At 46.4% G+C, this 72,089-nt stretch overlaps 2 protein-coding genes and 2 pseudogenes across 2 annotated transcripts; 3 read left to right on the forward strand and 1 right to left on the reverse strand.

Moving 5' to 3' along the window:
* Nucleotides 1-21,442: 21,442 nt before the first annotated feature.
* Nucleotides 21,443-24,789, reverse strand: LOC136450938 (integrin-linked protein kinase 1-like; annotated as a pseudogene).
* Nucleotides 24,790-30,663: 5,874 nt separating this feature from the next.
* Nucleotides 30,664-35,362, forward strand: LOC136455455 (pectin acetylesterase 5-like; annotated as a pseudogene).
* Nucleotides 35,363-35,737: 375 nt separating this feature from the next.
* Nucleotides 35,738-39,102, forward strand: LOC136450940 (pectin acetylesterase 5-like). Its single transcript, XM_066451638.1, has 12 exons — nucleotides 35,738-36,058; nucleotides 36,164-36,246; nucleotides 36,990-37,116; nucleotides 37,371-37,450; nucleotides 37,525-37,614; nucleotides 37,691-37,815; nucleotides 37,888-37,948; nucleotides 38,067-38,120; nucleotides 38,200-38,277; nucleotides 38,347-38,452; nucleotides 38,547-38,692; nucleotides 38,798-39,102. Exons 1-12 carry the CDS (start codon nucleotides 35,863-35,865, stop codon nucleotides 38,909-38,911), a joined length of 1,260 nt encoding a protein of 419 aa, XP_066307735.1. The 5' UTR covers nucleotides 35,738-35,862; the 3' UTR covers nucleotides 38,912-39,102.
* A 7,361-nt stretch (nucleotides 39,103-46,463) lies between these two features.
* LOC136455456 (pectin acetylesterase 5-like) lies at nucleotides 46,464-49,464 on the forward strand. The gene is made up of 13 exons (XM_066455475.1): nucleotides 46,464-46,782; nucleotides 46,884-46,966; nucleotides 47,244-47,379; nucleotides 47,536-47,613; nucleotides 47,693-47,784; nucleotides 47,909-48,033; nucleotides 48,120-48,180; nucleotides 48,313-48,366; nucleotides 48,459-48,536; nucleotides 48,646-48,751; nucleotides 48,845-48,990; nucleotides 49,114-49,176; nucleotides 49,315-49,464. Exons 1-13 carry the CDS (start codon nucleotides 46,581-46,583, stop codon nucleotides 49,462-49,464), a joined length of 1,374 nt encoding a protein of 457 aa, XP_066311572.1. The 5' UTR covers nucleotides 46,464-46,580.
* Nucleotides 49,465-72,089: the final 22,625 nt, after the last annotated feature.

Consider the following 72,089-nt stretch of genomic DNA (forward strand, 5'->3'; position numbering starts at 1 on the left):
ATGGCGACTCACGCCAAGGCGCCTGACAAGTGTTCCCCTACAAAATGGACTGCCCCACATGACAGTGGCAAGGAGCACGGGGTGGGGCCCACGGCAGGCCCAACAAGGCCAGGCGGAGGCGTGGAGGCGAGACGAGGAGAGGAGGGAGACACCGAGACAGGCACGGAAAAGTGGCGGCCGTCACAGAAAACAGAATCGGCAGGTAGCCGGACGTCGCCGCCGACTCTCGTGTCCTCACGTAGAAAGAACACGACGCCGGGCCACTAGGAACGCGCCACGTGTCGAGGTGCCGGTGCCGGACAAGAGGGCACGGCGCCTGCACGGTGTGGTCCCAGGCTGAGGGAGAGCTTCCCCCGTTCGGAGCAGTGGAAGAGCCTGGACTTGGAGCCTTGGAGGTCTATGATCGGTGGGGTCACCTGCTCGTGTGCCCGTGGGCCCACTGGCCGAAAGGGTGTGGCCGTGGGCTCTCTGCCGCAGCGGATGAAGTGAACAGGAACCAATGAATTGACCGTCCTTGGATCTGCAGCTACAGGAGACAGTCAAAACTCGGAACAATAGGACCACCCACATTATCCCAATCCTGCCTAATATAGAAAAAAAAAGAGAGAATATTTTTTTCACATTTCCTATATTTCATCCGCCTGAATTTTGTGTTTAATGTTCGGGCGATGTTTTATTTTACGATGTTTACGTAGTATACATGTGATGTTCTATGATATATTTTGCAATGTTCACGTACATACGACAGTCGCCTGAATTTGTGTTTGTTGTTTGTGATGTTCACGTAGTGTTCTATGATATATTTTGTGATGTTCGTATAGTATACACGTGATGTTCTATGGCCGTCGCCTGAAGAAAAATCTATATTTCATACACCTGAAATATAGTAAATCCCTATTTTTTTTCCTAGAAAAATACTAGTACTCGTCCATGCCACAGAAATTACAGAATGAGAAAAAGTTTTTGGTCGCCAGCGGAACCTGGCTCTTCTTAGTTCCATTTTCTTCCTCACCTTTCCTTCCGTGCTCTGGAGATCTCTCTGTGTTTTGTTTCTTCCGTGCAAGAGGGTACCGACCTTTCTTGTCCTGTTCCCTTCCACGACAACAGCTGAACAGCAGCACCGCCCGGCACCGCCAATGTCATCCATGACACAGTCTTGGAGGAAGACTTGTCACGATTGGAGATGTCCACGTCGATTTTTTTTATTTTTAACACTTTTTGTAAATTAATTTTAAATCTAATGTTATTTTTTTTTCAAAACTAACATTTTTTGTCGCGCCTAGTGCCTGTGCTGCACCATGCATGGTGGCGCGGTAGGAGGATGACGTGGCGACGACCGGGGCTGCTGACCGGTGACATGGTAGAGTCTGCCGCGGCACCGATCTTAGCGCGGTAGTGACGCGCCACGGCACATGGCGCGGCAGGACCTGGACGCAGACAGAAGGTCGGTGTCGATGCGGGACCCACAGGATACCCCGCAAGGGAGAGAGAATATCTAGTCCAACTAGGATTCTCCCCATGTAATCTTAGTAATATAGCTATTAAGTAATCCTACTAGGAAATCTCATTGTAAACGGACTAGAACTCTGGCCTTCTGACTATATAAAGGAGGGCAGGACTCCTGGGATAAGGGACACGACCATTGTACAACACAACACTTGACAATCAATCCAACGCAAAGGCTAACGCCGACTGGACGTAAGGTTATTACTCGATCTACGATCGAGGGCCTGAACTAGGATAAATCGACTGTGTCTTGCGTTAACCATCGAGTTCGGCATATGCCGAAGCCCGAACATACTGCCCCGGGTACCCCCGTGGCAGGCTATCGGTGGTAAAACATCGACAGCTGGCGCGCCAGGTATGGGATTTCGGCGACTTTGCATCCGAGAACTAGATGGACCTCGACAACATAATCTTCCCGACGGGATCAACTTTCATCTTCGGCTCGTGGATCTGCGAGGCAGACAACAACGGCAAGCTTCAGGGCCATCTCCTCAAAGATCCAGATCATCATAAAGAATTTCATATTTCACCAACTACAACGGATCAGCTCACCAGAAGATTCGCACAGCTCACAGTATCCGATTCAAATCAGATTTCACGGCCACTCGTATCCGATTCGAATTCAAACATCAAGGCGAAGTTTTATCCGAGTGCTTTTAAAAAACCGAGTTCTTTTTTGGCTAGATTCCAGAGCACAACCCAAAACAACTCGGATTACCCTCAGAGTTCTTCCAAGAAGTCGAGTTCTTTTCCATTTGGGCTCGACAACATGGCAAAATCCTATCAGGGACAGTTCGAAAGATCTTTCAATCCAAGATGCGGGATACCACTGACAGGAGCTCAGGAGGGTCTTGTGCTAACAATAACATCCCAAGACTGCATCATCCACTGGCCAGGTTCTGTTCCTGAGGACAGCGGTACCCAACTAGTCGGCACGACGACGACAGCAATTCTACCCTACCAAGAAGGAGACTCGATCTACGACACCGAGGCATCCACTAAAGTTATTAGCAACTCCGACAGCATGAAAACTAACGCCAATAACAGAACGACTCATGCGCGAGAAGTACTCATGGTTCGACGACCGTGGTCACCATTAAATCCCCCAGAAGCACCCGATGTCAGATCATCAGATGAATCAGAATCCAACATATCACCTTTTGCCCAAGGCTACGACGGAGAAACAGATAGTCAGAAACAAGCTAGAGAAAGAAAAAACAAGTTGAAGCAAGGGCGTCAACACCGTGCTAGGCAGCACTGGGAAGCTTGGATCAGATACGAGTCAGAATTGGCTGAGTACGACAAAAGAAAATCGCAACGAGAAGTCGAGGGGAGACGCACGGCGAATACACCTTACGATAAGATTCGAGAAGCATTAGAAGAACTCAGAAAAACTTCACATCCTAGTGAGAAGTATGAACAACTCCAGGACTTGCTCCGATCGACGATCCCGAAAACGCATGAAGAGAGAGCTCGATCAAGACTACCCGCCAGATCAACAACCCACAGGCAAGAAGATCAAAATCAAAGGAAATCCGCTTTCGAAAGACTTGGGCCGGGTGGAAGCCATGACGAAGAAAGTAGGAAGGAACATAATCAAGGCCACCGATTTGAACAACCAAGGAAGACTAGGAGTAGGGTACCTACCCAGACAATCTCGCAAGATTATTCCCGTCAGAACGACAGTTGGCCAGAAGAAGGTGCCGAATCCGAATTCAAAGAAACCAAGACACACGACAGATTCCCCTATTTCGCGAACAGGCTTGCATTGGTACGATTACCTCACAAATTCAAACCGTCTAACCACTCCAAGTATGATGGCAAAACTGAACCAAGGCAATGGCTCAGAATATATTCACAATCAATTGAACTAGCCGGAGGAGACGACGATATCAAAACCCTGTTCTTTCCCATGGCACTGGAAGCCATGCCTCTCCAATGGTTCGACAAACTGAACCCAGGATCTATCAGAAATTGGGAGGATTTGCAAAGAGCTTTTTGTGAGAATTTTGCAGGAATCATTACACATCCAATCACCCATGCAGAATTAAAAGGACTCAAGCAAAAGGGAGGTGAAAGTCTTAGAAATTACTATCGACGATTCGGCGAACTACGAGCTCAAGTGCATGACATAACCGAACGAGAAGTAATTGAAGCTTTCTCTCACGGAATCATGGCTAGGTGGCAATTTCAAGACTTCTGCAAAGAAAATCCGAGAAACAATGAAGAATTCAGACGAACAGTAGAAAAGATGATTACTGTAGAAGAAAAAACACGAGAAAGGTTCCCGGACAGAAACAACCAGGACAACTCGGACAAGCAAAATTATCGAAATAGCAGACATCAAGAAAGAAAACGTAGACCAGACAATACTGTGGCAATGGCCGACAAATCAAAGAAGTTTACCAAACCCAGAAGATATGATGACATTGAAAACATACGTTGCCCATTGCACCCTAGTGGGAGGCACACCATCGGAAATTGCTATACTTTCAAAGATCGATACACAAGAAAAGATAGTAAGGAAGACACCAAAGAGGACAATCAGAAAAGAGAAGAAGACAACCACGAGGACAAAGGATTCCAAAAACCTAGGGGAACGGTAGCAGTGATTTTCTCAGGGGCTCTAGATTGCAGAAGCAAACATCAAGAAAAACTAGCACCGCGGACCATTATGACAGCAGAACCGGCTACACCAAGATACCTCAATTGGTCACAGTATCCTATCCAATTCACCAGAGAAGACCAATGGACTAGCGTGGGAAACGCAGGCCATTATCCATTGGTTCTGGATCCGACTATAGCTGGTATGACCGTCACCAAGGTACTAATCGATGGAGGAGCTGGGCTTAACATCATCTTTTCAGAAACTCTAAGAAAAATGGGACTACAACTCGCCGGGATGATTACACCAACAAGCACACCTTTTTATGGAATAGTACCCGGCAAAGCAGCCATGCCACTCAGACAAATTACTTTACCTGTTACCTTTGGAACTCCTTCAAACTACCGAACAGAGTTTATCAAATTCGAAGTCGCCGACTTCGATTCATCATATCATGCAATCCTAGGACGTCCAGCACTGGCCAAATTCATGGCAATACCACATTATCCGTACTTACTGCTTAAGATGCCAGGACCCCACGGTATCTTTTCTCTTCGAAGCGATTTAAAGCGCGCTTTTGACTGCGACGTTCAGGCGATCCAAATTGCAGCTAAAGCACAAGCTGACAATGGAAGAAAAGAAATAGCCGCAATCGCTGCAGAAACAAGCCAAGAAGAATTAGAAATACCGGCTAAAAAACCCAGTATCATCGCACCACCAAAAGAAGCCGACGTCAAGCAAATCAACTTAGGCACAGGCGACACCTCCAAGACAGCAACTATCAGTGCTCACCTCTCGGCAAAATAGGAACTCGCGCTCACCAACTTTCTTCGGGATAACAAAGATATCTTCGCCTGGAAGCCAGCCGACATGCCAGGAGTCCCAAGGGAGTTGGCTGAGCACAAAATTGATGTTAACGAAGGCTCCAAACCTGTAAAACAACGGTTACGACGATTCTCACCCGACAAGAAGGCAGCAATTAAAAAGGAAATAACAAAACTGATGGCAGCCGGATTCATCAAGGAAATCCTTCATCTAGATTGGCTAGCCAACCCGGTCCTTGTACAGAAGAAAAACACGGACGAGTGGCGTATGTGCGTCGATTACACAGATCTCAACAAACATTGCCCAAAAGATCCGTTCGGGCTACCACGCATTGACCAGATAGTTGACTCGACAGCAGGATCTGCGTTATTATCTTTTCTCGATTGCTATTCAGGGTATCACCAGATCGCACTAAAAGAAGAAGACCAGAGCAAGACATCTTTCATCACCCCGTTTGGTGCCTACTGCTACAAGACCATGTCGTTTGGACTAAGGAACGCCGGCGCCACGTACCAAAGAGCTATCCAGACTTGCCTTGGGAATCAAATAGGTGAAAATGTGGAAGCATACGTGGACGATGTGGTGGTGAAAACAAAGAACCTAGACACTCTAATTGAAGATTTAAAGCAAACCTTCGAAAACTTGAAGAAATGGAGATAGAAATTAAACCCAAATAAATATGTATTTGGAGTTCCCTCAGGACAACTACTCGGATTTTTGGTTAGTCAGCGTGGGATCGAAGCCAGCACCAAGCAAATTCGAGCTATAACAGAAATGGGCCCACCTAGAAGTGTCAAAGATGTGCAGAAACTAACAGGATGCATGGCGGCCCTCAACCGTTTCATATCAAGACTCGGCGAAAAGGGGTTACCTTTCTTTAAACTACTAAAGAAGACAGACAAGTTCGAGTGGACAATAGAAGCCGACGAAGCTTTCAAAAAACTTAAAGAATACCTCACTTCATCGCCTATCCTGACACCTCCAAAGAAAGATGAAGATATGATGCTATATATCGCGGCAACTCCCACCGTAATCAGTACAGCAATAGTCATAGAAAGAGAAGAACAAGGGCGCGTGTATAAAGTGCAACGTCCAGTATACTACATCAGCGAAGTACTGTCAGAATCCAAAATCCGGTACCCACACGTACAAAAACTACTCTACGCTCTACTCATTACCTCACGGAAGCTTCGCCACTATTTCGAAAGCCACAAGATTACCGTAGTGATAGATTTTCCACTCGGAGACATCCTACACAATAAAGACACCACAGGGCGCATATCCAAATGGGCAGTTGAAATTGGAGCTCTTGATATCAATTTCACCCCACGGAAAGCAATCAAATCTCAAGCCCTCGCCGATTTCGTAGCCGAATGGACAGAGATTCAACAGCCCTTATCAGATACAATCCTCGACCACTGGAAAATGTACTTTGACGGATCACTCAAACTAGGCGGGGCCGGTGCAGGCGTTCTCCTCATTTCTCCAGAAGGAAAACAACTCAAGTACGTCCTTCAGATATTATGGCAAGCTACAAATAACGAAGCAGAATACGAAGCCCTCATCCACGGGCTACGAGTCACGATTACCCTTGGAATAAAAAGATTACTCGTATACGGCGATTCAGCAGTGGTCATCAACCAAGTCAACAAAGATTGGGACTGCACCAAAGAAAACATGGGTGCTTATTGTGCTGAAACACAGAAACTTGAAAAACACTTCCAAGGATTAGAAATTTTACACGTCCTACGCGATTCTAACATTGTAGCAGATGTCCTTGCCAAGCTCGGATCAGACAGAGCAAAGGTTCCACCCGGCGTATTCATAGAAGAGCTATCAGTTCCCTCTATCAAACAACCCGGTGAAACAACACATGAAATTCAGGCTAAAGGCGTTTAGATCTTGACAATCAACACTTCATGGACCCAAGATTTCATTGAATATATCAAAGAAAATAAACTGCCAGCAGATAAAGCAGAGGCCACACAAGTTGTTCGCAGAAGCAAAAACTACGTTTTAGTAGGGAATAAACTCTACAGAAGAGCAGCATCATCAGGAGTATTACTAAAATATGTCTCATTTGAAGAAGGCAAGGAAATCCTAAATGAAATACACTCAGGTTGCTGTGGAAATCATGCCGCCTCAAGGACACTGGTTGGCAAAGCATTTCGCACCGGATTCTACTGGCCAACCGCTTTGAAAGACGCCGAAGAGCTTGTCAGAAAATGCAAAGGTTGCCAAATGTTTGCAAGACAAGCCCATATACCAGCTCACAATCTTATCTGCATCCCACCCGCTTGGCCTTTTTCCTGCTGGGGGCTAGATCAAGTAGGACCCCTGAAAAAAGCAAAAGGCAGTTTCGAGTACATCTTCGTAGCAATCGACAAATTCACCAAGTGGATTGAATACAAACAACTCGCGAAGTACAGCACAACCAAAGCAGTTGAGTTCATCCAAGACATTATGCACCGCTTCGGCATGCCCAATCGAATCATCACAGATCTAGGCTCCCCCTTCACAGCTACGGAATTCAAGAGCTGGGCACAAGACTGTGGTTTTAGTATAGACTATGCGTCCGTTGCACATCCAGAAGCCAACGGACAAGTAGAAAGGGCTAACAGACTCATACTAGCCGGATTAAAACCAAGGTTATATGAAGAACTAGTGGACTATGGGTCCAAATGGATTGAAGAATTACCGAAAGTAGTATGGGGGCTACGAACTCAAATAAGCAGAGCAACAGGCCACTCACCCTTCTTCCTAGTTTATGGGTCAGAGGCCGTACTACCCGCCGACTTGATCTGGACTTCCCCCAAAATAGAATAATATGATGAAGGAGAAGCAGAACACACAAGAAGATTAGAACTCGACAGCTCAGAAGAAGTCAGAATAAACGCTACCCTCCAATCAGCCAGATACCTACAAGGCTTAAGATGGCACTACAACAAGAGTACCCAACCGCGATCACTACAAGTTGGAGACTTAGTACTAAGAAGGATACAAAAGACTGATGGACAACATAAGCTACTCAGTCCATGGGAAGGCCCGTTCATTGTCACAAAAGTCATCGGACCAGGCACATACAAGTTGATGACCGAAGATGAAAAAGAAGTCAGCAATACATGGCACATCAGCCAGCTAAGAAGATTCTACGTGTAAAAACAACTCAAGAAAAAATAGATATGCAAGCCACAAGGGACCTACAATCAACGAAAGACAATACTCTTCAACAACATATGTATTAGTTTATACTCATGATCAATAAAGATGATATTCATCCACAGCATGTCTTGTCATGAACTCCAACGAGTTGTTTTCACGAAAAAGCAAAATGGCTGAAAACATGCCTGAGCATCCCGGCCGAGAGCAAAATAGCTGAAAAGATGCTTGAGCCCGCCGATGAGGGTAGCTAAAAGCTAATACCCAAAACAAAAAGCAAAATGGCTGAAAACATGCCTGAGCATCCCGGCCAAGAGCAAAATAGCTAAAAAGATGCTTGAGCCTGTCGATGAGGGTAGCTAAAAGCTAACACCCAAAATAAAAAGCAAAATAGCTGAAAACATGCCTGAGCATCCCGGCTGAGAGCAAAATAGCTGAAAAGATGCTTGAGCCCGCCGATGAGGGTAGCTAAAAGCTAACACCCAAAACAAAAAGCAAAATGGCTGAAAACATGCCTGAGTATCCTAGCCGAGAGCAAAATAGCTGAAAAGATGCTTGAGCCCGCCGATGAGGGTAGCTAAAAGCTAACACCCGAAACAAAAAGCAAAATGGCTGAAAACATGCCTGAGCATCCCGGCCGAGAGCAAAATAGCTGAAAAGAGGCTTGAGCCCGCCGATGAGGGTAGCTAAAAGCTAACACCCGAAACAAAAAGCAAAATGGCTGAAAACATGCCTGAGCATCCCGACCAAGAGCAAAATAGCTGAAAAGATGCTTGAGCCCGCCGATGAGGGTAGCTAAAAGCTAACACCCGAAACAAAAAGCAAAATGGCTGAAAACATGCCTGAGCATCCCGGCCAAGAGCAAAATAGCTGAAAAAACGCTATAACTTGCTGATGAGGGTAGCTAAAAGCTAACAAAAAGCAAATTGGCTGAGTCGACCGAAATTTAACTTCAAAAGATCCTCCAGCACTTCGTTCCGAAAAGCAAGAGGCTCAGGGGCTACATCCAGATAGGAATACTTTTTCCTCACAAAAGCACAAGCGCCACTCAAGAAAGCACTCGGACACCGAAGTTTGTCGAGGCAACATTCTATACCGAGTCGTTTTACATAGCGCAGGCGAAAGGTTGTTAACACAAAGATCTACATCTAACAAGTCATAGCACGGACAAAGCACTCGACGAATCACAAAGGAAAGAAGAAAATAAAAGTACTCGACAAATCGAGGGGCCTCGTCAGAATAACGCACAGAGTTGTCTTACGGAGCAGAGACGGGAACAAGACAAGGTACTCAGCAAGTCAAGTAACTTCAACCGCACCCATGCAAAGAATACATCGACAAAGACAAAGAATCTTCATTTAAAAAGAAGTGTAATATTACAAGAGGACGCTCAACCGAGTCAGGCGTTGTCATCAGAAAGGGAAATATCAATATTTAGACTATCTACAACCCTACTGGCTAGATCTTCAACCTCGGGCTCCATCCTTTCAACGGCGTCAAGATATTCTTGGCTTTCAGCTTCTTCTGCTATTTTGGAGAGAGGCGCTTCTGGAGCAAGGACCCGGACCTGGGCCAGCACATTCTTGGTACATACTTGGGCACACCTCTTCGCGAACTCTTGGAAACGAGTCGGAATCCGGGGAATGGACTGCGCCCAAGATTGCCCGTCATCCGCTGGAGTCCGAAGGACATCGGCCATCGAACGAAAAGATTTCCACAAGGCATTCCAATTCTCGGTAGCCATCGCCAGCTTCCCGGACAAGCCTTCAATGGTTTTTTGGGCCTGCACAAGATCTCTGTCAGCTCCACGCCTAATCAGCCTAGCAAGGGCGAGCTCTTCCTCAGCATGAGTATTTACCTCCTCAGCTCTATTATGACTAGAACGGACAAGGGCCTTCATTTCATCAATACTCTCCGAGAGCTTTTGTTTCTCAACTCGGAGAGCTAGACAGAACACCAAAGAACAAGTCAGCGGAAAAAGAAGTCAAAATACAAGAAGAAATAGGCAGAACCCGTGGCACCTTTGCATTCATTCTTCGTAGACTCCACCGCAGCATCTCTCTGTTTCTCCGTCTCCACTACCCGGGCGCGAAGGGCTTTCTCCTCCTTTTGGTGCAATTGACGCTCCGTCTCCAACTCAACCCAGAGAAGGTCAAGATCGGCTTTCAGAGCGTCCACCTCCGAAGACAACTTCCTCTCATTTTCAGATAAGAAAAACAAGCCAGAATGATCACGAGAAAAAGACTGAGCAGAAAGAGGCAAAGAGAAACAAGGCGTAAGGATAGAAGAAAAACAAGCATGCAAAAGAGAAGTGGCAGTAAAACTTACCTGGAGCTTTTCACCAAAAGAAGTCGCGAGGGTCGACAAGCTCCCCCAGGCTGCGGTCAGCTCCGATAACCGATGAGTGGCATCGAACTATTGCACCACGTCATCGGACAGGGAGGGGCCGCCGGAGGCAAAAGAAGGGGAAAGAGAAGCCGGCTGGGGCGAAGGAGGAGCGACCAGAGCAACCTCCAGGGAAGCCAGAGCCAAACCCCCAGAAGAACCCAGCGCGACGGCCACAGTTACCTCCGGAGCGACCAAGTCCACGACTCCGCCAGGTAGCTCTAAAGCCCCTGCCACGACTTCATCAACAGAATGTTGTGAGTCTCGAGGCTCAGAACTCGTTGGCACGGCGGGAGGCAGAGAAGAAGTCGATGAAGAAATTAGAGAAGACGAAACACTGAAAAGTGATAAAAGGAAGCACCAATAAGAACCAGAGGAAGGAAGATAAAAGCCAAAAAGATAAAGCAAGAATCTACTCACCCGACTACTTTTTTCTTTGCGAAGCCAAGAGAAGGCCTCGCAGGGGGAACCACGACGGCAAAGACGTCCCCGCCACCCAGCGACGGGAGCGGGACAGCCAACAACGGAGCCGCGGAAGAAGCCGGAGCTGGAGCCGTGGAAGAACTCCGCACCGGAGGAGCAGTACAGCTCGGGGCAGAGGCAACCAAAGAACTCGACCCCGGAGCTTCGGAAGAAGTCGGCGCGAGAGCCTCGGAAGAACTCACACCCGACCTCCGATTACTTCAAAAAAGTTCAAGACTAAAATTAAAAACAAAGAGGAAAAATTCAATGCGACAAGAATATGAAAAACAACTCACCGCCGCATGATGAGGGGAACTTCATCATCCTCTTCTTCCTCAGCCAGCGAAACCAGAGCACCTGCTGAAAAAGAGATGAAAAGTACTCGGTTCAAGAGAAAAACATGAAAATAAAAGAACAAAGAGTACTAAATGTGCTCACCTAAGAGCATGCTAGCAACAACTGGAGTACCTGAGGGAGTACTTGGTTTGCGAGGCTTCTTGGAGATAGGCAAGCCAGATGAAGACCCGTCCATTCGCCCCCTCTTCGGGACACTGCGAGGACCGCGAGGGACTAGATGAGGAACATACTCTTCATATACATCAACAAATCTGAAAGAAACCCCAGGAAGGGCTGTAAAAGTTTGAGACTTACTGATTGCAGAAGTACCGGCTAGACGATCCCCAGTCTCCGCCACAGTAGGGAGAACATCAAGGGGGATCGGATCAACAAAGTTCCGCCCAAGCTCCTGCGAAAAAAGACAAAACACCAAGACAAGAAAAAGCTAAGCAAGAACAGACGCAGCAAGAGTACATAAAGAACTCAAATAAAAAAAAAGATAGACAACTCATAGCTGGGGGCGGGTTGTTGGCCGAGTACTCAGAGACGGCAGGAGGAATGACGCTCACTCCTTTCAGCATCTTCTAGAGATGCTCGAGTACCTCCTCACCGGTCAGCTCAAGAGCTGGGACCATGCGTGAAGGATCCTCGGCCCCAGAATACTCAAAGCCGAGATGTTCCCGCTCTTTCAAGGGCTGAACCCGGCGACGAAGAAAACTTGAGACAATACCAAAGCCGGTCAATCCCTGCTGTTTCAGCGTGCTAATCCTATCAAGGAGTGGCTGGATCGCTTGAATCTCAGCAGGAGACTCAAGCTTCTTGTCCCACCGGTCATTCGCCACAGGACCGGATCCGGAGTGAACAACAAGAGAAGGGATCAAATTGGCAGCGTAAACCACTCGGCATGCCAATCCTTGACAGAATCGACCAGGTCATAATCAAAAAACTTGATTTTGAGACCCTGGCGAAACTGAATCCCGCAACCGCCGAGGGCACTGGTTTCCTCGCGGCAGGGTTGAGGTTTCAGGCGAAAGAAAAAGCGAAAAAGAGATACAGAAGGAGGGATCCGAAGGAAGGCTTCGCAAAGGTGAACAAAAACAGAAAGATGGAGAACGGCATTGGGGGTTAGATGGTTCAGACTAACCCCGAAATACCCAAGAAACTGATGAAGGAAGACGGAAGCAGGAAGACAAAGTCCAGCGCGGACAAAAGAAACAAAAAGAACAATCTCACCAGGACCCGGGGCCGGAACCCGATGCTCGCCTGGAACTCTCCATTCAGCGATGACTTTGCTTTGGATCAAGCCATCACTAACGAGCTCGCGCAGCTGGTCTTCGCTGGTTGTTGGAGCCGGCCAAACCTTCTGAGCTGCCCTCATGGCCACAAACTCCTGGTTTTCAATCAAAGACAGGGATGACTCCTCATCCATGAAGGTCGCCTGAGATTTGCTTGCGATCTTCTTCTTTCCCATGAACTGGCGGAAGCAACAAAGGCGCTAAGGAGGATGAAGCTAGAATGATGGTGCTCGGGCGATGACGACAATGACAGCGGCGGGTTTCTGAGAACTAGGGTTTAAAGGCAAGAGCTGGGCGACAAGGGAAAGGAAGATAAAGGTCTTTAAATAGATTTCTCAGTGATACAAACGGCCCATAAGGCCCGTTAAAGCACAGCGTGGGAACGCAACGGTCCATTTACCGACGCAGCTAAAATGACGGAGGGCACGAATCCACACAACGGTACAAACCAACGGGCAGATTTCAGACTTATTCGCGCAGCACCACAACAGGGTTATCAGATAGCCACAAGAACAACTCGTTGAACCAAGAAGAAAAAAAGGGCTACCTCACGAGGAACAAAAGAACCCGGTTATGTAAGAAAGAACTCGGTAGTCTCATGAACGACAGGGATCACAACAGAAAAGTCAAAGACAACTTAGAAGACAAGATTCGTTACATTACAAGTGACTTCAAAAATAGAAGATTACAAATCATACAAGACCCAACGAACTCGGCACCACGAAAAGCAAAGTAGCAAAGAGGAACACGGACACGACTAGGCTCTGGAACGACTACGTGTCCCAAATTGCTACTCGGAAGGACAGACCGCCATCAGCTACACTATTTTCTTCAAAGGACGAACGCAGTGCATCCAAGGCGGAAATCGGCAGCACTGGCAGGGCAACATGGAGCAGAGAAGGCCAGCGGGCATCTGTCTACCCAAGACCGATGTGATGCTGGATATGGTGTTGATCTGCACCGGACGGTCTCAAGACAGGCGACGAGGATCAACCCAGAACTGCCGGATGAAGGAACGAAGCCCACATCACAAGACTTCCTCCAACTACCACCACGCTACATCCTGGCACAATGCTGTCGCGGGATTAGCCTACCTCTAATCCCTATCACAAGACTTCCTCCAGCTACGACAAGACACACAGAAACTACAAAACATGCCCGGGGGCTGCTCTACTTCACAAACTACCATGTTCATGACCACCAAGGCTTCAACAGAGTATCCAATGAATGAAAACAAGCACTCCGGGACAGTATTTATAGACCAAAGGATCGGTGCACATGGACTAAGAGTACCAACGAAATAAGCCTAACAAAGGACACAGTGAAAAGACAGGACACAATAATGGACGACTCAGGCGAGAAGAGGCAGTACTCGAAGACGGGCATATTCGGAAGAATATACCAGCACAGTACAACCCGCTGAACAAAAGGCATTTACACTCAACCACCACCATACAACTACATCTGACAACAGCAGACTATCAAAGAATACGCCAAGACCTCGCATCCGAGTTCTTCCCGAACAAAACAACACGGATATACGCTCGGGGCCTCGGCCAACATCATAGCTTAATCAACACTAAGCTAGGGAGCTTGGCCTTTCATTTCAACTACCCCCCGGAGGCTCGGAACCAAAGACAAAGGACCAAGAATACAAGAAGCTCAAGACTACAACGACGACAACACATCAAGACTCTTCATCCGACTTCTTTTCTAAAAGAGAAGAACTCGGAGAAAGCAGGATACATAGCCACAGAATTTTTTGAAGACAAGAATCAAGACCCTCCAACTTTTTGTTCCAAATAGCAAGAGGCTCGGGGGCTACACTCAGTGAGTGCACTTTTTCTTCGAAAAAGCGCACGTCACCAAAAGACTTCCTCAACGCAGATCACTTCAAGACACTACGACAAAAAGAACCCGGAACGAGCCATATTCGAGTTCTTTTTTCATAAAACTTCAACGAACAATCAGAGCAACTTCAAGACAAGATCCTCCAGCTCCTTGTTCCAAATAGCGAGAGGCTCGAGGGCTACAACCAGGTGGATGTACTTTTTCTTCAAAAAGCACTCACCACTCGAAGATCCCAAGAAGCGCTACAAGGTTTCACTCCAGAAAGTACTCGGATGACATTTTGTTCCTACTCAACAAGACTTGAAGAAGCAAAGCGAGACTTTCGGAGCTCAACCATGAAGTGCTCGGGGGCTTGTCGATGCGGGACCCACAGGATACCCCACAAGGGAGAGAGAATATCTAGTCCAACTAGGATTCTCCCCATGTAATCTTAGTAGTATAGCTATTAAGTAATCCTACTAGGAAATCTCATTGTAAACAGACTAGGACTCTGGCCTCCTGACTATATAAAGGAGGGCAGGACTCCTGGGATAAGGGACACGACCATTGTACAACACAACACTTGACAATCAATCCAACGCAAAGGCTAACGCCGACTGGACGTAAGGTTATTACTCGATCTACGATCGAGGGCCTGAACCAGGATAAATTGACTGTGTCTTACGTTAACCATCGAGTTTGGCATACGCCGAAGCCCGAACATACTGCCCCGGGTACCCCCGTGGCAGGCTATCGGTGGTAAAACATCGACAGTCGGCTACTGTCGGTGAGGATCGGCAGCAACGCGACCATGGACCTCGGCTTCCTCAACCCCTCGTCGGTGGGCTCCGACCAGGTGCTCTAGTCCGACATGAGGTCGCGCAGCACGGTCAACTACTGCGCGTCTAACCAGGGTACCTTCTTCGGCGATTTCGTGGCGACGATGACCAAGCTTGGGAGGATCGGGGTCAAGACGCCGGCCACCGATGGCGAGATACGCCAGGACTAACAGTTCCCGAACTAGTTCCTAGTTAATCTCGCCGGCAGTGCTACCGCGACGAATTGAAACGAATATGAAGCAAATAAATAAAGTCCGTGCGCAAGTTGACAAGCTGCCACATAACATTTTCATTGGTTCGACATAACATAACCAACTAAGCCTACAAGTTTTGGACGATAATATTCGTTCGACCTAACAAACTAAGACCCAGAAGTATAAGGATCCCTCGGATGCCTATGTCTCTTCGGATTTGTTGGCAACACATTAGGAGTGTAGTCAACGTCGATGTGGTCGCGTTGCCGGTGCGTACAGCTCGTACCCTACAAGTATATGATATGCATGATTACTTATAATCTTTATGATCGTTAGTTCATGGAGCCTATGTATTTAAAGAAACTACCTTTGCTAGTACCTGTAAGGCTCCTTAGGTACCAACGGGGCACCACCTAGCTGACACATGCCGATCTCGTCCTGCAGCCAATCGTTCCACTGGTCGTGCTGTCTGCGGAAGCCCAGGGGGTCATCGTCGTCGTTCTCGTCGTCCTCGGTTGCAGGGTCCTTCCCAGCGCTATGATGTGGTGGTGTACGCACTGCGAAAGCGGCACCTGTCACCAGCTGAGAAGAGCCGGCTAGTGTCCTCAAAGAGCTAGAAGACGTGCCACCCGACCGCGTCGGGTAATCGGGTTCCACCCAAGGAGTGTCCATGCATCTCAACTTATAAGCTAGCTTTCTGCAGCTCTTCTTCATCTTCTGCATAAATAGACGTTAAAGTTAGTGCATTTCCCAAACGCATATACACTAAAGAAATATTTTTAGAACGAACAAGTTTATATTTACCTCCACAAAAGCCTCAAGAACGCCTGACCCTGCCCTCTAGACTCGCGAAGCCGGAACGCTGCTTCGTTGGACATCCTTAACAATTGTGTTGCCTGGGGATAGAAACGTGATTGGACAGTTTTAGTACACATATTTAATACTAAATGGATAACAAATTATACCATTCAAGTATCTTACCATGTATCTTTGAAGCGGGGCTCTCTGTAGCTGTGTGTCCTCCCTAGTGGCAACATCGTACACATCTTCCTCCGAGTCCTCGTCAATCGCTTCCTCAGTGTATGGGTGCTTGATATGTGTCCTCATAGACCTGTGAAGCCACCACATGTACTCGTCGAAGGTGTGCTGGTCGTGTGGGGGACCCGCATGGACCGGCTGTCGTTCCCTGGTCTGCCATAAGTGGATGTACGCGTTGTGTGTCACGCGCCAATCCTTGGTCTTGTACCTCTTTCTGCGGTCATACCTACAACAAAACGATGTTAGTTGTACCACACATATCTCTGAATTGTAGCTTTGTTATTAATCGATAACGTACTCGTGCAAGTCTTGGTTGGTGGAGTAAAACGGTGGTGGGCAGCCTGTCATTCTTCCAAACTGTCAGCAGACCCTGATGGTCAAGTGAATCTCGACCACGTGGAAGAAAATTAGAGGGACGTTGCAGCGATACTTGTCTGACTCATCCACAGTGATAGGACTCAGATAGTACTTGAGCTCCGGAGCATCCCAATGACACCAATTCACCTGAACATTTTATAATTGAGTTAGGTTGTGATATAGTGTACATCGAACAAGGCACATGTATGACAGTAAAGAGAGTGTAACCTAGTGCTGTGTCAGAACGTCGAGATCGTCTGTGTACTCCCTGTACTTGCGCCTCACATTCCCTCTAACTAACTCTGCTTCCGTCCATATATACAGAGCTGTATGGAGTGTATCCTGCTCGTTCCATTGCTGCATTGAACACGATAATGAATTAACCATTAATAATTTAATCATATGTAACTGCCTCGAAGAATATAGTGAACCGAAGTACTTACCGGTAAACCAGTATTAAGGGGCCTCCCAACGGGCTATCGTTTCCAACACCAAACCTGGAGTAGGTAGGAGCAACCCACAAGGTTCGCATACCCTGAGGTGCGACGACAGGCAACGCACAGCTGTCGATACGTCCATGCCAGGACTGCACTGCCCCAGTTGTACGCCGCTATGTTCTTCCACGGCTGGCGTAGTATGTCAAGGAAGATCCAGCTGATGGTGTTGCCCGAGGCGTTTGGGAAGAGGAAAGCACCAAGGAAGTGCCAGAGTCACACTCTAGCGAACCTGTCGATCTGAGCCTCCTCGGTCTATGGGTCCAAGTAATCAAAGCGCTCTGTGATATAGGACGTCGAAACTCCGGAACTTTTCCTGAAATTCACCAAAGAAAATAAGACCCGATGGCTGCAGGAAAGCAATACAAGTATTAAATAGCCTTGAATTGCTCACTTATTTTTCTTTGAAACCTCGTCGTCCGGTGGAAGAAAGCCAGTGAACTGAGCCACCAGCTCTCTCCAGTGATCGTTGTCAACTATACCCATCACTGAAAATCCTCCCAACCGAAGGTTAAAGATAGCCTTCACGTCTTACATGGTCAAGGTCATCTCGCTGCAAGATAGGCGGAACGTGTGGGTCTTGGGCCTCCATCTATTATAAGAATAGAACGACTGTTAGTTCACTCAAATTTGTTATAAGAATGTTTACGTATAAAGAAGGCACTCACACCTATCTACAGCTGCAGTAAGTAGTGCTGGGTCAAGGGACAGAAGATCATAGTTGATAACACGGACAAGCTCGAGGAAGTTGGCACGCCGTATATACAGCGCGTAACGCTCGTCCCACTGTTGCATCCTGGTGTGCGTGCAGGGCCTCAAAGGAGGCAAGGCCATCTCTACGACGGTGTCACTCAAGATATATGCTCGGTGCTGGTCGTCGTACTCCGCCTTAAGAATAGGGTACAACGGGTGCTGCGTGGGAGGGGCCATCCTGTTATAAATTGATAAACAAAGGGTTAGAGTATTCAAATTAATATTATGTAGCATTGCAAAATTTGAACTAGTTGTTATGCAATACGAACACAATATGAAAGCACATGTATATATTCAAAGTAACATTAACAGACATATTAAACAACTTTACTAGAAAAATAAGCATTTGACGAAGCTTCATTAAGTCTTCCAAATCGACATATCACGCACTACTAAGTACCGACACTTGAAAACTAGTATCTATATCCAAAATCCCTAACTAAATAACTAACTATAAACTAAATAATAAATACCTAATCAATTCCTAAACCTAAAATCCTAACTAACGGGAACCTAAACCCTAACTACCTAACCAAACATTAACTATACTACAACACACAACCTCAAACCTAAAAACTACATACCTAAACAAACAAATCCACTAACCTAACTATCCTAAATCAATAACAATCATAAAACCCTAACTATCGTAAATCACTAACCTAACTATCCTAAATCAATAACAATCATAATAACATGAAATCGAGAGGGAGGTAACTTGATATGAGCGGACGACCGTGACGTGCCGACGTTCGTGGCGTGGCAGGTGCAGGCACTGTCGGGGGGCGCTGCGCGACGGCGGGCAGGCAGGCTGGCGTGCGTGCGGACGGGCTCGCTCGCGATATTTATCTGGTCCTGCCGCGCCAAGATCGGTGGCGCGGCAGACCCTGCCACGTCACCGGTCAGCAGCCCCGGTCGTCGCCACGTCGTCCTCCTGCCGCGCCAACATGCATGGCGCGGCACAGACGTTTCGCCGCGCCATGGCAATAGGGGCGGCCAAAAGTGTTAGTTTAAAAAAAACAATATTAAATTTAAAATTAGTTTATAGTGTCAAAAAATAAAAAAAAATCTCCACGTCGAGATCGGCTCGCCGGCAAGTGAAAAAACAGAGCAGTTTTCGGAAGAGTGCCTATAGTACATGAGGCCATTCCACCGCCGCATCGTCCGGCATTTTCCGAGCAATGGAACTCTCCCTGAGTTCCTGAGAATAGCCTGCAGGAATTCGTGTGCGCGGGAGCGACTTGATGGCGGACGAGTCGACGTCGTCTCATCTCGCGCCGCAAACCCAACAGCGTTGTACGCCAGCGGCTCGGTGCGACGAGGCAAAAGCAAACACGCAGATAGCGTCGTGTCTTTCCCTGCTGCGGTCGCTATTCCGTGTCAGGGCACCCTCAACGGTGCCGAGAGCACTCCACGTAGGAGTAGGATAGAGGAGAAAGTAGAGAGATCAAAACTGTCGCGAAGGTAACGAGAATGGCAATGCTCTTTACCGGACTGACGGACGCTTCCTCTAACCGTTTGACCGTATAAAATATATTGGCCTGCCTACAGAACAACACGGCCAGACACAATTTAGGCCCCGTCGCCCACGTGCTCACCCTTGCTCTCCGCCTTCTCACACGCGCTTCGCAAGTCTTTGTCTATCCTCTGCTCCTTTCTCCCCATCTCTGTTCGTCGTTTCTGGCTCCAGTGCCACCATCCCATGCCGCGCCATGCCACTGTCCCGCGCCACGCCGCCATCCATCTTGCTCGCCATGGAAGGGGAGGCAGGAGGCCTGCGCCCCCATCCACCTCGCTCGTCACAGAAGGGGATGGCTTCTCCTGGGTGTATGGGTTGTTGCTCTCGACGTCCCTCTAACTCGAGTTTGTTGGTTACCGGAGTTCCCCACTAGGGAGGCCGTGGCCGCCGGCGACATTGTGTTTCAAGTGTTTCAGGCGTTTCAGATTTATGTTTCACGTGTTTCATCTGGATGTTGCAAAAGTAGATCTGGGACGTTGCATATGTTGCAATGACAATATACGCATGTTGCAAGTATATGTTTCAAGTGTTTCATCTGGATGTTGCATAAGTATATCTCAATGTTGCAAATGTTGCTATAGCTATATACGCATATTTCAAGCGTATGTTTCAAGTGTTTCATCTGTTTTCAGTCGTATATTGCAAATGTTTCAACTGGATGTTTCAAAAGTAGATCAGGGGGCACACGTTGCAATGGGCCCGGTGGTGGGGCGCCGCCGTGGGTCACCCTGCGGGTGCTTGAGGCTGGCAGACGCCTCCACGGCGTGCATCCGTAGACAGGGTAAGGCAGGCATGGCGGGCGTGCTCCTGTTTGTCATGGCACGCTGGGGGTACGGTGGACATGCTTCTTTTACACGGGGATGGGCGGGGGCGCGGTAGATGCGTTTGAACGGGAGCAGCGTCCGGACGCCTCCTGTGGCCGGAAGTCTAGGTGCTAGCCCTTCCGTATAGAGAAAGGACAGGTAGGGAGCACAGAACTTGGGGCAAGAGCGCGGAGATTACGCTATGCGCTACATGATGATGACCCCTCTTTCTCTCTTTTAGGGAATTCACAATAGGTAGAAAAGAAGTTACCAAGTTTATAAGAAAAATTGGATCTGAAAATATCATGGACGTACGGTTTTATTAACGTGAAATGGTGAAAAAACTAAAACAGTCCACGACTAGCCCTAATAAACCCTTTTACACCCAAAGGTAACACACAACTGACAGAGTCCCTCACACGTTATCGTTGTTGAGTTTATCACAAGTTCACAACAACGATAAGCAACTTCAACTTCCCACGATGAAGACCAACCAAAATCCCTATCACGCCGCCACCTAATCACAGCAAGCCCTAGCCTCCAAACAAAGTGAACACAGTGTTTCATCGTTGGTGAGCTTTGTTGCCACTCCAACAACTCTGACTTCGGCATTGCAGATCCACTCTAGGAGAGCCAGAGACGTGCCATAAGCAAGTAGCGAACCCGAAAGAGTCTGACCTCGTCGAAAACCCAAGACTTGCGGATAAACATTAAGCATACCATTTAGATTAACATCTACGAGGAGGTGCAGGATCTTCAAGGCAACGCCTTCAAGAAGGATATGACGTCGAGCTCCGTTGTCACCTACCTATGGACTTTAGTTATGCAGATTCACGAGCCAGTCTGCTTGCATCTCTATTTGCTGTGGAGGGAAGGGTGACAATTTTGGGCCGGCCACTCATCCCACACTGATGGGCTGCTGTGCCCAATCCCTTTCGAGGCCCCACCTCCCACAATGATTTGGCCCACCGGAAAGCACTAGTGCGGACGTGCCGATTATCATTTTCAGGCTCCTATGTACGTATGTATATCATGTTGTTTGTAAAGGGGTACCCAAATTTCATGGATCTTACTTAATGTACTACGACAACAGTAGAAAACCAACAACACATGTGCATTCTATTTCACACTGCAGGGGGAAAAAAGGACGTATACGTGTTGTTCTGTCCACTTTTACTCACAATCCGTACAAAAAAACAATCAACATGCCGTGTGATCCTCCACCTTATAACAGCACTCAAGCTTCCCCGGAAAGAGACGTGTTTGCAGCGATATGTACACATTGAAGAAGGCGAGCAGGCGATGTCATTTCCTGTAAAACACGGGAATTCTCAGTGTGTTTAATTTCGAAGAGGGAATAAAATAGAATATTCAGTCACCGAATGCAAAGATCTTTTTTTTTCTGAACATTTTTGTTCACGGCTCAGTGTGGACTCTGCTCTTCACGGAGCGACACTTATTAATTCGCTTAAAACTCCGGGAGGATACACACCAAAGCTTGAGCGACTCCTTCCAGCCCCCTTGCCTGTCGCAGTTGTTATCGATCTTGTCGAGCCGGATGATGATCTCCGAGAATGTCGGCCGAGCCATGGCCTGCGGGTGCCAGCATTCCTCCACCAGCCTGCACGCACACAACCGGGGAAGAAGAAAGGGGGGTTGGAAAAGACAAGCTACTTTTTTTTAGGGAAAGACAAGCTACTTTTGAACTGAAATGTGGCACTCATGAGGTGTCATGAAAGGGCCCTTGTTGTTTCAGTTCAGTACTCACGCTTTGAAGTCTAGAGGATAGCCCTTGAGCTTGCCCTTGAGTGACGGCCGCATCCCCTCGAACCGGATCGTGTGTCCTGAATCCTCTGGCGTTCTCACCGATCCTTCAACCATCTGATGATTACACACACCACAAAGGATGAATGGACAGGAATGCTACGATCTGAAACTGAAACGTCCCCATCCTCCTTGCTGTTTCTGCATCTGGAAAGAACAGAAATTTACTGACCTCATACAGGATGAAGCCGAATGAGTAGGCATCCACGCTCGAGTCGAACGCGTCGTTTCTGTACAGCTCAGGTGCAGTGTGGTAACCTAAACAATAGGAAGGTTTTTTAATTTGGATGGATCATGGAGAAGTACAGAATGGATCAGAAATGCCATGATCTCATACTTACTGAAGCTGTCAACGAGAGCACCATGATTGATCAGTCTCACTTTGTCGGGCCCTGATCTTCGACACCCTTGTCACTCCGAACCCCGCGATTTTCAGTTGGCCTCCACTATCCAGGAAGATATGTCTGGCACCTTACCAAGATTCAAATAGTAAAGTACGGGACAACCGTGAAAGACAACAGCAATTTGTGTGCCACTGCCAAGAATGCAACAAGAGGAACAGCATGTCTCGGGCTGCTTCATTTCCTCATCTTACTTTGGCTTTAGATCGCAGTGGATGATGGGGTCCGGTTTGCACTGATGGAGATAGGTCATGCCCCTACACTGTACACACGGTGAAGGCAACAGCAAGAAACATTGTTAGCAAGCATACATGCGCGTTGTTATCTTTTTTTTCCTGAATGAAAATGTAAAAGAGCTACTCGTATAGACTATATGGTGTATATTAATTTGGATTCTTCAGCTCTTGTTGGCATCAGAACTTAGGAGTACCTGGCAATATCAAGGCCATATCTTAGCACCTTGTGAGCATTTAACTTTCCCTTTTTCTGGATACAGACTGATAAGTCTTTCTGAGTTTCACAAAAAAAAAAAAGAATTAAGTCAACCCATCAGAGAACAAGTTTCATATAGACATATACACTTATAAACAGTGGTATACTCAAATTACTTTTGGTGGGAAGATTAGAGTAACTTTGTTTTCCATGGGAAATAAAAAAGACATGGTGCTATTACCTCCTCATGGAGTTCAGAAACAATCATCATAGGTATACTCTGAGTGACGGCTCCGACGAACTGAACTACATTAGGGTGTCGGACCTTCTCCAGTACAGTCAGTTCATGCCTGAAAGAGTTTCTGAAACAAAAGAAGAGACGTTTTTTATATACATGAAAAAATCTTCATTGGTAACTGAGCACAGGTATTTCTTTAAGAAAAACTGAGCACAGATACTATTTGCATCTTACGCGGCTTCTTGATCGGAGCAACCGTCTCTGTCAAGTATTTTTACGGAAACCTTGGTGCCATTCCATTTCGCGATGTGGTACATGCCCTGTTCGATTTGCCGTACCAACATTAGCCCCATTTTCCGTATCTCACTGGCATTCATTTCTTGAACAAATGTTTGTGAATGAAACAAATAAAGTTGGATATTGGAAAGAAAATCGCACCGGTGTAACATCACAGCCTCGCCGGAATTGGACCTCTCCGGGGTTCAACTCGTACTCTGGTATCTCGCCTGGGACCGATACCATCATCGGTGTCCTCTTGGTTCTCTGCAGAAACGATCACGGATCAGTCAACAAACAAGATAAAAGTTTCAGTTCAAGTGCCTAGAAATTAAACATACCGGAATCTTTGCACCATGAATTTTCAAGAGATCGTAGACCTTGGAGTGGCCAGTAAAACTTGGCATCAGCTACTGCCTACTGATCGGAGAAGCGAATGAATGAGATCAGTCATCTGACTGATGACGCAGGCAGAATCGCTGGCAAACAAAACTCTGATGCAGGCGTGACGTGAGAATGGCAATGGCCGGTTAACCGGCCGCGCGGCTCACCGTGCTTCCCCAGCGGTCGCGCGCGTCGATGTTGGCCTTCCAGCTGAGCAGAATCCTGACGACGTCGCGGTGGCCCTCGCAGGCGGCGATGTGCAGCGCGGTGCGGCCGTCGAGGTTGATGCTGTTGACGTCGACGCCGCTCCGCAGCAGGCCCTCGACGCCCAGCGCGTCGCCCTGGCACGCGAAGAAGAGCAGCTGCATGGTGGTGTCCAGGTTCTCCGGCACGCTCAGGTCCTCGGCCGCCGTGCCCGACCCCACGGGGCTCTGGCTCCGGCCGCGACGCCGGTTCGGGTCCATGGACGACTGCCGCCCGAACAGGAACCGGTTGGTGGCCCGCCCCGTCCGCGGGGACTCGAGCGACGCCTGGCGCCGGAGCTCCGAGTTGTGCTTCATCGAGCCCCCGAGACCTGCCGGTGCAGCGCCACCTTCATGCCGTTCGCCGCCATGTCCGATCGAAGCAGTCTATTCAGGTACGGTTGGTCAGTGCATCCGGGAACGGGCCGGGATCTCGATGGCGGATCGGGGTCCCCGAGGCACGAGAGAGTGCGACGGAGAGCCCCGCGGAGATCGAGACATTGGCGGTAAGCTTGGGCCTCGTGAGCGAGGAGAGGAGAAGAGAAGAAAGAGGAGACGGCGAACGGAGGAGAGTGAAGAGCGGAAAGGCCACGCTTCCCGGGCGGCGAAGGAAAGCTGAAGTTAGTTAGGCTTATAACGCGGGTAACTTGAGGTCTTTTGGCGCGTTTTATTTGAAAAATACCGTTGGGAATAATTGTAACGGTCACAGTCAGGAAAGGTAGCCGAAATGGAGTAGGGAAACGAGGGAGCACATGATTGTCACCAGCTTGGATGGCTGACAGAAGAAAGTTCGTCAGATATTAGGATTAGTGATCTTTGAGCTGATTTTTCTGGTATGTTTGGCAGCTTGAAAAAGCCTCTTAATTGTACCCGAACTATTTAAAAAAAAAATCACTCCTCAATTAAAAGAAAAAATGTACCGTGTTTTGATCGTGTCCTAAATTAAAATTTTAAATTTTAATCAAAATATATAAAAATACACATACGTTTGTTTGGTATAAAAATACACATACATTTATATTGTAGCTGTTAATTAATTTCTATATAATTTGTCAGTTAGATAAAACTTTGACGTAGAGAGCAAAACAAAAACTCCTTACATTTTGTTGAACGGGAGTAAAAGGGGAAAATGAGATATATCAGATGACTCGTTTGAGTGTCTTTTATCATAAAAAAATGAGAAGAGGTTCTCATTTCTTATAAATGGCAATTCCCTTTCCTTTCTCGGCTCAAAAAATATCTTTTCTCTGACAACGGAATCTCTGTTCTCATGAATTATTTTGAAGTCCGAAACGCTAACGAACCGGCAACTTGAAGATTGAGGTAGCAAATCTTTTTCACGTAATATTTGCTAGACAATGATCCTTGCACGTCCTCATAGAAAAAAAATGATCCTTGCACGAAATTTTTGAAACAGCGTAAGCCGGCGATGCATACGTCCCAACGTTTTTTTTAAGGAAAATAAGTCCATTTTCGGTTTAAGTAGAAACCTTGATCCATAACAAAATGCCAAATTCCTCCCTCGAACCTCGATCATGTTTTAATTTTGGGTTTGCAGGCATCTGGATGCTCGTGCAGAGTCATTTTTCTGTGACGTTTCGAGCGCTCACGTGGGGTCTGTGTCGTCCCAAACGTCACCAGCATCGAGGACAAGGAGGAGACACCGAGGCGAGGCAGCAAAAGACGAGGTAGTAAAAGGCGAGGAGATGCAACACCCGATCTACTTTTGAAACATTCAGATGCAACAACATACGTCTGAAGAAAATAAAACACTTGAAACATGCATATGAAACACTTGCAAAAACACTTGAAATCATTACAAAAACATACGCAAACACACTTGCAACATACGTCTGGAAAAACAGATAAAACATTAGGAACAAAAGCTTGCAACATACGTGTACAATCATTGTAACATATATAACACTTCGGTCTACTTTTACAACATCCATATAAAACAATTGCAACATACCTCTAAAACATCTAAAACACTTGAAACAGACGCTTGCAACATGTGTTTTCAAGCGCAACATCTACTTGCCACTTTGACGAAAATGAAGGCTCGTCGACGCAGAGCTCGACGTCGACATGGAGCTCGATGCTACGGAGTGGTGCAAAGATTGTCGGTGTACAGCTTAGCGGCGACATGGACCTCGACAGGGACCACGGCAGGCGGATGGAGTGTGGCCGCAACGGGAGGTGCAAATACGGGAGGGGGCGGCGCGGGGAGGGCGAGATCCGTCCCGCGAGTAGGGGCGTGCAGTGCGCAGACGCCGCAGAGCGAGCGGCGATGTGGACAGGGGCGGCGTGAGCGGACAACATGGGCGGGGTTCGTCCAGACGAACGAACGACTGAATAGGAACATTACCGTTTAATTTAAGGACCGAGCTGGGATCTTAATTAGATTTCTTGTGGTCACAATAAAGTGTTAGAATTTTTCTTGATTTATTTAGGAGGAACGACGATGATTCATTTTAATTCTAAAGTATAGATGGTTTGGAGGAAAAAAAATGTTTCCAAGGGCAAGGCAAAACTCCACCCCCCCCCCCCCCCCCCCCCCCCCCCCCCCCCTTGCACTCTCGATTTCCGAAACAATTTACAATTCGACGCTGACACCAGGAGCAAGAGCGCAAAGTAGGGGTCGAACGAATCTAGTCCGCAACCAGGCAACGCATCGCTGTTGCCTCTCAGGCTCACGCGGACAGCGACGGCTATCTACGCCTCTCCAGTTGTCCACCACACGTACGTCGGCACGTCGACGCGTTTAGCTATGGGCACGAGCGCGACGTCCCCGCCCCGCGTGCGTTCCGTTTCTGGTTACAGGGGGCGCGCAAATGATGCCACGTCGCAGTCGGTGTGTCCAGATGGCCCTGCTTTTGAGCGCTCCAACTGGTCTTCGTCGACGACCAACTGACCAGGTCATGGCATGGCCGTGGCCACGGCGCCACCAGTCAATCCGTCCTAGTGTTGGACGCCCGTGCTCTACACGCTGGACAGCTCAAAAGTGGTTCTCGTGCTCGTGCTCCAAGGGAAGCCGTCGTGCCTGACACAGCATTTAGAGACTTGTCCATGTTTAAATCCGGACATAAAGTTTTGGAACATGCTGTTCGAATACTAATAAAAAATAAATTAAAAAATCTGTTGATAATTTACGAGATGAATTTCTTAAATTTAATTAATTTGTTATTAACACATATGTTACTGTAGCACCACATTACCAAATCATAAACTTATTAGGTTTAAAAGATTTGTCTTACAAATTAGTCACAGACTGTACAATTAATTATTTTTTAGTTTATATTTAATACTTTATGTATGCGTCCAAACGTAACTTTTGGAGTGGAGCTCAACAAGGCCTTAGGTCATACTGGAACCCTGTTTCTATCTTCAAGTTTCAACTGTGTTGCTTGTCCTCGATTCCAGGGATGTGCAACTGCAATGCAACGAGGGTTCGTTCGCCGGGAAATGTGCAGAGATCAAGTGACGTGACATCATGAATTCATGATAGCGTGGCAATTTCTTTTCTTTTTTCCCCCTTATTACACTTTGGTGGCAATAACAATGGTCACGCCCGGCGCAGGCGCGTGGACGCGCTCCTAACGGCGCCGCCGACGCACACCAGCAGGCGCCCGCTGGCGGATTCAACGGCACTGGCACGTCATCCGTCAGGAACAGAGAGATCCGGAAGCCGACATGGGCACACGGCGACACGGTCACGCCGGCGGCGGCGGCGGCGGGGCCGTCCATCTTTGCAACAGCCGCAAGAAAGGGCGGCCCCACACAGCTTGAGCGGCCGATCAATCTGCGGTGGGCCGAACGGTAACGTGCTACGGTTCACGGCCCACGGACCGCCTCCTATTCGGTATTCGCCTCAATTTTGGACCAGGCGCTAGTTTGAGCCTTTGAGGATAGTCCTGTCGTTTTGTTTAGTTGAGCAGAATTCTTCAGTGACTTGCCGCATTGTGATGTCGGACAGATTCAGATATGGCACCTGACGAGCGATGCCGGCCCTTTTTGAGTATATGGCCCCGTTCGCGAGTCTGAAACGGGCTGAAAACACGGTTCCGGGTGAATTGTTGTGAGAGAAAAATACTATTCCGGCTAAAAAAAGAAGCCGAACAAGCCGAATATGGGATAAGCTGAACATTACTTCTATGGCATTCATTCTGTCATTCAAGCACGTTGTGTAACACATTTTGAGTATATAAAAAGCTTTTTATGCGTTTATTTAGATCGCTTGGAAGTGAGCCTGGCTCAACAGGTTGTGTGAGAGGTGTGACAATGCACCTAACCACCCATGTTTAAGTTCCGTCTTGGACTGAATTTGGATGCCTATCTCTCTTCTTAACGAAAACCACCGAGTTACTCCTAGGTTGGATATCATTTTTTTGTTTATTTAGATCGCTTTGAATCACCTTTGGACTATTACAATCTTAATTGTAAATGGGAATAGGAAATGCTAGCGCATGGACATCTGATGGGGATGAATTCCGTCGGACGCCTACCCGCATGCCTGACAAGCCCGCCTTGACACCTGACCTTCCCCATCCGCGCACCTCGCCCCCATCCCTATCCGTTCGCCCTACCCACGCAGGCGCAGCCTGCCCCATCCCCATCTACTCACCCAACCCCCGCAGGCGCACCCCCGCCCCACGGTGCCCCAACCGCCGGGCCTCAGCATGCCGCACGCCACATTCATCGGCCATCGGGTCGCCGCACCCCATTTCCCGGCGCCCCTAACTCTCCGAACAGTAGGAAACACGTGCAACATGAAACACTTGAATGCAACGTACGTCTAAAACCGAATATACATTTGCAACATATGTGTGAAAACATATGCAACATCCAGATAAAACACTTACAACTTGCAACATGAAAACACTTGCTGCAATTTGTAAGTTTGTTTACTTTCTAATAAATCACAGTAGGGGCGCCCCCACTTGTTTTCCTAAAACAAACACTTGCTGCAACAGAAGACTGAAACAGATGAAACATTTTAAAACATGTTGTTGCAAGATATGTGTGAAAACATATGTAATATTCAGATCAAAACACTTGCAACATACGTCGGGAAACAGATGAATAAGTTTGAACAAACTCTTGCAACATGTCTCTGAAATACTTGCAACATATGTAACATGTCCAATATCCCCCGATCTACTTTTGTAACATCCATATGAAACAATTGCAACATACCTTTGAAATGTATGAAACATAGAGGGAGAAAGGCCTGGGCATGTCGATTTTTGGCCGATGGAGTTGGAGCCAGCGGTGGCCGGTGCACACGAGCACCATCCAGCACCAGCACCAGTGGCGTGCGAGAGCACCACCACCACAAGCGCCACTGGCACCGGGCTTGGCTTGACGGTGACAGTGGGGGATGGGGCGCGGTGAGCGCCATGGCCCACCCGGGTAGGGGGAGCTCGGTCACCGGGGTGAGAGAGAGCGTCCCTGGGTGGGGAGGGTGCCGCACCGGGGTGGGAGAGAGACACCCACTCCCCTGCAACACCGTCGCGCCACCTCTATGGATCTCGCCGGAGACGAGTGGATCTCGCTCATGCTCCATGGATCTCGTCGGGTGGGGGGAGAGGGCTGCCGGATCTACTGGCATTGAGGGCTCCTGGTGAGGACACCAGGGTGGGGGAGGACGCCGTGCGTTGGTGCGCTACGGCAGGGGATGAGGAGCGCGGAAGGGATAAGGATAAGGAGGAGGAAGCGAAGGGATAAGTTTTTTTAATATACTTGCTGGCGGGAGAAAGCGGCGGGATGAAAAAGCCGTCCGATATTTTTACGGTCCATCGAATAAACAACACGTAGCATTTTCGAATGAGAATATAATAATCTAAATTATAAACCATAATAGGGTATTTTGTTTGGATCTCTAGATTATAGGCGCTAGAGTAGAGGATTTGGCCTTAGGAACACCTATAATCAGCCCGGGTTTTCCTCGAGAAAATAAGCAGCCACCTAACCTCCGTGCAGAACATGTCTTAGCACTGATTTTATATTCAGTTCAAATCTGGGCCTACGAATGGGTAAAGTACACTCGCAGCTAGAGATGTCTGACATCATGTCTGCTGCAGTCCAGCCCTTTGTGGACATACTCAGTCCGATGCAATTCTAGCAGAGTATTATATTTTAGAACCTTAAGTTTAACAAATTATAGATAAAAAAATTAATATTTATGATATTAAATAAATATTATTAGATTAATTATAAAATTAATTTTTATAATAAATTAATTTATAGTCATAAATACGAATAGTATTTACTGAAAAATTAGTTAAACGTGGAATACTTTGTCGACACTTAATTCGTAGTTACACTCTTCATTGAGTACCATTCTATTTCATTCCGCGGTTTGACAAAAGTTTGCACTTTCCACGACGCCACGCCACAACCACCCCGGCGTTTGTTTGGCTCTTGGGTCTTGGCAGCAGCAGGTAGCCACGCCGGCGCGAAGGCCATGGCGACCGCGCCTTGGCCAGGCTTCGCGGCGGCGGCGCCCCGGCTCATCAAAATGACGCTCCTGGCCGTGTCAGCCTTATTGTCCCGATCGTCGGTCCGACGGCGGCGGCGGAGCTCGTTGAGCTGACCCTCCTCGCAAACGCTCAGGAGAAGGGCGCGGGTATTCAGCTAACTTTCTTCCTTGCGTTCATTTGCACTAGCGTTGTCTGTCCTGGGGCTGCCTCCTGATTGCGTATGCTTGCTCCGTTTTGCTCGTTACAGTCTGCTTGGCTGGCAGCCCGCCGGCTTACCAACTCCGGAGAGGCTTCGGCTCCGGATCACGAAGCTGGCTCGTCAATCTTGAGGTGATCGTTCCATCTTTTTTCTGTGTTCATGTGTTGAATGGAAATTTGGAAACTGCAACGACATTCACTCAGTGCTGCGTCAATGATTCTCTATGAATATACTCAGGGAGGAGCATGGTGCAACACCACAGAAGATTGCTCCAGCCGCAGCCTGACTGACCTTGGGGTGTGTTTAGTTCCACCAAATTCCCAACTTTGACACTATGCAAAAAGAAAATTTCCCGTCACATCAAACTTGCGGTACATGTATGGAGTACTAAATGTTGACGAAATCAAAAACTAATTGCACAGTTTGGTTGTACTTTGCGAGACGAACATTTTGAGCCTAATTAGTCAACGATTGGACAATTATTACCAAATAAAACAAATGACACTGTATCTACAGTATAGCTATCGTGAATCTGCCGCCGCCGAATCGGCCCAACTAAACGAGGGCTTGGTTCGTCTAAGTTCATGAAACCAATAGAGTTTGAAGGGATGCTCAGCAACAATCACACAGAAAATCCCTGTACGTAAATAAACTTGCTTTTTTCATGGATACGAATATGATCCCCAATTAAGCTTTAACGCTTTAGATTGACTTCGAAACTTCATTTGGTGCATGCATGTGATCAGATTTCTACAACTGGAATATAGTTGACATAAGGTACTGTGATGGGGGTCATTTGCCGGGGATGCAGAGGGCGTAGATCGGGTGATTGATTACTCTGACAATTCTGTTTTGGGCCATTTGCCTGCCTTCAATCCTCAACTGATGATGTAGTGGCGTTGGTGTAGAATGGAACCAAACTTTTCTACAGAGGATTGCGCATCTGGGAAGCAGTCGTTGGCGAACTCATGGCAAAAGGAATGGACACTGCTAAACAGGTCAATTGAGCTATTGATTTTTGTATATATATATGTCGTCACTGTCATAATCTGACAACAGCATCTGAGCAGAGCCATGTCCAAATTTTCAGGTCTTACTTGCTGGTTGTTCTGCTGGTGGTCTTACAGCACTACTTGAAGGACCAGAAACGGCGACCTCGTGAATGGGAGCCTCAAATTTCGTGCAAAATATTTGGCCGCTGTCCCAAAGTTACCCCAAACACAAGCGAGCTGGCGAAACTAAAATACCCAAGCCAACTGGTAACGAGAGTACTTAGATCAATTCTTTGGAATGGTACAATACCAACGCAACAGACGAAATCTGATTTGGAGCTCAGATGACCAAACTGCACTCAAAATGAGAAATCAAGGCCTGAAAAATTACACCAGAAATTCGCCGATGGCTGGGCTGCACACCACCGAGCGCGGGGACTGACTCTCCTGCAGAGATGAAACAGACTGGGCACTCAGGCCAAATTGGCGAGCAACAACAGTTCGGAGTTGAAAAATGAGCAGCCACCAGGAGGTGCTGCCTGCCTCCTGGACGTTGGGCCAAACAAGTACAGAGAGAAGCTAACGAGAGCACATGCTCAAGCCAGTCAACAAACTAATCAAACAAGTGAATATTTAATTAGTTCAAAAACTATTGCTTGAAAAGGGGCAGCAACCAAAGACACGACGAACAACGTTGCCTGGAATACGAAGCTGGTGGGATTGCTCACCGATGCGGAAGACCTCGGGTGAGGGTATGCACACCGTCCAGTAGAGAACACGGCAAAACAACGGCTGCAATATCCGAAGCTCGTGACTCAAAAACGAAGACTGACGAACAGGAACCGAGCGCACAGGAGCGGACGAGTCTCAATGTCCCAGGGGCGAGTGGTGCTCTGGTGAGCGTGCATGGTAGCTGGGGCCGGCGTTGGTGCCGCTGTCGCCGAGTGCTGCTGGGGCCGCCCGTGCGCACGCCTATACGTGAGTGCCCAAGAACAGCACACGAATAGAGCGACGAACAGAGGGAGGCGACTCCAAAAATCCGACGAGAACTGGATCAAATCAACACGAACCGCGCCCAAAATTTGAACAGACCAAATTCAATGCGCTACGAATCTAGCCCTAAGAAATCATTTCCTTGGATTGATCCAAACTCTGGGAAAACGAGATCGTAGGCATGAACGAAAATGGGGAAAACTCAAGAACACAGTGACGAAAATCACACACAAAATCACTGAATCCCGGAGGACAGCGAGAGGATTTGGGCCTCCATTCCCCCACCAAATCTCAGTTTACACTCACGAATTTCTTCATAAGTGGACCTCTCTCTTAAGAACTAGAAGAAGAGCTAACCCTAGGTGAAAGGGGGACAATGAGAGAATAGGAAAGACGTGAGGGAGATGGGGCTCCCTCATCCTATTTAACAAGACTATTACACAATCCCAGTTTTGCCCCTGGATACTATTGAGTCAAACCACTTAGCCAAGGACGTTATGGTCCAACCCGGTGTCATCTTCATCCGACGGCCACCGCACCTCCTCGTCGGTAGCTTCGCCTCGACGCGAACTCCCCGATGCCGCCACGTGCCGTCCGCTCCTCCTCGGAACCTCCGCCCGGGTTTTGAGGCCCAAACCCGTAAACCCGCCACCGATGGTTTTGAGGCCCAAACCACCAAACCCGCTTGCGAGTAGCGTACTCCGTACGCGTCCCCCGCCGCTCGACACGTGTCACCGCCATCCTCGACCGGCCGGCACGCCAAATCCTCCGAGCCTCGCTCGACCCGCACGTCTGTCGTCTTGACTCGGTCAACACCGTCACTCCCATGTCTTCTTGCACTTGTCGATGTCCCAAGTGTCAGCCACCGCGGCTAGTCACCCGGCCTCTGGGTCCCTCGGTCCAAGCCTCACGTCCGTCCTTCACCGCTTCCGGTCCGTCGGCACGGCACGTCCTCCTTGACCTTCACCTCGCCGTCGACCACCGCATCCGAGCTCCACACCTGCACAACACAAGCCAAAAGACATGTCGCACACATAGCTTTCGCCATGATAGGGTTAGTCACCACTCAACCCACCTCATGGATCACATTGACAATCACTCATCACAAAATGAACACACAAGGGTACTTGTCAACCTTGTTCGCACTACTGAACTGCGATAATTTTCGTGCACGTTTCCCTCCGGAGGTTCCAGTAAAATGCCTTTCAGATGCTGGATTCTTTCTTGATGTGTATGGCTCTGGACATCCTTGGTTGGAAGTTATTTCTTAATTAAAACTTCAGAAACTAGTATCCCTAGTAGAATTGTACTTATATCTGAATTAAGTACCAGCTCCCTTTCTGCCACAGAAAGGATTCATCAGGCGAAAGGTTCATGCGGTCCATCTTCAGTGGAGTTGTTCATCTTCAGGTTATCTTGAATAATTCGTCAATTTCCTCAAGTTCAACCCCTCTCTTTTTTTCTTGTTTTGGGATGCATTTTTTTTTGCAACAAAAAGAGTGTTTCATATATGCAGCTTGATAGCAATTAATATTGAGTTAGCTCTTCTCACTCTTTTTTTCTAGAATGTGAGAAAAGCTTTGCCCAAGGACTGTCTTGCAAAGAAGGAACCGACGGAGGTAGTTAACCGCTCATTGTCTAGGGAAATTCAATATACCTTGATATATACTACAAGCTGCCAAGTTTCGTTTTTTTAAAAAAGAAAAATTATTGCTGCAGTGTTTCTTTCCGCCTGAGCTTATTAAGAGCATCAGCACCCCCACATTTATTCGGAACTCCGGTTATGATTCGTATCAGGTGACCAATTACATTCTTTGTTTCCCTTCCACTTTTTGTATAATACATGGCTAAAATACGAGCTGGGGAACTGCTCTCTAGGTAGGAAATGTCGTGGCGCCAGGCGGATCTGATCCAGGACAATCATGGGCCAGTTGCAAAGCTGATATTCGAAACTGTACTTCCACTCAAATTGAGGCACTTAATGGTTAGCCTAATCTCTCAGTCTCTTGTGTTTGTCTACCCTCATCTGGTGACTAGTATCATACATGTGAATTTTTCCTTCTCCATAATTCAGGATTCCGGGAGAAAATTGTTGAGGATTTGAAGGTTGCTCAACACAAGAGGGGCTGGGGGCTGTTCACCGATTCATGCTTCAACCACTGCCAAACGCCATTCAGAATCACATGGCATTCGCCGATCTCCCTGAGACTCGGTAACAAGGTGAGGCTCAGAGTCACTTCACCGTAAGCTGCATACACGTAGCTAGTTTTTTTTTTCTCGTTTTTTTAATGTTCCTCCTTTTAATTGGAATTGATATAGTTTAGTTTCAATTCATTTTTTTCCCCTTCCTCTCATGCTGAACAGACGATCGCTGAAGCTGTCGCGGACTGGTATGTCGTTAAAGACCATGGAGTGAAGGAGATTGACTGCGCGTATCCATGCATCAACCCCACATGTAGCACTCAGCTCGACCTATAATAAGCGGAGTTTTGATCTTCGCTATTGCAAATCAGAAACGAATCAAACGATACAGATAAAGGCAACCAATAAAAGGTTAACAACCTTGAAATCCAAAAGAGATGGGGCCCTATGAATGCCTCAGATATCACAATAGCCACCTCTGATCCGCATTGCGTGTGCCATCGAATGCTCATGCGTAACATGTAAGAATCTCAATAAGAAAGGTCAGAAGCACATGTCTGAAAATGGAGCGTAGCTAGTCGTAATTAGTCACTCTCGATTGGTCCACCAATGTAGTCCCGTCAAACAAATAATAAACTTCGTTATCCTTTGGATTTGGACGAGTGCTATGTGCATAGTTTGGAACCACTCAACTATCTTTTTTCTGCGAGAAACGGCGTATCAGTTTGACCTAGCTACCGGTACTCAGTCGCACTCGCCAACTGGTATGGCAGGTGGGCACGGGCTTTCAAGCATGGTTTCCAGGACTCCAGCCACACTTTTCCTCTAGCTACTAGCTACTCCCTCGGGCGACGGCCATGGCGACCGAGCTGCTGTCGCCGCTCCTCCCGCAGCGTCAACGCGGCCTCGCTGTCGTCGTGGCCGCGCCCCTGCTCGCGCTCCTCCTGGCCGTTGTCATCTTCTCCCGCTCACCGGTGGCGACACCCGTGTCCATGACCTCTCCGGAGCTCGTCGACCTGACACTCCTCGCCGGCGCTCGGGAGAAGGGAGCGGGTATTCATTCAGTCAACTAACTGTAGCCTCCCTCCTTTTCTTTCCAATTGGAGGCACGTCTGGAGCCGGATACTGATCGTCATGGCCTGCGTCATTGCATTGCAGTGTGTTTGGATGGGAGCCCGCCTGGTTACCACCTGCGGAGAGGCTTTGGTTCCGGAGCTCACAGCTGGCTCGTCTTTCTTGAGGTGACCGAATGCTCTCTTCCAATTGTATAAATTGTTATGTATAACCTGTATGCCAATTACATAAATAAAAAATCATTTGAGCTCAACAAATGAGCTTTCGTCGAAAAGGCGTCACTGCTTCCTTTTCGGCGCCCGCCCTTTATTTAGATGTTGGGGCAAGGCAAGCCCAAGGAAAGTCTAGGTTGGTGCTCCATCTCGGCCGGCATCCTGCTCTCGAGAGGGTGTGGTCCTTGAGCGAACTAGTCATGTGCTGTGTTGCCCCAACGCAGGGGCATTTGGTGAGGAGCTACGGTCCGGTGGTTGACAAGCCACTGATCGGAGGCGACTGGAGTGCTTTCATCAAATGATGCATGTGGGCTGAGCCATTCCCATCCCAAGTGGTGGCCCGATTCGGCCTGGCCTGGTCGGAAAGAGATTCTAAATCTCGAATATGCGCACCGAGAATAGATATCTATGTTAGCTAGCGGGGGCGGGCTTTCCCCTGGTAGTCCCGCTGCGTCCTCAGTCCGTCTCGTCTCATCTTTCTTTGGCTATACTTGTAGCCAGCCATATTAGCTCCAAATTCACGGATGATTTAAAGAACTTTGGTGACTGAAATCTGCAAAAAAGATTTAAATTTATGGGATAGTTGCTAAGATTTTGAGATAGTAAACCCAGGTGAAAAAAATTGGTTTGAGCTTAAATGAGTTCTTTCCAGCATAATGGGATGAGATGTCTACTGATTTTCCACTGATATATCTCAGGGAGGAGGTTGGTGCAACACCACACAGAGTTGTTCCGAGCGCAAAATGACCAGCTTCGGTTCATCCAAATATATGAGTGCAGTAAACTTCAATGGGATACTCAGCAATGATCACATAGAAAATCCTGGTATAAAAAGTTGGCTGTCATGGATGGATTTCCTAATGCTATATTAGTCTCCATCAACATGCTTCTTTTAGGGAGCACCTACTAGTCTGCTATCTTTTTTCCATGTCCCAATTATTCATTTTGGAATTTGGACTGATGCAGATGCAGTAAGGCTTTGCGCTAGTCTTTTTTCTATTATAATGATTTTGAATTGAGTTGTGATCCTACTACCTGATAAATGTGTCTTTGCACTAATTTTAGTCAGTCGTCATCAGATTTCTACAACTGGAATATAGCTGTTATAAGGTACTGCGACGGAGGATCGTTTGCTGGGGATGCAGAGGGTGAAGATCTGGTGAATTTTTTGAATTCTGATCTGAACTGCCCATCTTAATTTCTCAAACTGATGCTGTACTGGCATATGTATAGGATGGAACCAAACTTTTCTTCAGAGGATTGCGCATCTGGGAAGCAGTTGTGGATGAACTCATGGGAAAAGAAATGGATGCTGCTAAACAGGTTTTCATTGATTTCGTATAGGTTGTCCAATAGTAACCAAGAGTCACGTCCAACCTTATTTCCCCCTGCTTTCCAGGCCTTGCTTACAGGCTGTTCTGCTGGTTCTCTAGCTGCGCTACTGCACTGTGATAATTTCCGTGGACGGTTTCCTCATGAAGTTTCAGTTAAATGCCTTTCTGATGCTGGATTTTTTATTGATGAGTAAGTCCCTAAAAACTAGTATACCGAATTAGCATTGTACTTTACTAAGTGAAGTACATTTCTCTGCCACAGGAAGGATTTATCTGGAGAAAGGTCCATGCGGTCGCTCATCAGTGGAGTAGTTCACCTTCAGGTTAGTCGTGGCACACAGTCACTCACTATCAAGAGATCCTGTTCTGGGATGCATGACAAATATACACAGTTTGGTAGTATATGTTGATTGGATTGCTTCTTTGATGAATTTCTTCCAGAATGTTAGAGAAGTTCTATCCAACGACTGCCTCCAAAAGAAGGATCCAACATTAGTATGCTCACATTATCTAATTCAATTCTGCTTTTGATGTTGCTATAAACTCATTTTGCTGACATTTTCATTTCTCTCAGTGTTTCTTTCCTGCTGAACTGATTAAGGGCATCATCACCCCCACATTTATTCTGAACTCCGATTACGATTCTTGGCAGGTGACTACACTCTTTATGTTTCTTCCCAGTTGTCCAATGGTTAAATCCCTAACTACTTATTCATTCTAGATACGGAACATTCTCGCACCAAATGGATCCTATCCTGGTCAGGCATGGTCTAGTTGCAAGGCAGATATCCAGAACTGCAGCTGCACACAAATTGATGTACTACATGGTAAGCCAAGCTTGTGAATCTCTTTGCTTTCTACATCCATTGGTGATGATCCTGTTTTCCTTGATGCTGTAGATTTTCATTCCTCGTGTTGCAGGATTCAAGAAGAAATTAGTCAGTGAATTGAAGGTTGCTGAAGATAACAAGGACTGGGGGCTGTTCATTGATTCATGCTTTACCCACTGTCAAACACCATTCAACATGACATGGAATTCACCGATCTCACCAAGACTTGGTGACAAGGTGAGGTTCAGATCATGTGGACTGCACAGTGCAATAGCGTACAGTTTTCTTATGTCTTCACTTGGACTGATATTTTCAAAATTTCTTCTGCTGTTTGCATAGCAGTCTATCGCAGAGGCTGTTGGGGATTGGTATTTTGGTAGAAGGCAAGACGTGAAACTGATCGACTGCGAGTATCCATGCAACCCCACATGTAGCAGTCTTCTGCCTACTGCTTGATTCACACAGGACTGTGCTGAGATCACCAGTCTTTCCTCATTTTCCACTTTGTTTTGCTAAGAATTCAAAAAGAAACTTTGTCTTATCAGTAAGACCTGCAATTAACTAAACACAACTTGAAGTAGTTGTACTTCCATCAACAGCACTTATGAATGCGTTTGGTTCCCTGGCTTAACCTTTAGCCGGCTTGTATAATACTAGTATCAGGGCGCGCGCCTTCGCGCGCCCGTGCAGCAGTATTAGGGAGCCACTACATATCTTCCGGATGATTTTTTTTCAATCCATTAATCAGATTTATATCCAATCATTACATGACGCCTAGTTTCCTTAAAGCAGAGCAAAATCTAGTAGATAAAGGAAGGCAATTACACCCAGATTTTACCGAAAAATAAAACAATAAAGAGTGAATGAAATTACAACAATTGACAACCAGATCTAATCAAATATGCGACCTCCTCACGTGTAGCAACAATTCCACCATCAGCTTTACATGTGCAGCAGAGAGAAAATCTTGCAAAAAATAAGTAAATTGACTAAAAGAGATACAAATGAAACGAAAGATAGAATAATCAACATTAATGGAAAATACATTGTTATGGTCACGCTGATGTTCAAGTTCACGTGATGAGCTCCATCTAAATTTGATATTTAAAAAATCATACAGTTACAATTTGCAAAAGCTACCATACTGACAAAACCGAGATGCCAATTACTAAAACTATTTACCTATGTACATAAAGAATTAGAGATCAAAAGTACTGAAAAACTAACATGCTGAGATAGCTCCTTCCATTTTTTCTGAACCTACTCACCTGAATACTTGTTCTAGCTGCTAATCAAGAAAACCGGTTTGATGCACTGCTGACAGACAGAGAATAGTGAAACTGAGTATAGGCAATCTAATAGTAATAAAGCAGAATTTGTACTGACACAAAAATATTGAAACACAACATAATAGAGTATTTACTATTGCATGAAAGTGACCTTCACAATTTTAAGCATTCCGATGCACCATTCCAACTGCATCACAATACTCTGACTATTTTACTTCTATTTAGTTACTGAACAGAGTTTTTGAAAGCTGAACCAAACTGTAAGTACAAAACACAAAAAAAACTGGTAGGCAGAGGTTCAAACCTCTTAGTTGCAGTTAGTCACGGCAAAAGGAAAAGAAACCAGTTGCAACCAAATCAAAGGATTTGACTAATATTGCTGTTCTTCTTACCTAAAAGACGGGAAGCAGCTAACATGGCCATGAAACCGGTACACCCCAACGCAAAAAATAAGAATGAACTCAAAACTTATTAACTGAAACTAATAGCAGCATTTACCTTGCCTGAACTAATAGGAACATTAACTGTAGCATGAAAGGGATATCAAATGTTTCTCTATAGAGTCAATCTTACAAAAAAAGAATCAGTGTACAACTCTAAGTAGGAATCAACTCTAAGCTGTCGCTATCCTCGTCACCTGTTTTGTTGTTGTTTTGGCTCCCCTCATGACCTGTTTTTTTATTGTTTTGGTCCCCACTCATATGTGTGTACAAAGATCTGTCTTAGTAGTTAAGATGAGAAGCAGGATGAGATACAACTTCACTGGGAAGCCGCTTCAACAAATGTTTTTGAACCTAGCCTAAAAATATTATACTTTGCCTTAGGCGCAAAGACAAAATTGTGAAGACTCATTTGGATGGGGTACATAAAAATGTTAGGATGGATGTTTCTTTTGTTAAAAAGGAAAAGCTATTTTTCTTATAGCGCAAAGAACCTTCCTTATTCAGAACGTTCTTTGTTGATATAATAAGATTAAGGCTATGAAAGCCAACAATGACAGGTATGATATACATACGAAAATGTTTGGGCTATGTCTACATAAAATTAGAAGCCTCATCATTTTAATATAGCATTCCACTATGGTTAGTTTAAAAAAAATAGAGCATCATCAGCAGGCTAAATCATTTTGTGAAACCTGTTTGGTGGTTGACTGAAAGAATTCAAAGGAGAATACGTAGCATATTTTTTTAGTGTGATAGGTTGCATGGAAGTCTCTAAATAACCAATTTCAGATTTGAGCGATGATCTAAAATAAAGGGAACTAACTAAAAAAATAGATGTGAAGCATGTATTTTACCTTCGCAGGCTTACACCTTGAGACCGAGTGATCCAAGCGATCCAGGCAATGATGATTCACTTCTTTAGCATTTGAATAGAATTAGAGTTTTCATAGTCTTTGACAGGGAAAATGAAAGCACGTTCTCAAGTGATATATTGTTCACTCACAGATTGCATAAATCTGTTAGTTTGTGATAGAGCGCAGGTCTAAGCATTGGAGTAATAATCATATTAGACTCCAACAGGTGATAATATTTTTTATCATAACCTGCTGATGCAATGCAACTTATACGCAACAATCTTATGCGATGACCATAAAGGAAATTACCTATCAGTTGACAAAATTGTCTGAACAGAGATCCTTTCCAAGCATTACATATAGCTTCTTCTGAGTTTTTGTACATAATAGAAACAAATATGCAGAGGATAATAATCACTATCGAGTACAGTAACTTTTAGTTGGTCAAAGTCTTCGTATGGATTAATTGCTGAAATTACATTCTCACTAATACCAACATTTAAGAATAAGAAAAATAACAGAGAACTTGCAAATGTCTCTTAACAATCAGATGCCACCAATAATGAAAATTAACTATTGACAAAAATACACCATGAATAATTGCTATTCATATGAACTGATCGAGTTTTATTCTCTGCATCAAATTCTGACTCCCCTAGAAAAGAGGACTGGAGATAATGAGACTGTACCAGGAGAAGCTAGAATAGCTCGTTGCAAAAATATGCTGCGTGCCCATCAGATATGTTTAAAATGTAACTACTTTTAGCAAACAATAGACATGGTTATGGTAAATAACATAATGAGAGTCACGGAAAATAAATAGAGGGAAAATATAAAAGTGCAAAAAAATGCCAGCTATTTGTTCTTTTCAAGGCATTATAACATTGAGTATTCTGAATTGGTGCTTTGGATGTATGGAAGTGAGGTTTGACATTCTAGATCATGTTGGATGTATGCGGTAATTTTTGGCCAGAGCTAATTTGGAAGAACACTAAAATTGTATGTTTGGAACTATTTATTGGCCCTGGGTCCATTTTTATGTGCTACATTGTTGTATTTCTAAGCTTTCTTTCTACAAATACTGAAACAAATAGGCAAAAAGTTCATCAAAACCCATATATCTCTTCTCTAGGGATACTCTTCACCAACCTCAAGTAATCAAAACGAAATTTGAGTAAACAACTTGCAGAAAACACTGCACTTACTTTGAATTTTGAACCTTTTCAAACACCAAACATAAAAAACAATCAGAAGGGAAAGGTACCAATGTTAATTGATAGATCCTTCTTTTAACCTGTGTTTTGTCCAATGTAGGACCAAGATTTGTCCCCCGACGGGGTCAAAGCCTATTGCTCTTATGAATTCATCAATTACTCTCTGAGCAGTTTTGCATCCACTTTTAATCAAGCTAGTTCTAACCTGAAAGGAATGATGGCAGGTCCATTGCAATTAATAGATAGCTGACCAAGTTGACATGTGCACAACCAAAGGAAATTGAGAAGTCTATAAACATGAGCACAAGAAAAAATAAAGAACAATAATAATTGCAATAGGAAAGCATAACCTGTCTATGTATTTTTTTTGTTATGCAATGAGCATACAGAATGTTACTTGTTGACTATTTCTATTGTCCAAGAATAATGACAACACGCTATGGGCATGTCGCTGCTGCATATCACTGAGAAGCAGCATGAGAGTTGTTGGTGATAACGTCCTTGTATCTCATAAAAAAAAGTTCAGTTACTGCCGGAATAATCTGTGAGTACAACAACACTTAATGTTACCATCTGTTTATCCAAACCTTCAATATATTAGTGATAATGAAATGAGGCAAGGAAGTTGATCGGTGACAGGCATTCCATGAAATATAATTGGAGAGTCCAATAGAAATTATAGCAGACCTGGAGCAGAGCTTCTCATTTTTCTATATCCTCTCCCACCTCTGCCTATGCTCATGCTCATGCTGGCTCCCATGTCCATGTACACCCACGCTGTAGGTCACAAGGCCCTTATGCTTGCCTGGCAAGGTTTGTTATTGGCATTAATAATCATGATTTGCTCCATAAAAATTGTGAGATAAATTGATGCCACGTTAATATTTATGATTCGATCTATCAAAATTGTGAGGTAAATCGATGCCACATAAATGGAATCACTGGCACTAAATCACTTAAATTTTTTTTTTGTGCAAAGGAAAGTTTTGGGCTGAGACAATGGACTGAAGGGAGATAAAATGACTGAAGAAAATCATGAATGTACATGGGCATGTCGAGTACTACTCGATGAACTGGAGCTATGGCAGTCACACAATTCTCTGCAGGTACAGAATCCAACAAATATTGAATAGCTAATTGCGTAGGCAACCGCTGTCTTATTAGTAAAAATCCCACCTAACCATGTTTACCGACTGCAAGTTACTGGAATAAATCATGAGCAAAAATTGAATCCAAAGCTAACATGATTTCATACTCAAAGAGCACTCAACAACCGACGAGATGGCAGATCCTCCATGGCCGACCTTGACAAAGGTAGGGTTAGAGTTCGGGTTTGGGTGCTGATTTCACACATGAGGCAGAGAAGAGATGTGATGGGCATACCTGGTGGGTGCTCGCCGCCAGCTCAGGGCCCCGAAGAGGGAGGGGGCTATCGGGCCCCACCCGCGTCGTCGTGCCGCCCGCAGGTGGCGCCGTGGCCTCGCCGCCACCGCGGCGCCATCGTCTCGGGAGGACGGCCTCGGGAGGGAGGACGAGGAGGAGGCAGAGGTGGAGGAGATGGAGGAGAAGGGCCTCTGCCGCCGCGCGCCGCTCGGCTGACGCCGCCGCCCTTGCTCGCATCGGGAGGATGAGGGAGACAGACTGACGGGAGAGAGAGGAAAAGAATTGGAGACGAGAAGCTGAAGCTGCTGTATATATATTTGACTGTCCGGCTTCGGACAAGAATCAGGAGAAGGTGAGGAGAAGCGGGAGAAGCTACCAGGAGGCTGAGAAGCTGTTGTACGCGAGAATCCGATTCGAGCGATCTAGGCTATCCAACGCGTGATCGGACTGGACGACGTGGAGAGTGGTTCCTTCGGAAAACCACCGTGGGCTTGTTTACGTAAATAATTTGGGCCTGTTTGGTTCCGTGGCCTGTTAGCAGGCTTACACAAGCTCATTTTGTACGGTGGAGGTGGCTTCCTGCAAACGACCGATCCGGTCGTTCTATCCTAGCCTGGCTCCGTCTATCTCCACGCCCGACTCTGCTCACCTGCCGACGCCCTCGCACGCACCTCCGCCCCGCCCCGCCTCCTCTGCGCTCGTCCTCCACGCCGCCGGCAGGCCGGCGAGCTTGCTCCTTCACCCCACCGGCCAGCGAGCCTGCTTCCCCTCCTCCTCCACCACCACCTCCCCGCCGGAGCTCGCCCAGCAGGAGCTCCACCGAGGTCGCCCCGCCGGAGCTCCACCACCCCGGTCCTCCACCACCACCTCCCCGCCCGAGCTCGCCCCGCCGCTCCTCCTCCACCACCTCCGGCGACCGGCGAGTTGGGACTACCCTCACCGACCGGGATCTAGAGGAGGCGAGGCCTCACCAGCGGCCTCCACTGAATCGGCCTTCCCCGCCGCCTAATCGACCTCCTCCACCGCCGAATCGGCCTCCTCCTCGGTGGAGGTCCCATGCTGCGCGGCCACGCGGCAGTGGCGTGCAGCAGGGGGTGCGTGTCTCGGTGCTGCTGCGCCATCGCCGAGGTCTGCTGCCATGGTTGCCACCTCCGAGGTGTGGTTCGACTAAAGTCTTAGAAGGGGGTAAAGTTATGCAAACTAAATCAGACAAGCAAACACACCGATTGGTTAGAGCTGGCCTGTCTTAGTTTTACTGGCCAGGCTTTTATGGTCCTGTTCGTTTCTCTCGTAATCCATACTTTTCAGCTTTAGTCGGAACAGTATTTTTCTCTCACAACGAATCAACTAGAACAGTGTTTCGACCGTTTTTTTAGCGAAGTGAACGGAACCACACACACCCTGTATATGTCACAACCGTTAAGCACCAAACTTTCAGGAACTGTGCCTTGTAACTTCCACATTCAGGCCATTCAAAGGAACTGTGCCTTCTAACTTACACATTCAAAGGTCTTGAGTTGCTCCCAGACTCACGAATTTCAAAATTGTGTTTCTGAGAAGTACAATCAGTGAATGTTCTGAACTTCAAATGCACATCAGAGTTAAGTTTTCTACGTTGGAAATTTGGAACTTCTGGGAAAAGAGCATGGAAGTTACAATATCTCGCATGAACCTCTGAATTTGAGGCATTAACAAGATATCTGTGGAAAGATGAACTGGAACAAATGAAAGGCTGCAGATCAGGAAATATTATAGTCACGCCTGCAGTACCACATGGAAACTGTACAGTTGATAACGACCAGCTGTTCAGCTCTGCAGACCCCATCCCAAGTCTCAAACTGGCGAGTGCAAAACCGCAAAATGTCCAGAACTTTGTAGCCCGGTAGTTGTTGCCATATTAGCAACAAGCCAAGATAACGCAAATCTGGTTCCAAGCGACAAGGATAAAGATAAGGAGGACCAAATTTTTAGAGGACTGATGCCATGTGGGTGTGGACTTGTCGGCAAGTGCAGAAAATGCGCAATTCAGCAAACAAATTCCAGCAGAGCCCACCCCTTGGCCTCTTCCAAAATCACTAATTCGCATGAAAACACAGCAATTTAAGCTCATAAGGCCTACTAAATCCGCTCGATTACTCTGGACTCGGCACCAAGTCAAACCCTAATTAACCAAAGAAAGCCCATCCGCAAATTTGACGACTCGAGAACTCACCTCCACCCTGCGTCCGGCGGCTTCATCATGCCTACATGTGCCCTCGCTTACCCGTCCTCCAGTTCCACTTGCCATCGCATTGCTGCTCTCCTGATCATCGCCGCCGGCGCCGGACTCGCTGAGGTGTGCGGGGACAGCGAAACCGTGGGGCTCTGGGCCCACTCGCACCAATAGGCTGACCCTTCCGACCAGCCCAAGCCCACCTGCCAAACAAGTTGAAGAGGCCTCCCAGGTCCGAGCCCGTTTCTCACATTGTCCAGAATGTAGGGTGGGCCGAGCTTTACGGAATATTTTCTCCTACGTTTATCTAGGTTGCTCCTAAATCAGACTTTTTACGCTTCAACTATATATTGGTATCAATATAAATCTGCTATGTAAATAAAATATATACTGAATAACATTATTCATTATGAAGATATATCTATAAATACTGATAGTCAAATTAGATAAGTTTCATCACTAAGGACAAATCACAAAGCATGACTTATATTTGAGTAAAATGTTAGCATTCCGCAGTGCATGAACTATTTTATTGTGTGTATGTCTTTCTCTCCCCCTAAAAACACTATTTTTGGCTACTTATTTTTTTTTCTAATTTGGAACCCATCACGCGGCTTGACGAGCCATATACATTATACACTCAAGGACGACGCCAACAGGGCAACAGCCCGCCGTACTTTCGGCTCGTAGCTGCAAGCCTGCAACCGCGTGCGAGCAACATCGGCCATACATGGCGACTGCCGAGCACACGTCGTCGTCGTCGTTGCCTTTCCGGCAGCATCGACCTGCCGGCTGGGCCACGGTCATGGCGGCAACGCTCCTTGCCCTGCTGGCCGCCTGCTTCGGCCGCTCACCTGTGGCAATGGCGCCGGACTCTTCTCCGGAGCTCATCGAGCTGACGCTCCTCACCGGCGCTCGGGAGAAGGGCGCAGGTTTGTGTTGAGCTAAAGCTAACTAATGTTCCCTCCTTATTTTCTTTCATTTTTGATGCATGCTTTATTTACATATATGCATGCGTTTTATATATATGCAGTGTGCTTGGATGGAAGCCCGCCGGGTTACCACTTCCAGAGAGGCTTCGGCTCCGGATCCCGCAGCTGGATCGTCTATCTTCAGGTGACTGACCCATTCATTTTCCTTTTTCAGCTGCAATTTGGTACGTACGTCTTAATTCCTCAAAAAAAAACATAGTACGTCTTCATGAACGTAAGATTAGATAATAATCCGATGTTCTGCACGGTTGCTTTTTTTCGCGATCGTACCGTGAGGCCGGTACTGATGTTCTGCACGGTTCCTGAATCCTGATAGGCTGATACTGATCGTAAACTGGATTTGCTTCCTTCTTATATGACGTAGCAGTGCTCCTGTGCTATTTTTTCCAAAAAAAACTCAGGGAGGAGCTTGGTGCAGCAGTGATAACACCACAGAAACTTGTTCTGAGCGTAAAATGACCTCCTATGGTTCGTCCAAGCTTATGGAAGCAATGACCTTTGATGGGATATTCAGTAACCAGCAGCCACAAAATCCCGGTAAGTGCACTACTAGTCAGCTTTAGATAGTTTTCCAGTTTCCATGCCCATAGTATTCGTTTCGGCGAAACTTCTGAATTAATTTAGTTTCCTCAGCCTGCTCAACGTGTCTTTTCACTAATTTTAGCTGGCTCCTGAACTGTGAACTGTGATCAGATTTCTACAACTGGAATAAAGTCTTTGTAAGGTATTGCGATGGGGCATCATTTTCTGGGGACGCGGAGGGTGAAGCACAGCTGACTTTTCTAGATTTGTAGTTTGAGCTGCGTATCTAATATAAATTCTTGAAACTGACCCTGGCTTTGATTGACGTAGGATGGAACTAAACTGTTCTTCAGAGGATCGCGCATCTGGGACGCAGTCGTCGATGAACTCATGGGAAAAGGGATGGACACTGCTAAACAGGTTAATTTAACCATTGATTTCTCATATTCTGCAACAAGCGCCTTCTGGCACGACAACCACTTAGTTGTGAATTGTGTGATCAATCAGAGCCATGGCCAACTCCATTTTGCCGGACACTTTTCAGGCCTTGCTTGCAGGCTGTTCTGCTGGTGGTCTAGCTACACTAGTGCACTGCGATAATTTTCGTGCAAGATTTCCTCAGGAGGTTCCGGTCAAATGCCTTCCTGATGGTGGATTCTTTCTTGATGTGTAAGTCTCTGGAGGTTAGCTAGCGTACCCCACTAGCGAAATAACACTGTACTTGAACTAAATGAAGCATGTGTTTTCCTCACCAGAAAGGATTTATCAGGAGAAAGGTATATGCGATCGATCTTCAACGGAGTTGTTCAGCTTCAGGTTAGCTGTGGAGCGGGGTTCCTCACCTTCTGCATCTTTTCAGTTTTGGAATCCATGAGATCGAACTGTTTCACACGTGCAGCTCGGCACTAAATGGTGATTGAGTTTTTCTTTCTCTGAATTCTGTTGCAGAATGTTAGCAAAGTTTTGCCCAAGGACTGCCTGGCAAAGAAGGATCCAACAGAGGTACGTAGCTGTTCACTCTCTCTACGGGATTCAGTTCTCGTTGATATGCTGCCAAGCTCATTTTCCAACATGTTTTCTTAATTTGCTCCCAGTGTTTCTTCCCTGCTGAACTTATCAAGAGCATCAGCACCCCCACGTTTATTGTGAACTCAGAATATGATGCTTGGCAGGTGAGGTGATTACAATCTTATTAATTACTTCTTCTACTGGTCAGTTTGGTAACATCCTACCTGCTGTAACGGTGTAAGCCTGTAAACTTGATGTGCTTGTACTCTCCAGATTGCAAATGTTGTTGCGCCAGACGGATCGTATCCTGGAGACACATGGTCGAACTGCAGAGCTAATATTCGGAACTGCAGTTCCAAGCAGATCGATGTGCTGCATGGTTAATTAGCCTAGCTTCCCGATCTCTTCTGTTTCGACCTCCATTGGGTGACCGTCCTGACCTCTGTGATGTGAAATGTGCCGTGTGTTGCAGGATTCAGGAGGGAATTCATCAGGGAGCTGAAGGTTGCTGAAGGTGAACGGGACTGGGGGCTGTTCATCGATTCACGCTACACCCACTGCCAGACTCAATCGAGCGACTCATGGCACTCGCCCACCTCCCCATGGCTTGCTAATCAGGTGAGGTTTTAATTAATCACTGAACTAGTGAACCGTACTGTAACAGCCTCTCTGGTGCGGCCTCGTCCGTTGCTTGGACTGACGGTTGGCATCTTCTGATTTCAAATTTTTGGAGTGGAGCAGACTGTTGCAGAGGTTGTTGGGGACTGGTACTTCGGCAGAAGGCGACTGCTGAAACAGCGCCCTGTTTGCTTGGTTTTTTTTTTTACTTATAAGCCGTATTTTTTCAGCCAACGAATAGTATTTTTCTCTCACATCAAATCAGTCAACCGTACTTTCAGTCATGACTTATCAGCCAAACAAGCCCAAACGAACAGGGCGCAGATCAACTGCAAGTACCCGTGCAACCCAACATTGGTCCGGGCCGAGATTTATGGGAGTCTTTGTTTGCTCCACCATCCCATAATTGTTTTGGCGCGGTTCTTATCCGAAGAACCCTTGCCTTTTGTTTACCTTGAGACTCGATTACGGTAGACGCTCTTGAGTTCTTGTAAATAAGTGGAATTTTGAGCATCCTAATTGCCAAGTGAAAATGACAGTGAATAAAGGATAATAAAACGGTAATGCTACCATTAAGATGTCTGGAAGGCCGAACGTCTCGTTCCACTCATTGCTGCATGTGCCACTTGTCTAAAAAAACAAAATTAACTCCCTAATGCCCGCAGATCTGGCGGCCCTCTCCCCTACCCCGACGAGATCCATGGAGTAGAAGCGAGATCCACTCATCTTTGGCGAGATCCTTGGAGGTGTCGCGGCAATATTGCAGGGGAGTGGGCGACTCTCTTCCACCCTGGTGCGGCGTCCTCTCTCACACTGGCGACCGAGCTCCTCCAACTCGGTGGCATGGCGCTCCTCGCCCCCCATCCCCCATCGTCGCCACCAAAGGCAAGGCCGGTACTGGTGGCGCTGCTCGTGCATCGCCGCTCACCGTCGGCTCCGACTCCGACGGCTAGAATCGACCGGCCCAGGCTTCCGCTCCACTATATTGTAAATGTATGTTTCAGGTGTTTCAACCGTTTTAAAGGTATGTTGCACTTGTTTCTTATGGATGTTGCAAAAGTAAATCGGGGGATGTTGCACATGTTACTTGGGTTGCAAATGTTTCAGAAGCATGTTGTGTTTCATCTGTTCCCAGACGTATGTTGCAATCATTTTTTTATCTGGATGTGCATTTGTTTTCACACATATGTTGCAACAATATGTTCTAAATGTTTCACCTGTTTTCAGTTTTATGTTGTAGTAAGTGTTTTTTCATGTTGTAATTGTTTTATCCGGATGTTGCATATGTTTCATCACATGTTGCCAGCGTATGTTCCAAATATTTTATTTGTTTCAAATGTATGTTGCAAGTGCGCAGACCGCTAGCGTCGGTGTCTATGAGGGCGGGTAGGGCCAAGCCGCGGCTACCGACATGTGGAGGAGGCGCAGGGCGCCACCGGCGGTGTAGAGAGGATGCACAGGGCGCGCAGTGCTGTTGTGGAAGAGGTGGGGGCGAGTCTTCCGAGCGGCTTGGAAGAGATGGGCGCCACGCGCGGTGTGGAAGAGGTGGGGACGAGTCATCCGAGCAGCATGGGCAGCGCATCCGAAGCGACGATTCGGTTGCAAGCGTGGGAGACGAAGCTGGCGCAGGCGACGCGTGAATTCGAATAGGGCCACGTTTAGTTCGCTGCCGAATCGGCGTTTGTACAGTGTTCGATGTGGCGGCGAACACTATAGCACTTTCGTTTGTATTTGGTAATAATTGTCCAAACATTGACTAATTAGGCTCAAAACGTTCGTCTCGCAAAGTACAATCAAACTGTGTAATTCGTTTTTGATTTCGTCTACATTTAATACTCTATGCATGTATCGTAATTTTGATGTGACGGAGAATCTTCTTTTTATGTAGTACCAAATTCTGGAATCTGACGAAACTAAACATGGCCTAGATAGGGCGAAGCAGCCGTGGGCATCTGGACGGACCCAGGCGTCCAGACGTCCGGACGCTGGTGCGGCCAAACAGCAGCGATTTTCAGGTTTCACAGTTTCCTTTGTTTACTGAACGGGCGTTTTCACACAACACTCGTGTTGTTTTCCCGCGCCAACTTGGGTGGACAGTAGTAGTCCGATCGAGCGGGCCCAGTACCCAATACTCACGGCCATGGGCCCATGGCAGCTTATGCTATCTTCCTGTGTCGCGCTGGCCGTGCTCGGCCCGGCCTGCCGACCCGCCATGATGCGACGTTGATGGCCTGATGCTGCACAGCCTGCCTGGAGCGTGCCCCCCCGCGAACCCGCACCCGCACCCAGAATTTGTCGCGTTTTCTTCGGCCGGTTCGGAGGTTTCTAGGCTTCCTGGGACCATGGTCCATGGACAAGCAAGCAGCTGCGAGTCTGGAACGGCACAGGGCACACGGCAGGGACACCGACCGATTCTGTGTCAAAAGTAATCTCCGGCCGTGAGACTCGTCACCGGAAGAGGCGGAAGATGTGAAGAGCATGCAGATGCAGTCGCTAAACCCCGGTCGACGTGAATAGCTGCAGCGGACCAGCCAGTTTTCTCGTCGCTCGTCACGCAGAAAAAAGGACGTAGTAGATGTACAGGGTATGGCGCTTAAGCGCATGTACTCCGATTAAACCGTTTGTCACGCTTATGACATCTAATAAATTATTGTACTGTCCTGAATCCATTGAGCTCGCTTTGCTTGAACGAAAATGTTTCTATTCTCAAGGACATTTTACAGGCATCGACATCAACTTCATTTGCTTTGAAATTTTTCTAGTTTTGTGGTAGCCCATAATCCACGTTCTTGTAATCTTGTTGCTCACAGCTTAGCTGCCCTAGGGACAAAGTAATGTTCAGGTACTAATCCTATTATGGATAGTATTCCACCTTGTATTGACGTTTTGGTGGCCAATGATTTGGCATCAGGTTACGAGTAATGGGGATTGCCTTCCATGTTCAAAAAAAATTGTTGAAACGTACATTACATGATAACAAGTCATGTTTTTGTTTCGTTAAAAATTCGAATTCACTACAATAATTATCCATAGAGCAAACAAGTAAATAGTCCCTGTAATTGTAAAGTGGGCAAGTGGCTAGACTCTGTTGTAAAACTTTCCCCTTTCATTTAATTTTATTATTATATTCAGTAGGGACTCTGTTAAGTTTCAACCCAAGAATACATAATTTGCTAGGGAGCAGGTCCTGTTTTCTATCTTCAGCATGTGTAGATTTGGCAACCTGTTTGGATGTTAACTGCATTTACACATGACTCATTTTGTACTAATGAGGTTCTGTTTGGATGCAAAATATTTTTGAAGTTTTAGATAAATAATATGATTTTGTAAAATACTTTGGTTTCAAAAGCACATGGGTGTTTGGATACAACACACTTTGTAGTTTTTAAAACAATGATTTTGTCAAAACCGAAGAATTTTTGAAGTTTTAGAAACTGCACCCGGATCTTTTTTTTTAAACAATAGTTTTATATGTTTTTGACTTATATATAAAACCATAAGTTTCTAAAACTATGCCATCTAAATAAACAGGTCCTAAATGGGCATATATGAAACCACCGGTGGTGTTGCCAAATTCCCATGAGGATTTGGGATTGTTTGTACCGTCGTCTTCAGGTATTTGACATCAGTTTCAGAAGCAAAACACGGTGACGAGCTCAGAAAGAGCAGCCAAATTAAGGAGAAACTTTATATGTGTTGCCATCCCCAAATTAAACGTAATGGTATTGAATTAATAAAATCAATCATTCGTACAAAAAACTTCAGACGTTCTGTCCAAACACCCTGTTCGCTTGTTGGTTTCAGCCATACTTATTCAACCAGCCAACAGTGTTGTTGGTGTTTCGAACCGGCGGGCACTCAACCAACTAGTAAAAATGTACTGCGTGCCCCTAATCCCGGATGGTGATGCAAAGAGACACAAGGTTTATACTAGTTTGGGCAATGAGCGCCCTACGTCCAGTCTGAGAGATTGATCTTGTATTCCTTGCACCGAAATACTCGTAGTAGGGGGTTACAGGGCGAGAGAGGGAGCTGGTCCCAGGTCTCTGCGCGGGACGGCGTGAATTGCTTGAGATGTTGATCTCAGGCAGCCGGGGAAGCGTACGCGTTACAGAGTGTCGAGTGTGTGTTTGTCTACCTCGTGAACTCGGGTCCCTGAACTCGTCTCCCTTTAGAAACGGCCCCGGTCTCTCCCTTTTATAGTTGAAGGGGGGACAGGGGTGATACATGTGTTAGCTACATGGCGTCGTGCGAACAGAGGCGGCATGTCCTGTCGCAGAACCGACCAATTTATAAGAATACAAGTACAATGGCAATCCGCAAGCGGTCGCACTGTTATACTTGAACCCATATAAACCCGGTAGTCTGTCGAGTACCGCGACGGGTCTTGATAAACGATTTACCATAATCAAGATCGTACATGATTCAATATACATGCCACATACCACATAAAGTTCACAGATACATTTCGTCATCAGAGTACGAATAAAAGTTATTACAAACTAAGTTTGATAAATAAAGCGGAAGCAAATAAGTTCGAAGATAAAGTTTCCAACATAGTTTGATACAGTGCCAAGCCAGATCACGGTCCACAAAAGCAAAGATAGGAATTACTATAGAAGCCTGCCCAAGGCTTACTCCTCATCCATGGCGGGATAGAAGCAACTCTTGCAATACCCATGATACACAGTGTCATCTGCAACAATGGGAAAATAAACCTTGAGTACGAGAAGGTACTCAGCTAGACTTATCCGTCATGAACCAGAAATAAAATGACTCCAAGGATTATGCAAGGCTGTATAAGTGGACGTAACTCAACAACATTTTGCGTAAAAGCAATTGTGTCATGGTACAGTACAATTTCTTTATCAGGTTAATTATAACTATCCATTTCTAGATTAGCAACTATCCTGTGCCAAACATGTGATATATCATTTAGAAGCATACAATAGTAACCATAGCAGGTATTGTAATTCCATTTTCATCCGAACCATCATGTTTCATAACACAGTTACTACGATGTTGGGACTAGCCAAGTTTCTCACTATCCGGGAGAGACGGCGATTCGAATCGATTTTAACCAGCTGGGAATTTATTCCTAACACAAACCCAGGTCTACCAGCCACGATAGCCTTAGGTCACCTTTGGTACAACTCCGGTACACATTTCGTGGGTCCGTACTGCGCCGCACAATCTGGAACACCAGATGCCAGGATGCTCAGGCCAAGCCTGCCCTTGGGCTCAGTCTGATCGTTCCCCGGAAGGAGCGCACAACAGAACGATTCCCGGCCTGAGTTGAATTACTCGGCTTCGCAGTCGGAACGAGTTATCCGGCCAGCTAAGTGAGAGGCATGCGTTCAATCTTGTCAGAAGCGCCAACAATGGTACGGTCCTTAATCGACACAGACGAGGATAAATCCACACCGAAGACCTCCATGTCTTGTCGCTTCTCTATCGACTTCCCGTCCGGTCTCGATTTACTTTTACCCCATGGTTCTTGTTCCATGATAGCAAATATAGCCAACCGTGCTCCGGTATCCACCTATATCTCGTAGGTGACAGGACATCACCCAACTTCTACCGGTCTAAGCATGGCTAAGCATATATATTCGATCCTGGACCTATACTGGTTAAAGGTGTAATATCTAGACAAGGAATGTACATGCATCAAGTGGTTCCATTCAACTCGTATAACCTAATGCAGCAATCATAAGTACTTAAGTAAATATTTGTAAATTACTGGGAGACTTATAATGCTTCGGGGCTTGCCTCGCAGAAAGGAAGTAAGGCGATGGTCGGGACACTCCGGAAGCTCTTCAGGGTTCTGCTCCACGCCTTCGGGAGCTACGGCTTGCGGATCCTCCTGCTGGTTCCCTTCCTCTGCTTCTTCAAATTCTAGCAACGTGATCTCTTCCTCCGATCCTAGATGCATGAGTATGGCATAAGTATTACGAATGCATAAATGTTAACAAGTGCATCATGTTTATTGAGTAGGTGCATATCTCTTCTCGATTATTACTTAACTACTTCGACAATGCATCGACTATGCCACAAACAGTAGCTACTTGTTTTACACATAACTGGAGTTCTACTAATCCAAAAACAATGATCCTAGACTTTCTGGAAAGCTTATCAAATTCTCTACAACTTTGTTATTAACCATTTTTACAGTACACAGCAGTTTCAACATGCAACTCATCACACTCTAGAATCAGTCCGGAAACTGTTTAATATGCAGTATAAAGTAATAATACTTCTACTTCATGTAATCATTCAAAATTTGACAACATAGAATCTACCAACAGTGTAAGCATACCAAATACATTTAATATAATATAATGATGAAGCCCAAACTATTTATTTAATTGCCTTTATTATTTTATTTAGATATCTAGGTTAAATAATAAACATATATTAGATATACTTCATAAATTCTCAAACATTTACAATGCCTTACTAATACTATCAAAGGACTACTATAAAAATTTCATGTCATTTTACTAAGTAGAACATTCTATACAAAAATGACAAGGAAGCAAGGCTTGAAATAGCATAAATGGAAAATCCTATTGAAAAGTGTCAAACAACAGATTTCCTATTTTTATTAACATCCATATGGTACTAGGATTACCTCCAACAAATTTCATGAATTTTGGACTCATAAATAATTTATAAAAATTCATGCAAGGATTGACTATTCATAAAAGAAAAATCTATAACTATAAATCTACCCATGCACTAGTCCTCAAATTTTTACCAGAGTTCATATATGACAAGAATAGCTTACCACAAAAATTTCACAATTTTTCGAGCAAAGGAACTCTAGATATAAAATAAACATATTTGAATGCATTCAAAAGCACATTTCAAATCCCTATTTAAATCTCCAAAACTTTCTACTGTAAATGTTAAAAACATATTTTTACTAAATACTACACTTCCTAAGGAACACTACAAAATTTATTTCACAAATTTAGGAGCTACCAAACTGAAGATACAAAAATAACAAAACACATGTGACTCTGCATTCAAACTGAACTGGATTTGAAACATGGAGTCGCTGACACGCGGGACCCACTGGTCAGCGAGACACAGCAGAGCACGGCGGCGCTGCACGACTGACGCGGCTAGAACTCGACGGCGGCGAGTTCGCCGGCGGTGACATCTTCACCAGACCTTCTACTCAACCTAGCGAATCTACTGAGCCACTTGGTCGGCCCTATTGACGGAGCTAAGTACGGTGGCGACGTTCATGGCGGCACGGCAGGGCTAGACCACGATGGTACGCCGGTGGAGGCCACGGCGAAGCGAAAAAGGGCGCGGACGAATATCCCTGAGCTCAGGCAAACCTAATGCGCACGGCTACGCGGTCTATGGTGGAGGGACACGCCCCAGCCACGGTGACGGGCGCGGCGGGGAAGCTCCGGCGAGCTTGCGCATGACGCTGGCGCTTACCGAAGACTGTCAGAGGGCACGGGAGGAGGCAGTGCGCTGCTGTGGTGGTGATGGAGTGCTGCTATGGTGATGGAGTGGCTAGGCTCGAGCTTGTGCGCGGTTATGGCGACGACGGAGCTGCGGGAGCTCGGCGGCTGCTGCGGCGAGGAAGAGAGGCCGGGAAAAGCAAAATGAGGGCACAGGAGGGCTCGAGCAGATGCTGGCGGGGTTAAGGCCGTGCCCAGGCGTGTCGTGGCCTACGCGGTCAGGGCGTTGGCGACGCGCAGCCGTCACCGCGGACACGCAGCGTTCGCGCTCTGGCGTCGGTCGGCCACCGATCGGCTTCGATTCAGTTCGTCAGTCGCGACATGCCGAGCCTGACGATGGGTTTTGCAACGATGAAAACTCTGAATCCGTGGACTTCTAGTCAAAACTTCCTAAACCGAAATTGTAGACCTATGTACCAGCTACAAAACTTGCTCAAGGCACTTGTTCTAATTCGCAACAGAAACAGAGAAAAATCATGCTCAAGGTTGGCCTGTCAGGCTGTTAGGGTTCATGACTTAGCAAAATTTGCTAAGTGTTGAAATGGTTGATTTCTCTGATTTTTGAAATCCAAATTCACACATGTTAGGAGCTGAATCAGTCAAGGACCCAAAAATCAAAGTTGTTCCTTATGTCAAACACTGCAACATTGCTTTAGTGAGCTCCTCCATGCAAGGTCCCTAGCACCTAGTTCAACTTTAGTCAAACCTGTCACTTTGAAATGATGATACTTACCCAAACCATGACTAAATGACCAATTTAGCCCTAGCCCTAAATACCAAAGTTGTTCATAATGATATCCTAAGCATGTTTAAGCAATTTGCAAGGTCACTCAATCATTTTATGTAGTAGTCACTCATAGAGCTATTTAAAATAATCACATGAAATATGCCTTAAAGGCTTGATTATGAAAAGTGACTTTCATAAACCATGCACTAATTGCTAACCCAAGTGTGGTTACATGTTTTTGTGACTCACATCTACCAAGTACATGTTTTCATTCATGATTATTTGCATAAGTACAAAGAAACATGCAAAAACAAGCAAACGTTGCATATGTTTCAAGAAACACGAGATAACAAGCAATGTTTCAATTGTAAATGATGATTTATGAATGCTTGATGCTCATGCTCATGTTATGCAAGTCAAGTTATGCAAGGCTAACACCCGAGGTGTTACAGCCCCTCCCCCTTATAAAAATCTCGTCCCGAGATTTGCAAGACCTACCATTCTTGGAAAAAGGCGGGATAAACTTCTCATAGATAATCTTCTCTTTCCCACGTGGCATCTTGTTCACTATGATTGTTCCACACCACCTTATAGAACTTAATAATCTTACTCCTTGTTACTCTCTTCATCTCTTCTAATACTCGAATTGACTTTTCTTCATAGGTCAAATCCAATTGAAGCTGCACGTTGGTGGGTGCAATCGCTTCTTCAGGTACTCGAAGACATTTCTTTAACTGAGAAACATGGAACACATCAAAGATTGCACTCATCTCTGGTGGAAGTTGTAACTTATACGCAACATTTCCTTTTCGTTCCAAAATTTTGTATGGCCCTACATATCTTGGTGAAAGCTTCTTTTTCATCCCAAATCTTTTCACACCTTTCATGGGTGATACTCTCAAGTATACATAGTCACCCACTTCGAAAGTCAGTGGTCTTCTTCTTCTATCGGCATAACTCTTCTGTCTTGATTGAGCTGCCTTCATATGTTGTTGGATGATACGTACTTGCTCTTCGGCTTCATTGACAAAATCAATACCAAAGTATCTTCTTTCACCGGGCTCAATCCAATTCAATGGAGTTCTGCACTTTCTGCCATACAAGGCTTCAAATGGAGCTATTTTGATACTCGCTTGATAACTGTTGTTATAGGAGAATTTAGCTAAAGGTAACCATTTCTCCCATGAACCTTTTGAAGATATAACACAAGCTCTAAGTAAATCTTCTAGGATTTGGTTCACTCGCTCTGTCTGTCCTGAAGTTTGCGGATGATAAGCTAAACTTCTGATTAGCTTGGTTCCCAAAGCCTGGTGTAAGTGCTCCCAGAAACGAGCTATGAACTGTGGTCCTCGATCTGAGATTATAGTCCTAGGTACTCCATGCAGTCTCACGATCTGGGAAACATATATCTCAGCGTATTTCCTAACTATATACCGTGTGTTCACGGGTATAAAGTGTGCTGACTTGGTGAGACGATCCACAATGACCCAGATTGAATCGTGACCTTTCGACGTCATTGGAAGGCCTGTGATAAAATCCATGCTGATTTCTTCCCATTTCCATCCTAGAATAGGCAATGGCTGAAGTAATCTAGCAGTTTTTATATGGATAGCTTTTACTCTACTGCAGTTATCGCACCTAGCAACGTAGGCTGCGATCTCTTTCTTCATCTTAGTCCACCAAAAATGGGTTTTCAAATCTTGATACATCTTACTACTACCCGGATGGATAAACAATTTGGATGAGTGAGCTTCATCTAAGATTTGATTTCTTAGCTCACGGTCTTTTGGTACCACTAGCCGGTCCTCAAACCATAATACACCTCTTTCGTCCAATCTAAAATGTCTGGTTTCTTACTCTTGCATTTTTCTCTTGATGTGACTTATCCCTACATCTGTCTGCTGTAGCTCTATGATTTTGCTCTCAAGTGAACAACTGATTGTGATATTGTGTAGTACAGTAGGATGTAACAAGTTGAATCCATCTTCCAACAATGCTTCCACAGTGTTGCAATGGGACTTCCGACTAAGTGCATCGGCTACTACATTTGCTTTACCCGGATGGTAATGCACTTCTAAATTATAGTCCTTAATCAATTATAACCATCTTCGTTGTCTCATGTTCAGTTCTGGCTGGGTAAAGATATACTTGAGACTTTTGTGGTCAGTATAGATATGACATACATTGCCCAACAAGTAATGTCTCCATATCTTTAATGCATGAACAACGGCTGCAAGTTCCAGATCATGTGTAGGGTAGTTGACTTCATGTTTCCACAATTGTCGAGAAGCATATGCAATTACTCTCCCTTCTTGCATAAGCACACATCCCAAACCTATTCCTGATGCATCACAAAATACATCAAACGACTTTTCAATGTCTGGTTGTGCTAGCACAGGCGCTGTAGTCAACAAAGTTCTGAGGGTGTGAAAAGCTGTTTCACATTCTTGTGTCCATTTGTACTTCTCTTCTTTTTGAAGTAGCCTGGTCATAGGCTTAGCTATCTTTGAGAAGTCTAGAATAAACCAGCGATAGTATCCTGCTAACCCTAGAAAACTCCGAACTTCATGGACCGAAGTTGGGGCTTTCCAATCCATGACCTCTTGTACTTTGGATGGGTCTACTGAGATTCCATCTCTTGATAAAATGTGACCTAAGAAAGGTACTTTGCTCATCCAAAATTCACATTTGCTAAACTTGGCATATAGCTTATGCTCCCTCAGTCTGGATAGGACAATCCTTAGATGCTCTTCATGATTTGCCTCATTTTCTGAATAAATCAATATGTCGTCGATAAACACGACTACGAACTTATCAAGTTTGGGCATAAATACCGAGTTCATCAGGTACATGAAATAGGCTGGAGCATTTGTTAGTCCGAAAGACATAACCAAATACTTGTATAAGCCGTACCTAGTAGAGAAAGCAGTTTTAGGTATATCCTTCGATCTGATCTTTATCTGATGGTAACCTGATCTCAAATCAATTTTGGAGAATACCTTTTCCTTCGCTAGCTGATCGAACAAGATGTCGATGCGGGGCAATGGATATTTGTTCTTGATGGTCACAGCATTGAGTGGTCTGTAATCTACACACATTCTCAGTGACTTATCCTTCTTTTTCACAAACAAGGCTGGATATCCCCATGGAGATGAGCTAGGTTGGATAAGACCTTTGTCCAATAGATCTTGCAATTGAACCTTAAGTTCCGCTAACTCATTAGGTGGCATTCTATAGGGCCTTCTAGATATGGGTGCGGTACCTGACACTAATTCAATCTTAAATTCCACGTCCCTATCCGGTGGTAGACCTGGTAATTCTTCTGGGAATACATCTGGAAACTCATAAACCACGGGGATATCACATATTGTGGTGATTTGAATAGCACAGGCTAAATGTTGGGGTTCGAAATCGCGGGAGAGTGGGACTAGAAAAGCATTCCCTCCCGTGGGTTCTCTCAACATAATAGTGCGGGTGCTAGTGTCAATAAGAGCACCATCATACTTCATCCAATTCATGCCTAAGATTACACTTATCGACAACCCCGGCAATATTATCAAATCTGTGGTATACTCCCTCCCTTGTATCAAGATGAGTACATTTTTGACTATCTTTTTGGTAGTAACAGTTCCCCCTGCTGAACTTATGTTAAAACCCCCTTTGCTTACTTCAATTATTTCTTAATCATGTCTAGATGCAAATGCTTGACTCATAAATAAATGAGAAGCTCTCGAATCAAATAAAACAACAGCGGGATGCTTGTTGATGAGAAACATACCAGCCGTGACAACTTCTCTGGCGGGCACTTCCTCCACAGTGGTATAATGCACTTGTCCCTGACGTGCCCTGGCATTCACCTGCCTCTGATTGTTCTGATTTGGGTTGCCATTCCTCTTGGGGTGGGGGCACTCCTTGGACCAATGACCTAGTTGGTTGCAGTTGAAACATGGTTGATTACTTCTGAATCCAGTGAAGCTGTCCTGATTGCCATTTCCTTTTGGTAAGGTAATAGTGAACGCCTTACGGAATGGTTTCTGTGGCCTATTATTCTGAGCTTTCGGTGGTGGAGGCCTAAACTTGGGTGCAGGTGGACGGAATTGTGGTCTAGCTGTGATAGGTGCTTTCGACTGGAAGGACCCGGATGCACCGGCCTCATATGCCCTCTTGCGACCTTTAGCAACTGCATGCATGTTGTTGTGGTTTTCTTGGGTCAAGGCATCACTAATAAACTCATTGTATGTGGCACATCGAGAATTTGCCATAGTCTTCATCAGTTTGGTACCCAAACCTCGCTTGAAACTCTCTATCTTTTTCTCCTCGGTATCCACGAAACTAGGAGCATATCTTGACAAGTTGTTGAACGCGTGCATATATTCTGTGAGTGACTTTGTTCCCTGAGTGAGCCTCATAAATTCGGCTACTTTCATGCGCATCAGGCCCGGGGGAATATGGTGTCCCCTAAAAGCCAGCTTAAACTGTTCCCAGGTCACTCGCGCGTTAGCAGGCAGAGACGATAGGAAGTGTGTCCACCAGATCCCTACTGGTCCTTGCAATTGATAAGAAGCATACTCTGCTTTCAGATGCTCCGTGACCTCAACAGATGGAATTTCTGCTCAATAGTATTCAGCCACTCATTGGCCTACAGTGGTTCCTCAGCCACCTTGAAGATCGGAGGCTTCGTATCTAGAAACTCCTTAAATGTACTGTGCTAATTTGGTTCAGCCCCTGGTTGATGTGGGTGGCCACGAGCAGTGTTTTGCGCGATAAGGCGCAAAGCTTCTTCCATTGTCCTCTGGCTCCCTAGGAACTAGGTAAAGAATTCCTGAGTAGATGACGACGGTGGGGGTGGCAAGTCATCATGGTTGCCATCCTAGCTGCCACCAGCTCTAGCATGGGTGCGCGTCATCTGCGAATTTGCAACAATAAGCGATTATTGGTTGATGTCAAGAGATTGCAGATGAATTAGGTACTCATGCCAAACTAAAATTATTGGAGAAAATTCTCAAAAGCACAATAAAAACAGAGGCATAATAATTCATTCTCGCAACATGACATCACCAATTTGACCCCTTATCGTGCTCATAACACATGCAAATTTAAATCGTAATTATCGACAAAGGACTGGAATTGCACTGATGTTCGTCCAAACGTGCGATTAACATTACATAATCGTTTGGGTACTAATGCCAAATTTGAACTATAGGTCCATTACATGAATAAAGGTGATACATTAGTCCTTCCACTAAGTGCTAAGCGATCTAATCCTCCTCATGATCACTATCGAGGTCAGATGCAGAATCATCTCCTTCCTCAGGTTCTACTTCTTCTTTAGGCTCCACTTCTTCTTCTTCCTTGTACCCTTCTAGATCCATTTCTGTGGCTCTAGGTGGGACATAAGGGTGGAGCTGATTGTTCAGTAGATGAACCTCTTCATACAGATTATCGTTGTATTCTTCCGCATTGGCCAGCTGCTGTCCCAGCTCAAACTATCGAGCTCATAGGACATCTTCCCTAGACCAAGCTACATTTCACTGGTGAGTTAACCGAGTCATCTCTTTAGTGAGCCTCTCAATCTCGGTGTCGTGCTCCCTCTGAAGCTAACGTCGATCCTCGTGGGCATGACCAAGAGCACCAGACACACGTCTGAGGCTACCTTCAATTCCATCTAACACTCTCATCATTACGAACATGGCGCTCATGGAAGGGTTATCGCTGTTCTGCCCTTCTGCTGCACCAATCTCCAAAGATCTTCCTCTTGCCTACTACCATGAGTTAGTGGAGGGGTTACCTCTTGGAAAGACTCCAACCAAAGCGGCTGCCAGCTCTTGAGGAAAACGATCCATGATATTCCTCAAGATCCCAAAGGCTACCCTACCAGCTGCTTCTTCAGCAGTCCTGCCAGTTGACTCATAACACTAGCCTGTCCACTCAGAATCGTCACCTCGGGGACGAACAACGGCCTCCACAATAACTAAGAGACCTTCTCCCAACCGCTCATTCACCCAGAAGTAGCAGGGTTCCATTCCATCAGGATATCCTACATAGCTGAGCACTTTCCACAAGAGTGTAGGCATCCCAAACTCTCTAAGGAACGTGTGACGTTGATGGGTACGTGGAGCAAGCTGACGGCTAGGAGCTCTGCCTCCGGTGGACTTGCGAGCAGTCTGCTTTGTGCGTGCCATCTGCACCATTAACATGTACCCATTGGTGAGACAATGCCATAGTGGATAAGAGTTACATAACCGAGTAAGAATTTTATAAGGGGAGGAACAATGTAATTATGTGAATGGTAATTTAACATGATGCATGCTCGTGCCGTACGTCCTCACAAACTTAGGAAAAATTTGTTTCTAATGGTAGACACGGTGGCATACATACGTTCTCTCATAAATAGCGTAACTATTCGAGCTACACGTTTCGTTGTTAGTGTACCTGCATAAAATTTCATTTCAGCCCTAAACCCATAATGAAACATGTAGAATGTAATTGTAAATACTTTCATATATGTATACCCACATATATACTTCCGTATCAATCTACCCGACAATAATTTAAACCCACAATTAAATACGAACCATATACACATGCAAGCATGCATACATAGCCGTACCATAGCTAACTCTTCCCGACCGCATGCTCACATCTTGCGGTCATACACTCATCTTACCTTGGCGTAGAGGCATTTGATCCATATATTACCACTCAAGTGAATGGCATCCATACCATAGCACGCCGTATGGACGACGAAGTAAAAACCCCCATGTTAGTACTTAAATAGCCACCTAAAAGTCCTTAATTTGGGCATAAGGAAAGTGATCATTGGCACACTTTAGATTTCAAATACCTATTATATAACTAATAGTTGCTAGAGAAGGGTTTTTGAAAAACAAAACTTTTGTTTTAAATACACTTGTGACAATTAACATTGAATCTTGCTCTGATACCAGCTGTCGCAGAACCGACCAATTTATAAGAATACAAGTACATTGACAATCCACAAGCGGTCGCACTATTATACTTGAACCCATATAAACCCGGTAGTCCGTCGAGTACCGCGACGAGTCTCAATAAACGATTTACCACAACCAAGATCGTATAGGATTCAACATACATGCCACATATTACATAAAGTTCACAGATACATTTTGTCATTAGAGTACGAATAAAAGTTATTACAAACTAAGTTTGATAAATAAAGTGGAAGCAAATAAGTTTGAAGATAAAGTTTCTAACATAGTTTGATACAGTGCCAAGCCAGATCACGGTCCACAAAAGCAAAGATAGGAATTACTATAGAAGCCTGCCCAAGGCTTACTCCTCATCCACGGCGGGATAGAAGCAACTCTTGCAATACCCATGATACACAGTGCCATCTGCAACAATGGGAAAATAAACCCTGAGTACGAGAAGGTACTCAGCTAGACTTACTCGTCATGAACCAGAAATAAAATGACTCCAAGGATTATGCAAGGTTGTATAAGTGGATGTAACTCGACAACATTTTGCGTAAAAGCAATTGTGTCATGGTACAGTACAATTTCTTTATCAGGTTAATTATAACTATCCATTTCTAGATTAGCAACTATCCTGTGCCAAACATGTGATATATCATTTAGAAGCATACAATAGTAACCATAGCAGGTATTGTAATTCCATTTTCATCCGAACCATCATGTTTCATAACACAGTTACTATGATATTGGGACTAGCCAAGTTTCTCACTATCCGGGAGAGACGGCGATTCGAATCGATTTCAACCAGCTGGGAATTTATTCCTAACACAAACCCAGGTCTACCAGCCACAATAGCCTTAGGTCACCTTTGGTACAACTCCGGTACACATTTCGTGGGTCCGTACTGCACCGCACAATCTGGAACACCAGATGCCAGGATGCTCAGGCCAAGCCTGCCCTTGGGCTCAGTCTGATCGTTCCCCGGAAGGAGCGCACAACAGAACGATTCCCGGCCTGAGTTGAATTACTCGGCTTCGTGGTCGGAACGAGTTATCCGGCCAGCTAAGTGAGAGGCATGCGTTCAATCTTGTCAGAAGCGCCAACAACGGTACGGTCCTTAATCGACACAGATGGGGATAAATCCACACCCAAGACCTCCATGTCTTGTCGCTTCTCTATCGACTTCCCGTCCGGTCTCGATTTACTTTTACCCCATGGTTCTTGTTCCACGATAGCAAGTATAGCCAACTGTGCTCCGATATCCACCTATATCTCGCAGGTGACAGGACATCACCCAACTTCTACCGGTCTAAGCATGGCTAAGCATATATATTCGATCCTGGACCTATACCGGTTAAAGGTGTAATATCTGGACAAGGAATGTACATGTATCAAGTGGTTCCATTCAACTCGTATAACCTAATGCAGCAATCATAAGTACTTAAGTAAACATTTGTAAATTACTGGGAGACTTATAATGCTCCGGGGCTTGCCTCGCAGAAAGAAAGTAGGGCGGTGGTCAGGACACTCCGGAAGCTCTTTAGGGTTCTGCTCCACGCCTTCGGGAGCTACGGCTTGCGGATCCTCCTGCTGGTTCCCTTCCTCTACTTCTTCAAATTCCAGCAACGTGATCTCTTCCTCCGATCCTAGATGCATGAGTATGGCGTAAGTATTACGAATGCATAAGTGTTAATAAGTGCATCATGTTTATTGAGTAGGTGCATATCTCTTCTCGATTATTACTTAACTACTTTGACAATGCAATGACTATGCCACAAACAGTAGCTACTTGTTTTACACATAACTGGAGTTCTACTAATCCAAAAACAATGATCCTAGACTTTCTGGAAAGCTTATCAAATTCTCTACAACTTTGTTATTAACCATTTTTATAGTACACAGCAGTTTCAACATGCAACTCATCACACTCTAGAATCAGTCCGAAAACTATTTAATATCCAGTATAAAGTAATAATACTTCTACTTCATGTAATCATTTAAAATTTGACAACATAGAATCTACCAATAGTGTAAGCATACCAAATACATTTAATATAATATAATGATGAAGCCCAAACTATTTATTTAATTGCCTTTATTATTTTATTTAGATATCTAGGTTAAATAATGAACATATATTAGATATACTTCATAAATTCTCAAACATTTACAGTGCCTTACTAATGCTATCAAAGGACTACTATAAAAATTTCATATCATTTTACTAAGTAGAACATTCTATACAAAAATGACAAGGAAGCAAGGCTTAAAATAGCATAAATGGAAAATCCTATTGAAAAGTGTCAAGCAATAGATTTCCTATTTTTATTAACATCCATATGGTACTAGGATTACCTCCAACAAATTTCATGAATTTTGGACTCATAAATAATTTATAAAAATTCATGCAAGGATTGACTATTCATAAAAGAAAAATCTATAACTATAAAGCTACCCATGCACTGGTCCTCAAATTTTTACCAGAGTTCATATATGACAAGAATAGCTTTCCACAAAAATGTCATAAATTTTGGACCACATGAACTCTAGATATAAAATAAACAAATTTGAATGCATTCAAAAGCACATTTCAAATCCCTATTTAAATCTCCAAAACTTTCTACTGTAAATGTTAAAAACATATTTTTACTAAATACTACACTTCCTAAGGAAGACTACAAAATTTATTTCACAAATTTAGGAGCTACCAAACTGAAGATACAAAAATAACAAAACACATATGACTCTGCATTCAAACTGAACTGGATTTGAAACATGGAGTCGCTGACACACGGGACCCACTGGTCAGCGAGACACAGCAGAGCACGGCAGCGCTGCACGGCTGACGCGGCTAGAACTCGATGGCGGCGAGTTCGCCGGCGGTGACATCTTCACCAGACCTTCTACTCGACCTAGCGAATCTACTGAGCCACTTGGTCGGCCCTATTGACGGAGCTAAGTACGGTGGCGACATTCATGGCGGCACGGCGGGGCTGGACCACGACGGTACACCGGTGGAGGCCATGGCGAAGTGAAAAAGGGCACGGACGAGTATCCCTGAGCTTAGGCGAACCTAATGCGCACGGCTACGCGGTCTATGGTGGAGGGACACGCCCCAACCACGGTGACGGGCGCGGCGGGGAAGCTCCGGAGAGCTTGCGCATGACGCTGGCACTTACCGAAGACTGTCAGAGGGCACAGGAGGAGGCAGTGCGCTGCTGTGGTGGTGATGGAGTGCTGCTGTGGTGATGGAGTGGCTAGGCACGAGCTTGTGCGCGGTTATGGCGACGGCGGAGCTGTGGGAGCTCGGCGGCTGCTGCGGCGAGGAAGAGAGGCCGGGAAAAGCAAAATGAGGGCACAGGAGGGCTCGGGCAGACGCTGGCGGGGTTAAGGCCGCACCCAGGCGCATCGTGGCCTGCGTGGTCAGGGCGTTGGCGACGCGTGGCCGTCGCCGCAGACACGCGGCGTTCGCGCTCTGGCACCGGTCGGCCACCGATCGGCTTCGATTCAGTTCGTTAGTCGCGACATGCCGAGCCTGACGACGGGTTTTGCAACGATGAAAACTCTGAATCCGTGGACTTCTAGTCAAAACTTCCTAAACTGAAATTGTAGACCTATGTACCAGCTACAAAACTTGTTCAAGGCACTTGTTCTAATTCACAACAGAAACAGAGAAAAATCATGCTCAAGGTTGGCCTGTCAGGCTGTCAGGGTTCATGACTTAGCAAAATTTGCTAATTGTTGAAATGGTTGATTTCTCTGATTTTTGAAATCCAAATTCACACATGTTAGGAGCTGAATCAGTCAAGGACCCAAAAATCAAAGTTGTTCCTTATGTTAAACACTACAACATTGCTTTAGTGAGCTCCTCCATGCAAGGTCCCTAGCACCTAGTTCAACTTTAGTCAAACCTGTCACTTTGAAATGATGATACTTACCCAAACCATGACTAAATGACCAATTGAGCCCTAGCCCTAAATACCAAAGTTGTTCATAATGATATCCTAAGCATGTTTAAGCAATTTGCAAGGTCACTCAATCATTTTATGTAGTAGTTACTCATAGAGCTATTTAAAGTAATCACATGAAATATGCCTTAAAGGCTTGATTATAAAAAGTGACTTTCATGAACCATGCACTAATTGCTAACCCAAGTGTGGTTACATGTTTTTGTGACTCACATCTACCAAGTACATGTTTTCATTCATGATTATTTGCATAAGTACAATGAAACATGCAAAAACAAGCAAACGTTGCATATGTTTTAAGAAACACGAGATAACAAGCAATGTTTCAATTGTAAATGATGATTTATGAATGCTTGATGCTCATGCTCATGTTATGCAAGTCAAGTTATGCAAGGCTAACACCCAAGGTGTTACATGTCCGAGCCCTATCGCCTGTTACTGTGGCGGCATGGTTAATGGAGTGGTCCTGTCCTTGAAGTGCTGGAGCAACGCGCCGATCACATCCGATCCTGTGCGACATGGGAGCTCCAGTGATAGCTTGTCGCAGGGCCTGGCAAGCGCCGTGCTGGTTGTTGTGTGTTGACTGTGTGAAAAGCCGAGGCTCAGTTGGTGCCGAGGCCGAGCCATCATGGGGGGGGGCTCGGTGGGAGCGAATCCCGAGGTTGCCGAGACCCTGAAGTAGACTACCGAGGTGTGGAGGGAGCAGTTGGTCTTGTATACTGATTCCGAGGCTATAGTAACCCGGACTTGACTCCCCACACCATGTTATTCCTAGAGCAGGGGTTGGGCAGCATAGTGTGGTATGGGTGTCAGTCGTGGGCACAGTGCTAAGCACAGCGGCCGGTAACCCATGCCCTATCCTATCCTGGACGGCATGGCTTCGAGGTGACTGGTGTCTCATCGGCCACTCCGCTGTGTCGAGCCATCGTTCGGCTGATATCGCAAGAGCGGTTGAGCGCGCCGGTCGGTCGTGACATTTTGTCTGAGAAGTTGGTCGAGGCGGGGGCAATGGGGTTGTTTTGCCGAGTCGGCCTTTGGTCAAGGTGGAGAATCGGCGTCTCATCCGAGGCTATACGCGTGGGGCCTTGAGCGAGATGGAGAATTGGTTCCCCAGCCGAGGCCTTTCGCGCGAGACCTCGAGCGAGGCAGAAATTTGGTAGGCCGTCCGAGGCCCTTCGTGCGAGGCCTCGAGCGAGGCGGAGATTCGGTAGGCCGTCCGAGGCCCTTCGTGCGAGGCCTCGAGCGAGGCGGAGATTCGGTAGGCCGTCCGAGGCCCTTCATGCGAGGCCTCGAGCAAGGCAGTGATTCAGTAGGCCGTCTGAGGGCTTGAGGGTAGGTGGCCTCAAACATGGTCGGGGTTTAGCCAATAGTTGTCCCTTCGCTTTGATTTTGACGGGGTCTAAGCAATTTTTTCGATTGTTGCTTAGGGGACCCCTTCTCATGGTACCCGACAGTAGCCCCGAGCCTCAGGGAGAGTGTGAGCGCTCTCTTTGAGGTTTTGACGAGGCTCGGCTCGCAGCAACTCCTGGTAGGATGGTGTTTCGTATTCGAGGCCTCGGTGGGTGCGCACGAGCGCATCCGTCGGGTGTAGCCCCCAAGGCCTTGGAGGAGTGGATTTATTCCTCTAGGGGCTTTTTTTACGTTGTGAGAGGGGTTTTTATCGCGTTTGCTGAGCCCATGAGTGCGAGTTTAGGTCGCTGAGCCTTGGCAAGGTTGCAGGAAGAGCCCCCTAGCCTCTACACGGAGCGAGAGGGCCATCAGAGGTTCCCTTGCCTTTTTGTATGGCCCTCACACATTCTTTTTGTTCAGAAGGAGGGGTGGGGGGTTCCATGCTACCCTCGGTGGGCGCGAGCAGTGACACCTCCGATGAGCTGTTATTGAGTAAGTCCGAGTGGAGGCTCATGCGTCGTTCGATAGGGTTCGGCTAGCGGTCCAGAGACGCACTCTAAGAGTACCAGAGGGCTTCTCTAGTGGGTGCCGGGGCCATTCGATGGGCCCCAGTGGCTCGGTGCCTCCCTACGGTGGGATCCCATTCGGAGACCTCCCTGTCGGTCTCGGACATGACTTAGGGCGTCCCGAGCGATCATTTGCTCAGGCCTTGGCCATGCGTAGGCTCACCCATAGTTGTCCATGACTCTACTGCCCTAGAGTGGCTGTCGAAACCCTCGGGGGCCCAGCCTTCGAACCCCTAGACCGTAACGGGCTCGATGCCCTTTATTGCGTTTTTTCGAGCCTTTGAGCGTGAGCTCGGGTCGCTTGTCTTCGTCCTAGGTGCAGGAAGAGCCCCCGAGCCTCCGCACGGAGCTAGAGGGCAGTCGGGGGTTCCCCTGGCTTTTTATGCGACACTCGCGCATCCTTTTCATTCGGACGGAGGGGTTGTTTGCTGAGCCCCCTCGAGTGCGAGCCTGGGTCGCTGGGTCTCGGTGAAGTTGTAGGAAGAGCCCCTAGCCTCTGCATAGAGTGAGAGGGCCATCAGGGGTTCCACTGGCTTTTGGTGCGACCCTCGCGCGTCCTTTCCGTTCGGACGGAGGGGTTGTTTGCTGAGCCCCCTCGAGTGCGAGCCTAGGTCGCTGGGTCTCGACAAGGTTGTAGAAAGAGCCCCCTAGCCTCTGCATGGAGCGAGAGAGCCATCAGGAGTTCCCCTGGCTTTTTGTACAACCCTCGCGCATCCTTTTCATTTAGAAGGAGGGGTTGTTTGCCGAGCCCCCTCGAGTGCGAGCCTGAGTCGCTGGGTCTCGGCAAGGTTGCAGGAAGAGCCCTCTAGCCTCTGCACGGAGCGAGAGGGCCATCAGGAGTTCCCCTGGCTTTTTGTATGACCCTCGCACATCCTTTTTGTTTGGAAGGAGGGGTGGAATATGCCAGGCTACCCTCGATGGGCGCGAGCGGTGGCACCTCCGGTGAGCTGTTATCGGGTAAGTCCGAGTGGAGGCCCGTGCCCCGTTCGATAGGGGTCGGCTAGCGGTCTAGAGACACACTCCAAGAGTACCAGAGGGCTTCTCTAGTGGGTGCCGGGGCCGTTCGGTGGGCCCTGGTGGCTCAGTGCCTCCCTACGGTGGGATCCCATTTGGAGACCTCCCTGCCGGTCTCAGACACGACTTAGGGCATCCCAAGCATTTCGCTTGCTTGGGTCTCGGCCCCGTATGGGCTCGCCCATATTCGTCCCTGACTCTATTGCCCTAGGGCAGCTGTCAAAACCCTCAGGGGCCTAGCCTTTGAACCCCTAGACCGTAACGGGTTCGGCGCCCAGTTCTTCGTCTAAAAGGAATCGGGTGGGGGATATCCCCCCCCCATCGGTTTGACAACAGCAGGCGCGCCTTTTGAGGCGATTTTCTCGGGGAGGCAGAACGACGCCTGCCACTGCAGCGGTCGGACACGACGCCGTGTCAGCGGATGGAACATAACTGTTCATGCGATTAATGAGGAAAAGGTGGGTACATGGGCGGTAAAATCGGATCTGGATTAACTGTGCCGGATCTAAGGGAAACTTTCCTGATTTCATCGCCCACCCATTTTGCCTCATTCCTACATAAATACGCAGCGAGCCTCGCCCCTCCCCTCCTTACCTTACCTGCATTCGCCTTTGCCGCCCTTGCGCTGTTGCTAGAACATAGAGCGCTGGGGAGAAAGAGAGAGAGGGGCGAGGTAGAGAGAGCGAGAGAGGCTCACCGTCGTAGTTGTATTCTCCGTCGCGTCCATGGCCAGCGCTGTTGTCATTGAGGCAGACTCTTGGGGTCAGTCCGACGTATCCGTGGAGACTCTCCAGTCGCTTGTCGATGACTGCCTTCTCCGTCCGGTTACCAACCCCAATAGGCCAGAGTGGATTGCTCCGTCAGGCGAGCCAGAGCCGAGGCCCCATGACAACTATGTTGTGAGCTTCGTGTCCTTTCACGAGCGCGGCCTCGGCCTGCCGGCAGACCGGTTCATGCGGGCGCTCCATCACTACTACGGCATGGAGCTACACAACTTCAAC

The sequence above is a fragment of the Miscanthus floridulus genome, chromosome 5, assembly GCF_019320115.1.
Source record: "Miscanthus floridulus cultivar M001 chromosome 5, ASM1932011v1, whole genome shotgun sequence".
NCBI classification, from domain to species: Eukaryota; Viridiplantae; Streptophyta; class Magnoliopsida; order Poales; family Poaceae; genus Miscanthus; species Miscanthus floridulus.

Excerpts from the sequence above, each read along its gene's own strand:
- LOC136450940 (XM_066451638.1), top strand. The coding sequence starts at position 35,863 with ATGGCGACCGAGCTGCTGTCGCCGCTCCTCCCGCAGCGTCAACGCGGC. Across the intron at positions 38,453-38,546 it reads ACAAATTGATGTACTACATG|GATTCAAGAAGAAATTAGTC; the intron begins GTAAGCCAAGCT and ends CTCGTGTTGCAG. Across the intron at positions 38,693-38,797 it reads CACCAAGACTTGGTGACAAG|TCTATCGCAGAGGCTGTTGG; the intron begins GTGAGGTTCAGA and ends TTTGCATAGCAG.
- LOC136455456 (XM_066455475.1), top strand. The coding sequence starts at position 46,581 with ATGGCGACTGCCGAGCACACGTCGTCGTCGTCGTTGCCTTTCCGGCAG. Across the intron at positions 46,967-47,243 it reads GCTGGATCGTCTATCTTCAG|GGAGGAGCTTGGTGCAGCAG; the intron begins GTGACTGACCCA and ends AAAAAAACTCAG. Across the intron at positions 47,785-47,908 it reads GGATGGACACTGCTAAACAG|GCCTTGCTTGCAGGCTGTTC; the intron begins GTTAATTTAACC and ends GACACTTTTCAG.